The sequence below is a fragment of the Chenopodium quinoa genome, unplaced genomic scaffold (assembly GCF_001683475.1).
Source record: "Chenopodium quinoa cultivar QQ74 unplaced genomic scaffold, ASM168347v1, whole genome shotgun sequence".
NCBI classification, from domain to species: domain Eukaryota; kingdom Viridiplantae; phylum Streptophyta; class Magnoliopsida; order Caryophyllales; family Amaranthaceae; genus Chenopodium; species Chenopodium quinoa.
Genome location: NW_018743691.1, coordinates 3,592,349 through 3,664,437, shown reverse-complemented (window position 1 = coordinate 3,664,437; position 72,089 = coordinate 3,592,349). Strand labels below are relative to the sequence as shown.

The window sequence follows — 72,089 nt, the reverse complement described above, 5'->3', positions numbered from 1 at the left end:
TTTCGGGTGTTTTTTGGATTTCCTCGGATACTGGTCACGCTCTCCTGGCAACGAGACGGTCTGACCTGCAAAACAAAGAATATTCCGGTTGACGGAATATTCGCCTCCGACGATCAAGTTAGTGATCGGAACGGAAAAGACTAGAGAGAGAAAGTAGAGAGAAGTTGGAGCTATTTAATGCTCTGTTTGTTGTAATGTCTTAATCCACCCCTCCCATCATAAATGATTGGGGTATTTATAGGGGTGAGACTCGTGCCCCATTCCAGGGTTTGTACCCTAGAATTGCGTGACGTGATTGGCTGCGCAATCAGTGAATGCCACGTGTTACTTTGGGGCCGCCGCTTTGCGGCTTTCATTGATATTTCTCGGATTTGGGCCCTGACGTTGTTAGGCCTCTTTTGCGTGCTGATAAGAGGGGAACACATGCCCTAAACACGTGGCATCTTCTCGTGACGACACGTGTCGCCCTCTAACTGGGCCACGTGTTGCCACGAGATTGGCCTGAAACTTTGGGCGCTCTTAAGCTGAATGCGTGGCATCTTCCAGTGTGTCACCCTATAACTGGGCCACGTGTCACCCTATAACTGGGCCACGTGTCACTACGGGACTGGTCCACATATACGGGGTATTTTTACCCTCAACAGGGATAATTTGTGTAAAATTGAGGAGAAGAAAAGAAGAGAATTGGTGTGAAGAATGTGAGAGGTATAAAGGGGTATTTATAGGCTAGCTCATGCAAGAATTATGGTAGGAAAATGTAGGAAGAATTATGGTAAGTAGGGTTTAAGGGATTACTTGGAGAAGTGAGTAAAGATTTAAGGAAAGTTTTAATATTGAAGAGATCGGTATAATTGAATATGGAAGGTGTGTATATCATGAAAAACATCAAGGAAATTGGAATTACTTGGGGAATAATTAGGAAGAATGAATGGCAAGAAAATATAATGATTGAATATTAAAAAGATGGAGAATTAGAATTATGGAAAATAGGAGATTTTAAGAAGATAATTAAAAATACAAATTACCAAAATAGTTTCCCAAAAGCTTCATGGGATGGCCGAAATTTTTGAGCTTTCCTAAGCTCATATTTTCGGCCCTCTTATTTAGTATTTAGGAGTATATTTTGCTAGTGTTAAGGAATTAAAAATAATTGTGTAAATAATATTTATTGTAATAAATAATTAAATAATAAAATACCAAATATTCACCAAATAATTTAACTAAATAAAAATCAGATTTTCACATAGGAAAATCCGAAATTATTAGCTAATTAATTGGGATTTTCGGACCTATTAAAATAATAACAAAATATAGCTTTTGCCTTAATTAAAATATCCAAAATATATAAATAATCCGGTTTTTAAAATAGGATAAATGGATAATAAATCTTATCCAAAATAATGATTAGTTTTCAAAATACTTTTGGCGCCAAAATTCAAATATCATTTTGGCTCCAAGATTTAAATAGTAAGTTGAATTACTAAAATACCCATTTTAGAAAATAATAATTAATTAGGAAAATACGTATGAAAATACGGGGTATTACAAAATAATTAAAACAAAAATGGTTTAAATTACAGCGCGTGGTCAAGAAAGGAAGGGCGGTTAATCAAAGACAATCTTTTTGTACAAGTCCAACTTTTCGACAAACTCATCGCTCGTAAGAGGAAAGCTAGGACAGTAATGGCAACACAAGAAAAAGTCAATAAGCTCAGGAACCAACTGGTTACCGTGACTGAGGCATTAAAGATTCTAACCCTCAAGATCGATGATCCCGTGAAACAACAACAGATGGACCTCATGCAAGAGAGTCTGAGCAAGCTATCTAGCGACTACAAGTTTCAAGGGATCGATTAGCTCACAAGGGGTCTCGGTGGACAAGGATCTTCTTCCGCAGAAGTTCAATGCCAACGACATCCCGAAATTAAAGCAATTGATAACCCTTATTTTCATTTAAGAGCCTTCGAAACAATAATGAGTATTAAGGGTATCGACAAGAAAGTGTTCCCCTCTATGTTCTCACTATATTTCGAAACCGTTTGCCAGCAATGGTTCTTTTCTCTCGAGAAAGAAAAAACCTCCACCTGGGAGTCCATAGCAAACACTTTCGTTGATAGATACAAATGCAATATTTAAGTTGAGACCGACCATAGGGAACTTGAAATCCTCAAGCAGAAGGAGAATGAAGGCTTCACCTCCTTCTTTAACAAATGGAGAGAAACCTCAGCTAAGATGATTGAGGTGCCCAATGAAAAAGAATCCGTAAGGTTATTCATTAAAAACCTTCAAGAAAAGTACTCCAAGCATCTCAAATATAAGAATAATCTCCATACCTTTAAGGCCGTCTACGACATTGGAATTAATATTGAAGACGACCTGGCTAAGTTGAAAGCTGCCAACAATAACTCCAACAGTGGCTGGAAAGGCAAGAAGAACGACAATCCTTCTTCTTCCAAAACCACCCACTCAAACAATGTTAGCACTTTTAACCTAGGTGAAGTCCTTGCTATGAATAATCAAGGACAAAAGAAACTATTTAGGAGGAACTTTACTCCTATTGGCATGAGTTATGACACCGTATTTGACCGACTAAATGCAAAAGGTCTTATAACTCCTATTGGACCATTTGGGGACCCAACAGTCGAAAAGCGGACGACTAACTGGAACCCCAATGCACATTGCAAGTATCACCAAGGTAGGGGCCATCTTACCGAGAACTGTTGGAAGCTTAAAGAAGCTATCCAAGACTTAATCGACAATAACAAGCTACCATTGCCCCCTTCCAGTAAGAAGCCAAGTATTGATAATGCACCTCTCGCTCACTCCTTGGCCATCTCTGATGAGGAAAACGAGGTTGATCCTTCATCTCTCATCAAACCCGTCAAAGAAATCCATGCAATCGAAGAAGAGGAGGAGATCTTTTTCGACGCCATGGATAACCTTCCAGAATTAGCAAGTAAAGAGGACATACAATTTCTTACACTGTCTATGATGGAAGGATCGCACTTGCTACGTGAAGCCCTCAAAGTTGTAAAAAAACTTCAGCAGAAATATGACGAGGTTCCACCCTCAAAAAGTAAACCCAAGAAAGAGTTTACACCCATGGGAACGACTTATGAGGCGAAACGTTTTCCTTTACAAGTCACCGAAAAACCCAAGAAGAGTAATAGACTCTACACTCTAATTGGGATCCCATACTCACAAATGTTCAAAATGCTCTCCGAGAGTGGCGAGATCAAACCTCTCGAACCGAGACCATTTGAATCATTAAAAAGGATAGATAGATATTACTGTCAATATCATCAATCAAGGGGTCATAATATCAAAAATTGTTTTAGATTCAAGGATTTAATTCAGAAAATGATTGATGATAAGAAGCTAGTCCAAGTTCCACAAGAAGAGGATGCAAATATTAATGGAGTTTGGGACAGTGACAAAGAAGACGTCTATTTAAAAGACATGGTAGGACCTCCACCTTCCGTGTCATATGCCATGGATGACTTTTGGGTTGAAGAAGATTCATCAATAGACGTCCTCACAAGATCCGGGAGAATGCAACCTCCTGTTTCGACACAACCCATGCCAACCACACAGCAAGTTCCTATACCTATCATAGAAGATAATGACATCGTCAAACAGTTCAATAAAACAAAAGTTGAAATGAACGTATGGAAGCTTCTGGCAACGTCTCGAGAACATAGGTTGGCCGTAATGAATGCCCTGGATAAAATAGGGATAGATTCTGACACCACTCCTGAGGGGTTGGCTAACTTCCTCACGAGTGATCTCCCTAGTCCCATCGATTTGATCACCTTTTCTAACAAGGATTTGCCCCCAGAAGATGACAAACACTATAAGGCATTAAACCTCACAGTGGTTTGCGAGAGAATGAACGTCCCTATGACTCTTGTAGACAATGGGTCAGCCATTAATGTCTGTCCACTTAGAACTGCGAGGATTTTAGGCATAAGGGATAAAGACTTAACCCCGTCAACGCAAAGAATAAGAGCCTATGACAACACTCGTCGTCAAGCTCTCGGTAAAATTACCATGAATGTAACGGCGGGAGCAATAGAACACGCTACTACTTTCCAAGTAGTAGATATTAAAGCTTCATTCAACCTATTGTTAGGACGCCCTTGGCTTTATGACCTAAAGGCCGTCCCCTCATCTCTCCACCAAGAAGTAAAAGCTATAGTTGGAGGAATTCCTATTACCATCAATGCTTCACCTATGAGAATCAAATCTATTAAGAATCCAATAATCAATGTGGAGCACAATGAAGACGATGAAGATTTGTGGGGCTTTAATGAAGAGGTCTCCTTAATCCAGGAGGATGAAAGGACCCCTCTCTGCCACGACCCCCATTCCAACATGATCGTGAATGCTATTCTGAAGAAGCAAGGACATTTCCTTGGGATGACCCTAGGAAAGAAAAAAAGGAATAGCAAAACCGCTGGAATCACCTAGCCTCCCTAAATTAGACACTTTCGGACTTGGTTTCGAACCGACTCGGAAAGATCTCAAGCGAGCCCAGGAAAAGTCGAAGGCACGTAGGGACGCTCGCATTCAAAAGAAAGCAATCCCAATGGATCAGTACCCTCTTACCCTTAATGGACAATTCATAAAAGAAGGAGAGGACTATCCATGCTACGAATTTCCCGAACCATTTGTCGTAAATGGCATAAGGCAACCGGGATTCGAAATTTTCTTAGATTGCTATTCCACAGATGAAATCCCAACTCCTGTCCCTAAGGAGAAAGCACCCCCATGCTTTGACTTTAATGTCATGGGATTATTATTTGGTCGAGAAAAGGATGAGACGACATACAAAGGGGATAACTCCTCGCTCATTCAGACAGTCCTACAAAGCGAAAGCTTCGATCCCTCGAAACTAATCACTCCAGCGGAAGGATCGCTACAAGGATGGCGCAAGACCGTCAAGGTGACTACTCCAAGTGGAAGGAAGATCTCCATAACGACATGGCAAGGACCGATGTTTGAAGAGTCGTCGGAGTCAAAGTCTCTCCCTATAGAGTCATCTAGGTCTTTAGTTGTAGCACCTCCTCCTTCTATCCCTTCCCCTAGAATAGTTAGTGATCAAGTCCCTGAGGACATATCACTCTTTGATGTAATGATCTCAGAGTATAATAATATGACTTCTTCTCCTTACTCCTTGTGTTCTACTTTAACCCAAGATGACGAGCATTGCTTAATTAACAATGAAAAAGACAAAGAACTTATTAAAGCAATGGAAACACTTGAAAAGAAGACACCGATAATTGAAGAAACTGAGACGGTTGATATCTCAAATGATTCAACCAATAAAAGAGAAGTTAAAATCGGAACACTTACTGAACAAGAAAGAACCGATTTAATTAACTTGCTTAAAGAATTCATCGATGTATTTGCTTGGTCACAGATATGCCAGCCATTAATAGAGAAATAGCTCAACACACTATACCACTAATTTCGGGAATGAAACCTGTAAAACAAAAGTTACGTCGAATGAAACCCGACGTGGCTCTTAAAATAAAAGAGGAAGTTAAAAAACAAATAACTGCAGGTTTCATCAAGGTATCCAAATACCCCGAATGGGTCGCCAACGTCGTCCTAGTTCCGAAAAAGGATGGAAGGGTAAGAATGTGTGTCGACTATCGAGATCTAAATAAGGCAAGTCCAAAGGACGACTTACCTTTACCACACATCGATATTCTGGTGGATAACACAGCAAATCACGCACTTCTCTCGTTCTTGGATGGATACGCAGGCTATAATCAGATTCTCATGGCAGAAGAAGACATGGAGAAAACAACCTTCATAACACCATAGGGTACTTACTGCTACACGGTAATGTCATTCGGGTTAAAAAAAGCGGGTGCTACTTACCAACGTGTAGCGACTGCCTTACTCCATGATATGATGCATAAAGAAATCGAAGTATATGTGAACGACATGATTGTAAAGTCAAAAGATCGCTCAGGTCATCAAGTAGCCTTAAGAAAAAATTTCGAAAGGCTAAGAAAATACAATATGAGGTTGAACCCATCTAAGTGTGCTTTTGGAGTCACCTCAGGCAAGCTTTTGGGTTATGTCATAAGCTCTAGAGGAATAGAGATAGACCCAACCAAGATCAAGGCAATCATGTCAATGCCACCGTCCAAAACCGAGAAGCAGATTCGAGGATTTATTGGCCAGTTGCAATACATAAGCAGGTTCATATCAAAATTGACAACAATATGTGAACCAATCTTTAAAAAGCTTAAGAAGAATGTACCAGCAATATGAGATGACGAGTGTCAAAAAGCCTTTGAAAATATCACAGCCTATCTCGCAAATCCTCCCGTATTAGCACCAGCACTTCCAAGAATACCTCTCATGCTGTACTTAACAGTTACCAAAGAGACAATGGGAGCTATGCTAGCACAAGAAGTAGAAGGCAAAGAAAATGCGATCTACTATCTAAGCAAGAAAATGCTCGAAAATGAAGCACACTATACGCCACTTGAGAAATTGTGCCTCACCTTGGTGTGGGCATCAACCAAGTTAAGACATTACATGCTCGTGCATACAGTCATCGTAGTCTCCCGATTAGATCCACTCAAGTATCTACTCGAGAAATCTACACTCAATGGACGCATATCGAGATGGATAGTCAATTTAGCCCAGTTTGATGTAAGGTTCATGCCACAAAAAGCTATCAAAGGTGGACTGTGCCGTGACACGGTGGAAAGTCCCGTGTCGCAGCAACCATTCCCGTGCCACGGTGGATGCTGACGTGGCACGGGAATTTTTTTTTTTTAAAAAAAAAAACTATAATTTTGAAATTCTACTTGTTTATTTTTAAAGGGAGGATACCATCCGACTTACTCTAAAAAAAATGACACAAAAACAAGACTTCCCTAAAATACGGTCAAAAAAGTGGTGCACGACTTAAAGCAAAAAAGTGTGTGAACACGACATGTGAGTGATTAAGTGAGGTTATGGACGCGTGTTTTGACCGTAAAACTAGACACGACACAAAACTGGACACATCATTCGCACAAAAATCGAAAAAAGGACTGACAGGACACTTTTTTGGGCACCGTGTCACGGTACAGACTGTCGTGACACGATGCAGTCTACCGTCAGACTTTGAATAAAGAGGCGAACCATCTCTCTTTCTTTGGGGGGATCTACCAAGAGTGAAGCTGTTTCCCTCCACCTATTCAGGTAAGCGGTGAAGCCTTCATTCTCTTTCTGTTTGAGAATGGAGAGTTCACGTTCAGAAGTTTTAGTTTGAATGTTACACTTGTAACGATTCATGAAACTGTCGGTGACATCTTGCCAAGTCGCAGTATGCTTGGCATCTAAGGAATAAAACCATTGTTGGCAAGCATGTTCTAAGGAGAGAGGGAACACCGTAGGGAAGAGTGTTACGTCCAATCCCTTAAGAGCCATGGTTGCAGAGAACGCCTTCAAATGGAATATTGGATTCTCAGTAGGCTTGAACTTTAGAATATTAGCAGTGGAGAACTTTTCAGGGAGTTTATCCTTCACATCCAAAGGAGTGGGAGGCCGTTCCACATAAGTGAAATCCTCAGAGATCTTACTCATTTGTTCCTTCAGTTTGTCAAGGGTGGAAACAGTGACCTTGTTTTGTTCCATGGTAGTGACCCTAGTGGTAAGGGTTTGCATCATGGAAGACAGTGCCTCAATGGATTTGTTGATGTTCTCAATGTCTTCTTTAGTGTCCATTGAAAGGTGATGAGTAACGGAGATGACAAAGTTCTCTTTGAACGCCTATTAGATCTGAGAGATTGTTGCGGTAATGGCTCGAACCGTATTGATCTATCCCTGTTCCTTGACCAAGTACTGTGAAATAAAATAATTCACTTAATTGTTTGACTCATTGCTAAAGATAGGAAAGGAAGGAAAAAAAAAGACATTTGAAAACAGGTGAGAAAACTCCACTCATTTTTTATTATGACGAAAAAGGGTGCATGAACCTAATATACGATCATAAACGACCTGGTGCACGACTCGAGTCGGAACATAAAGAAAGTGTGTGGACTATACTTGACCCGTGAGTGACTAAGTGATGTTATAAGGCTCGTGGTATGATCGTATGACTAGACATGTGAACAATAACCAAAATGACTGACGCGAGGACCAAATTAACATGGAAGACTTGACTGACGCTTTCTTTTTTTTTTTTGAAAATTCCACTGTGTCACGGTGGAAATTTGCCGTGACACGGTAGAGTTTCCCGTGGCGCGGCAGCCATTCCCGTGCCCGGTAAATGCTGACGTGGCAAGTTTTTTTTTTTTTTTTGCCGTGACACGGGAACTTCTCCCGTCAGACGGGATAAAATCCCGTGTCACGGGAATATTTTACATTTTTTTTTGTCGTGACACGGGATCTTCTCCCGTCAGACGGGATAAAATCCCGTGTCACGGGAATATTTTACATGTTTTTTTTTTGCCGTGACACGGGAACTTCTCCCGTTAGACAGGATAAAATCCTGTGTCACGGGAATATTTTACATTTTTTTTTACAGGTCCACCGTGCCACGGTGGACTGTGCCGTGACACGGTGGAAAGTCCCGTGTCGCGGCAACCATTCCCGTGCCACGGTGGATGCTGACGTGGCACGGGAATTTTTTTTTAAAAAAAAAAAAACTATAATTTTGAAATTCTACTTGTTTATTTTTAAAGGGAGGATACCATCCGACTTACTCTAAAAAAAATGACACAAAAACAAGACTTCCCTAAAATACGGTCAAAAAAGTGGTGCACGACTTAAAGCAAAAAAGTGTGTGAACACGACATGTGAGTGATTAAGTGAGGTTATGGACGCGTGTTTTGACCGTAAAACTAGACACGACACAAAACTGGACACAACATTCGCACAAAAATCGAAAAAAGGACTGACAGGACACTTTTTTGGGCACCGTGTCACGGTACAGACTGTCGTGACACGGTGTAGTCTGCCGTCAGACGGTAGACAGCCCCGTGTCACGGTACTGTTCACCGTGGCGCGGCAGAACATGCCGTGACACGGTGCGCAGTTCCAGGTCAGTTTTGTGATTTTTCCAGATTTTAACCGATTTTAGATCCGTACTAATTACTATGTGAGAATAAGAACCCTCGGTCATGGGTTAAACAAAGGAGCAACACATGAAGGTTAGCACCAAACAACCACATAACATTTAGGCACGATGATGTAAAAAAGTTCGCAACCTAGAGTCAAGATCTATGTTCAACTATTGGTCAAGCTTTGGGTGTCAAAAGGGTACCATGGTTAAGAGTTTGGACGCGTTAGCAAGGCAGCCTCCCTTGAGGGTGTATGCCAACGGGCGGCTCTGCGAGTTCGTGATGAAATCGAACTCGACTCCATGGTTTGGGTGGATTTAATTACTCGGATGAACCCTTATTGCCATGAGCGTTTTTGGGTCGATAGAGCTTAAATCCCCCGGGGCTAAGACGCATGTAGAACACATACGTTTTTTTCAGAAAAATCAAAGGAAGTCGACTGTGAGGAAAGAAAATAAGCCACCGGACTGATTTTAGGACTGCTGTGACACGGCAAAATTTCCCGTGTCACGGTACTGTGCACCGTCAGACGGTGCACTGTACCGTGACACGGCAGATTCTGCCGTGGCACGGCAGTCAGAAGATCTGACTGGGGCCATGTTTTCCTTTGTGCGCAACCAAGTTATCCAATTTTTCCTACGGGACAGACCTGAATGCGACGTTAAAACGTCTATGCAGATGCAAAAATGCCAAATTAATCACAGGAATATTTTTTCAAGAATCTTTCAAGTCTCATCCACTCATCTTAATTAAATACCGATCACTCAATTCGATAAATAATTAAGAATCCTCCCCAGTGGAGTCGCCAAATTGTAGGCGTCGCTCGAAGTGCGCCTACATTAAAAAGCATGTTGTGAATATGCTTGGCACTCATAGGAAGTGGGAATTGACATATACGATTGGGGACAAAAAAGTAGGGAGCCGCCAACAAGTTTTTAAGGAACTTGTAAACCGTTCACGGATCATAAAAAGGCAACCACGATAAGGGACAACGATAGGCAACAACGATTGACCCGTGAAGGTTACACCCCATTCATAATCCATGAGATTACTAACTCCATATGGTTCGGAACCACGGAAGGAGGATCGGGGATAATGGTACGAAGTGAGTCATGGAGTCACATTCGCCCGTAATGGCCTCTAGTCGATTCTTATAGTGAAAAATGATTCCGGCGATCTCAAAGACATACAAACCAAAATATTCAATTTGCTCCAAACTATTATTAAGCTAAATTGGTTGAATATTAATGCACACATAATTCTAAAATATTGGTGATCACTTCAATTAATAATAAGATTAAAAGGATCCTAAACCGGTTGTCCAAATTATCTTATTAGGCGTGATTTTCAATTACATATTCCCTTTAACATGCAATACGGTGATCAATAATAGAATAAATTAATATTAAAACCAAATTAATCACAATTCCAACAACATAAAATCGTTAGAAAATAATAGAAATAAAAGGAGCATGATCCTTAATTCGATTCTGTTTGTTTGCAACTACAAAATAATAAATGAGTTAGTAACTTCAAGGAAATAATAAAACGATGATTAAATTAAAATAAATAAAATAAAGTTGATTTTGGGACCAAACCCTCAAACAGTTCTACCTTTCACGCCTTGGTTTAAGGACAGAACCTCGAGTAACATATGGACTCCTTTGAGTACTTGAAGAAGGAATTTTGAAGTAGAGAAGGGTAGGCTAGTGTTTATGCTAAAGCATAGAAGAGAGAAAATAAAATTAGAGAATTACTCGGTGCCCCGTTCATCAGAAACAAGGGGGTATTTATAGGGAAAATGTGCTGAGGGAGCACACGAAACCCTAAAATGATAAAAACCCTAAAAAAAGTATCCCGTGACACGGTCAGACTGTACCGTGACACGGGAAGCCCCACCGTCAGACGGTACACTTTCCCGTGACACGGTACAGTTTTGGAGTGACGCGGGAAATTTTCAGAAAACGGGATGAAAAACGCGTTAAGGGTTTACGCGGAAAGGACACGGAACATCCCGTGTCACGGCAGACCTCCCGTGTCACGGGAAGTCCCACCGTCAGACGGGAAAGATTCCCGTGACACGGTGGTAGTCTGCCGTGGCGCGGGAACTTCCAGTCCATTTTTCCGTCTAAATTCATTTTTATCCCTAATTTCTTTCGGCTTTTTAAGTGCCGATTGATAATTTCGGGCTTTTTTCTGACTTTTATTATTCGGGCTAAAATAAGAAAATAATTAAATAAAAATAAAAGGTTTGGGCCAAAAATAAATAATAAAAAAAAAAAAAAAAAAAAGGTTTGGGCTCAAAATTAATTAGTAAGTTTGGGCTAAAACTAAAACTATGCTTTTACCAAACATCAAGACTAATCCATGGACCTTTCAAAAGTATGAATTTAATAAAATACGATTTTTTAAGCACTATCGGGATTAAATACTAAACCCGACCAATAGTGGCGGTGAAAGGTTATTTATCATCGGGTTTGGTTTTGGGGAGACATTTTCAGGTGTCTTCAGCACATCAACAGGAAATACACCATTTTCCTTGGTTTATGGAATGGATGTCGTACAACCTGTCGAACTAGAGATTCCATCTCTACGCATCGCATTAGAAAGCAAACTCGATGAAGTTGAATGGACTAGGGCAAGATATGAAGAGCTAATTCTACTTGATGAAAAACGACTAGAAGCTCTACATCACATTCAATGTTACCAAACTCGTATGGCTAGGAATTTTAATAAGAAGGTCAAGACACGAAACATCAAAGTAGGAGACTTGGTGTTAAAAGCATTAAGGAAAAATGTTTTAGATCCAAGGGGAAAATTCAGACCTAATTGGTCTGGATCCTACATTGTGAAAACAATCCTGTCAGGAGGTGCAGAAAAATTAACTGACATGGATGGTAATGAGTTCTCGAACATGACAAACCTTGACCAACTTATAAAAAAATACCCATAATTACTTGAGTAGAATATTCAAGAGAGCTATGTTTGGCCTGATTCCTTAAGAAAGGATACGTAGGCAACCCTTTACGGGTGCGGCCACTTTATTCTTTTCAAATCTCGCATCCCAGACTTAATAAAAAATTCAACAGAAGATCGACGAAATATCGGCGTCACGGAAAAGATTCTGGCGCCAGCCGATGAATATTAACGCCAGACGACAGCTTCCGTCGCCTGACGCCAGACTGCCGCATCTGGCGCCAGTCGCAGAATTGTGGCGCCAATTTACTGTAAAATTTCTGGGAATATTTCGATGTTTTTCGAAAAATTTTCGACTTCCGTACTCGAAAAAATTTCTGGAAAATTAATTCTTCGGTTTTCATTGCTTTAATAAAATAAATTTAAAGTAAATAATTTATTTAAAAAGCTGGAATTTCATTAATAAAATAAATTACATTATTGATGGAATTTAAATAAAGCTTAAATAAATTAACTTTGAAAAAAAAAAAAGAAGTCTAATAATTGAAAATGAAGCAATGCTCCTAATCTTTTTTCTCTTTCTTAGCCCTTTTCCAATTCTTGTCTGCATCTTCTTCCTCATCCTTAACCTTAGCTAGTAGGCATCCTTTAGAGGACCTACATTCAATCTTGGAGTAAATAGTTTCCCCCTTAGCTAGGACCCCATGCTTCTTTTCTACCCAAGCTTTCTTTTTTGTGGTGTCAGCTTTCCTTTTTCCTTTATCTTTCGCAGTACTCTTCTTCTTAGGCATTATAAGTGTTTTGAACTCAATTCTTTCACCTAAGCGTTCCTTAACAGGAATCACCTTGTCACCTATACGACTCTTCACATCAGTTTTACTCTGATTTTTCTTCACGTCCTTTGAGGGTTTCTTCAGAAGCCATTTTTTCACATCATTGGGAAAAGAGGGAGGAACCTTTTGGGTAATTACTTCCCATAAAGGTCTAGCGCTCCAATAAGCATCAAATTTGTCTACTTCTTGAGAGACAGGAAACTCATAAGGACGACGAAGATCACCGGAAGGAATAGTCTGAAGTAGGTCGTACTGTCTTCTTACCCTGCAGGGATAATAAAAAGTCATCCGGGACAAGCTTGGAAGACGGTAGAAAGGCTGCTTGTTGACACCAACCATCTTTTCTATTTTCCACCAAGGGATGACCCACTTGATGGCAAAATTACAAGACTCGAAGACCTTCTTCCATTCGTGGCGCCCCATCTTAGAGAAGCGTTTCTTCCTTCTCACGAAGCAATTTGGAGTATACTTCTCAACATTGTCTGGAGGGCTAATTAATTCCAGTCTTTCCATTAGCCACATCTGTAAAAATTGCAATGCAAATAAATTTTTATTACAATATATTTTTGATTTCTGTAATTAAAAATATTATTTTTCTATCTGTAATATATTTGGAGAGCCCCGAAAAGGTGCTTTTGGATTCTTTTTTAATTCATCAAGGCTAAGCATAGTCTCTCCAACTATTAAGGGCATTGGATTTCTCCCAGATTCAATCTGTTCTAAAACAGTGGATATAATTGACTGACCCTCATCATTTTTACCACTAGTGAGAAAAAATTGATTAAGCATGCAAAAGAGAAAAGCCCCCCTTCTATAAACATGGAAAGATTCAGAATAAGGTCTATCAAAATAATGACGAGCAAATTCTTTCAAATTAACTATGCTACCATCTACTATTTTTGATAGATCTTTGCCTTTAAAATTGAAGAAGCGTTCAAAATCCTTATAATAATATTCATTTATTCTAGGGATTACTACAAGATCTAGTGCAGGGAAGCCTAAAATAGCACCGAATTCTTCCGACAAAAGGCTAATTTCATCATACCCTATTCTAGAGCAATGAGTATCTACATCCCAATATTCTAGAGCGGTATGAATAAAATCCAAATCAAGATCTACCCCTTTGACACCATAAATACCCCCCAAGTGAAACACATCTAACTCTTTTCTCTCCTTGGCATTAAGAGACCGGCACCATTCATGAGTGTAGTTGGTAAAACTTTTGGATACTAGAGACATGTTGTTAATTTTTTTTTATTTTTTTTAAGGCTAAGAAAAATTTTATTTGCTGAAATTATGAAGAAAACCGGCTGGGCAGGGGGCTATTTATACACAAAATCGGCGCAGTTTTAATCCCGGAAGGATTCGGAGTCAGCGCTCATTAGCGCCAGACGCCAAATATTGGCGACTGGCGCCAAACGCTAAGTGTATGTAGCACCTAGTGCTACACCAAAATGCGTGGCGCCAGCTGGAGCTAATGTATCTTATCGTACGAGTTTCCAAAAAACCGCGTTTTTACCTGATTCGAGTCTGCCAATGATTTTACGGTTTCCTTATTCTTCTTTTATATCTTTTTCTAAAAATTCATTTATTCCTTCCTCTTAATTAATATAACTATTATATTAATGATATTATTTTCCGGATTTTATTTAGACTAACTTCCAAGTCTTTATAAATCCAATATTTTTTGTGATTTTTAGTTTTCATTTTTTCTTTTTTTGGGGAGAAAGTCAGATACCCTCCATCAATAATAAAATGACGGAATTTTTGCGCAAAATTATTTTTCACAATTCTTTGCACACACAAACATGCACATAACAATAATAAAATAAAATAAAAAACCACGATAAATGATGAATAAACTCATAAGAGTATGTATATACAAACATGTCTAAATAATGAGTCTAAGTAAAGGCAAAGTTCTATACAAAGTCAAAATGAAATAATAAAAAGCACAGGAACAAACTACGGCGCTGGGGGACGTACACCCATCATCTCATAAAACTGCGCTATACGAGGAGTAACCTCTCCACCAGCTCCAGCGCCAGCTCCGGTCTCCTCGAGAGGAGGAAAACTCAACACAGGACCCGTCCACCCAAGATCAGCCCGAGGCTGAGGCTGCGGAGGCTGCTGCGATGACGAGCCGACCTCGTACATCCCACCACCTCTAAGAGTCGAGGTAGCCTCTCCCTAGCCTACCGGCGCAGCATGTGCACCCTCAGATGAAGAGCCCAAGCCCTCTACCGCCTCGGTACGGGCAGCCTCAGAACGACCGCCCCAACCACCCAAACCAGTGCGGCGACGTCTCGAGCTAGACCTTGCCGGATCCCTCTGCACCTCAAGTCTCGTGCGGGTACGAGAAGGAATGGGCTGACCCTGCAGAAGAAACTAAGATCAGAAACATGCAAAGTAGAAGCGGTAATACAAAGACATAAGAAGGGAAGCTACCTCCTGAACGGCGTCGTCTCGACGACATGTAGCCACGTTCCTCATCCGGACGAGCTGGCTACGGAAGACATCTATGCATCGTGCCATCGCTGAAACCACCTCGCGTGAGAACTGTCAAAGAAATAAGTCAGTAAATATGCATAACATATATGGACAAAAGTTGCAAATGAATAAGCGTACCCGAGTCTGGTGACAAGGAATCGACCGCTCCACAAAGCGCTCGCCCTCAGGAGCCGGAGGAATCATCTCCTCAATCGGCCCATATGTCCCCTAATAGTGGATGGACATACGGGGTGGCACGAACTCAGCAGGATCACCTTGACAAAGCAAAAAAAAATCAGTGAAGCATCACTTGGGGGCTACTTAACGAAAGGTAAAAACTGAAAATCATACCGCCACATCCTAAGCAGGTATAGGAACTGGAGCTAACAACGGCAGTAGCTCCTCCTCATAGCACCGCCCAGGGATCGTGTAAGATTGCCAAGGGGTACCAGCTCCCTCTGACATGCTCACCAACCTCGCGGCATTAAACATATGACACGGTGGAGGATCAGGAACGACAAAGCTATATGAGGAATGCTGAATAGCAACCCTCTCTCCAAGATACACAACCGCTCCATAAGTCCCCAAGAAATAGCGACGCTCAGCAGAATACTGCACCGCTAGCCCAGGGACTGCCAAGTCGACCCACGGTCGGTACAGCACATCAGACTCCTGCAAAGAACGCCTATCAGACAAGAATCTATCGAAGGTATCACAAAATGTTCAAATATGTAAAGAACCATACCGAGATGATCCAATCTCTGATATAAGCAGTGGACATACCCACACGGCGGCTTCCCCAGGAAGCACTAGCTGGAAGCCTGCGCGGCGAAAGTCTCGCCGGCACAGCTGAGGGAAAGTACTCGTAGAACCAGATCTACAAGAAGAAAAAATTATCAGTGAGTGCTAACTAAAGCGTAGAGTTAAACTTTGCAGGAATAAAGTATACCTCTACGACCCTCCAAAAACCAGAAAGAGCAACGTTCCCCGTGAAGGACCGGTGTCGACACGAGTCCCGCAACGCTCGGATGAAATCAGCATAGGCCAAGCTGGCCCAGTCGTAAGTCCCGATCCGGTGTAGATCACGGACAGCAGGAAGGTAGTAAAGAAGTGCCCTACTACCCTTGTCAGGGGAGAACGTCCCTGACAGCAAGTGCAAAAATGCGCACCCGTTGCTCTCGGATAGTCGCACCATCATCAAAAGTCGATGCTAGAGTCGAGCGGCGAATCCCCCCAGCACTGAACTGAGTCGACTCTCAGCTCGAGCCCGAACAACAATCGGACCCAACAGCTCCTCAACCTCCAGAGAAAAGACATCGATCCCGCTATCGAACGGCAGCGCTACAGAGCTAAAATCCAGTCCCGTAATGAGACTAAAGTCGGTCGGAGTGATCATCATCTCACCCCAAGGGAAGTGGAAAGTGTTGGTGGTGTCCCAAAAGAACTCCACCAGAGCACGGACTACATGGTGACCCCCTCTGGAGGCAATCATGGCCTCGGAGGTCTCAAACAGTGTATTCAGTACGCACGACTCCCATAGAAGTCTCGTCTCGTCGTCTTTGGCGATGTACATCTTGTACAGGTCGCCCAAACCGTCACAACCGAAACCGTGACAACGTGTCCTCCCAACTGTGATGCCCCGTCTCACCCTCTCAGAGATATGATGGACGGGAGAGAAGTACAAGGTCCGCTCATCCCACTCAGGGAGTCGGCCGAGCGAAGTGGAAGGATCAGCGTCGTCCTCTACAGACTCATGCTCCCGTCGAACGTCTCGGGACCGTGAACCAGAGCCTCGCTGTCTAGCCATGCTACATTGTGTAGAATCATCATAAATTAAGGTTCTATGGTATCTAAGGTTCGCCTAGCCGCATGATACTATGTTCGTAGAAAACAGAGTACGTAGTACAAAAACAGAGCACAAATTCAAATTGTGTATACACGACATTTTCAAGCAATCAAACAATTTCTTGCGATACTATAGTAATTATTGTGACAAATTGGACAAGAATTGCTAGCAAAAAACATCAAGAACAAGCCACATTGTCTTCCCGACCTTAAGAGGTTCAACAATGGTGATTTGTTTGTTTCTTCACCAAATTGAGTCAAACAAGTCTCAAATTACTCCCAAGGAAATATATAAACATAATCAAGCAATTTCATGGCATAAAATTTGATAAATAAAGAGAATTAAGCAATTCTAATTTCGAATTTTCAAGAAATTCGTGAACAAATGCATGCGAAATTCGTTAAAACCGGAGTGAGTTTGAAGGAAACTTACATAGATCGGGAAAATGGATGGAATAAGCTTTGATTTGCAACAAAATTGAGAAAATTAGGTTGATAAACGAGCAAGAACGAGTGAATTGAAGTTCATAGAATTCTCAAAGCCGAAACGCGAGCAGCAGCAGCGGAAATGAAGAAGAGAAGGGTATTTAAGGAAAATCCGACTCTAGCGCCAAGCGTCAGACCTTGGCGTCAGTCGATAAGTCTTAGCGCCTGTCGCTAGTTCCAGCGTCTGGCACTACAGCCAGATAAGCGGCGCTAACGTTATTTCAGCGACGCCAGACTTTTCAGCCACTTAGTACGGTTTTTCCAACCTTATGCAATATATTTTAGGCTCCTTGGTACGCCAGTTAGCCCCTCTAAGCAATTTGACACGATTTTTAGTAATCGGCTTGATAACATGAAGTGATCGACCTGATGAAAGATCGTCTCACTTAGCTTAAAGCGCCTAAGAATTGGCTCACCTCAAAAGGCACCGACATACTGGTTCATTCAGAAAGGCACCGACATACTGGTTCATAATTCAGCAGAAGGCCCCGACATATAGGTTCACAAGCAGCAAAAGCGCCGATGTACAAGCATAGCGGAAACAAAGTTCAAGCGAGCTTTTAGAGATCGAAAAGCGTGGGTCTTCGGTAATTTCCTTTGGAATATTATCGCAACAAATGAGGATAGCTTCAAGCGAGGATATCTTCGGCAGCGTTCCCTAGCTTGCGGAGAGTTGTCACAAACAACTGGAGGTCGTTTCAAGCGAAGCAATCTTCGATGGAGTTCTCTAGCTTGCAGAAGTCTATCATGGAGGAATTGGAGGTAGTTACAAGCGTAGCGTTCTTCAGGCGGCATTCTCTAGCTTGTAGGAGGTTGTCAAAACAAAAAGCAGCAACAAATCGGTTACTTTCAGAGACGTGTGCTCGATGGTGCAAGATACACGTTTCTTAACTCTTTTATATGTTTAACTAACGCTAGTTTGCAGGTATCAGCGTTACAAGAATGATTTAGGATCGCAGAACGTTCTGAATCATTCTCCGTCCCTATCGATACTTTGACTTTTGTTTTCGAAACTTGCGTTTCTCCAAACTCAGTCAAAGTGGGGGATTCTCTAGACACCCATTTGTGTCTCCCCAAAACCAAACCCGGTGATGAGTACCTTTCACGTCGAATCGTAATCGAATGAAGTGAAAGTGTGGAAAGTTTAGTGTTGCGGATAGTTTTAATTTCTTTTCTCTTCTCTCTGTTTTTGAAAACCTATTTTAAGAAAACAGCCAATCCAGTTTGGTTGGTTCATGATATGGGTCCAATAGTAGTGTAGTTGGATAGGGCTTGAAAAGAGCTTTCCAACGATATATTATAAGCCCAATTCCGATGAATATTGAGGAAGTTATGGCCAAATTACTAAACTGGGTCCGGTTTGAGCCTTATGTGCGGCCCAATGATCTAGGGGAGGGCCTAATATAGATTTATCATTCCTAATGCAATTAGGAATGGTTTTAGTCTTATAGATTCTTCTAGAAGGTTCTTTTCATTCCTAATTCAATTAGCATTGATAAATTGACTTTTGTTGATTTTTTAGAGTTTTAATCAGAATAAAAGAATGTTTTTGAGGAAAATACGATTTTATCCTCCTGTACAGTTAATTTCTATCTGATTTTAGAAAACGCGTCAATAATTTAATTAGCGTCAAACGCCAGCATTAGCGCCGGACGCTAAGCTTGGCGCCTGGCGCTAGCGTTAGCGCCTGGCGCTAACCTCGTTTTTGCGCGTCAGAACTCTGTTTCGATTTTTTATCTTTTTGGCTGATTTTCTCAATAAATAGTCTCCTAAAAACTCCGTTTTCATTCACCAACTCTCATCAAGAAATTCTTGATTATTCTCTCTCTCTTTTCTAAACTAGCCTTTTCTCAAATACAAAATTCCGCACTCACCCAAGACTTAGATACACGTAGCCATATTCAAAGTTGCCTTCGCCCTAGACGTGAAAGGTTTTAATTTCTGAGGGTTTGGTCCCAAATCTCTATTTCAATTATTATTTAATTGTTGTTTAATTATTATTTTCCTTGAAGTTACTAATGTGTATATTTTGTTATTAGAAAGAGGTACGAGGCATCCAAGTAAGTACTTTAATTGATTTATTGATATTATGATATAGAAATCATGCTTAGGTTGTTATTATGATTCCTAGTATCATGTTAGGATGTTTTCCTTAATTTGATGTTTAGGGTGACAACGATAAATTCCTAGTATCATGTCTAGGGTAACTTTAATGTCAAGTATGATTAAAAGTATGATGCTTCCTATGTTCTTCCTAATAATTATGATTGTTAGTATCATGTTAGCCGCTATATATTTGATTTTTATTGTTTAGTATCATGCTAGGGTTTGTTATTAATCTTGTTAGTATCATGCCTAGGATCTTGCTATTATTATGCTTTAACATGATCATGATTATTTATAATTGTTATAATTATTATTAATTTATGATTATTTATTATGTTGCTTGAAATTTATTTTTATTGCTTGATCACACCTTTTATGCATGTTTAAAGGGAATTTGTACTTGTAATCACGCTTAATAAGATAATTAATAATCTTGTTTAGGGTTAATTTGATTATAATTCAAGTGATCGCCAATAATAGTTTTATTTGTGCATTAATATTCAACCAGCATAGATAAACAGGTTTAGGGTTAATCTTATTGATTGCATGTTAGTCAGAAAGCGCACATGAATACGATCAGAATAAAGTAGAGGCCTATTATTAGGGCAGGTTCAATCTCTTTTAGGTTGGATTTGTACCTTCATCCCCGAACTACCAGTCATGGTTCAAGACCTATTGGAATTAACGATCTCTTGGATCGTTAAGGGGTGTAACCTCCTTCACCCTATGAACGGTTTACAAGTTCCTAAAACTTGTTGGCGACTCTTTTGCTCTATCTTCTTTCCCTTTGGACGCCACCGTACTTTAGTGTATGATCACAGTGGGGTTCAAGTTTGGGATAATGCTTGAAATATTCCCTAAAGAAGGCTAAAATTATTAAAGATGGGCTAGGAGGCTGTTCAATGATCCAAGCTTTGATGGATGAACTTGGTAAATGTGGTTTTATGTATGATGTTGAGTGTGATAATGAAGGACATGTGACACATTTGTTGTTTTCTCATCCAAGTTCGATTGAATTAGCAAGAATTTACTCATATACTTTTGTGATGGACTGCACTTATAAGATTAACAAGTATAAATGGCCTTTACTTGATATTGTTGGAGTTACTCATATTCTTTTGCAGTTTGGCCTTCTTATTTAGAGAGTAGGAAAGTGATTATGTGTGGGTCGGGCACTACAAAAATTTGGTAAGATTTTGGGTTATGATAAGCAACCATCTGTGATTGTGACTGATCGAGAATTGGCTTTGATGAATGAAATTAAATTTGTTTTCCCTAATACTTGTAATTTGTTGTGTGTATGGCACATTGAAAAAAATATTTTAGCAAAGTGCAAGCCTTTTTTTTATGATTGTGATGAATGGGATGTGTTTATGTCCGATTAGACAAATTTGATTAAATCTTCAACTGAAAATCAATTTAATGAAGCTTTGGTCTGAAATTGAATGAAGTGAAGTATGGGAAGTACAGGGAAATTCTCATTTACATTCAGAATACTTGGTTTCCATGAAAAAAATATTTTGTTAGAGCATGGTCAAGTGAATATATTCATTTTGGGCATGTTGTTAGTTCTAGAGTCGAAGGTTCACATTCTACTTTGAAGAAATACCTTGAAGTCTCGAGTGGTGACCTTCGCACAGTGAAGGAAAAAATTTGTCATGATGTTGATCATCAGTATAATGAGATTAAAACACAATTGTCAAGTGAGAAGATACACATTCCTTATGACTTACATATCTCCTTCTTAAGTAAGCTCATAGGTCGTGTTTCTCATTTTGCAATAAGAAAACTCCTTAACCAATTTGAGCTAGCTTATTCCGGTTCTTTGAATCCTACTTATACTGGTCATTTTTCAAATACTATGGGTCTCCCTTGTACTCACATGATGAGAAGGATGACAAATGAGGATTTAAATCTTGACAACATTTATTACCAGTGGAGAATTGACAACATATCACTTTCAAAGAATAGAGAGAATCAAGATGTTCATGGAGATCGGGTTGATGTGCTTGTACAAGAGTTACAACTCAAATATCAGAATTGCCTCTTACAAAAAAAAGAAGATATTCGAAAACAAATTTCCCAATTTGTTAGTTCTTTAAGTCCTTTGGTTCTTGAACCTATGATTCATCAATCTAAAACTCTTGGAACTAATTCAAGAAAAAAGAAAACATAAAGTACTTCTACAAAGAGGGATCCTTAGGTTTTGAGATGTTTGAAAAGGTTAGAAGGTACAGCATGTGTATGTGGCAACACGAATCATGATCGTAGAAGATGTCCTAAAAATACTACTCAAAATTCTTCAATGTCCTTCATGCCTCCAATTTTGAACGACTTAACTAGTCCATCCACCTCTTTTGTTGTTGATTGAACCTTTTGCCTCCAAACTCGGATTATAATAACCCATTGTAAGGTACAAAATTTTGGTAAGTTGTGTTTATATTGTCATGCTATTGTATTATTACATAAAATATAGGAAAAATTAGAAATAATAATCCCAACTTTCATCAATTTTGCTAGAATAATCCCAACTTAGGATTATTCTGGAATAATCCGAACTTTATGGGTCATTCTTTTTCTTCAATACCTAACCGGTCAACCAAAGTCAATGACCTATTATATCAGGTCACTTGACACGTGTCAAGTCCTGATTGGTCCAAAAAAAATTTTAAAAAAAAATAAAAAAAAATTTTAAAAAAAAATTTAAAAAAAGATAAACCCAACCAGCAGCCTCCCCTCCCCACCGTTCCACCATAACCGACCTCCACCACCACAGAAACCCGCCGCCTCACCATCATCGGAAAGTCGTCGTTCTTTCCCAGTGGACCGCGTTCTTCCCTCGGCGTTTTCCCCCTTTCCCGAAATCCTGTTCAACCCCCCCCCCCCCACGCAACCACCAAAGCAAGCCCTTTCCCACTCCCGAAAAACCCCAATTACTCCTCATCCACCTCAAAACCCTAGCGGCTAGGGTTTTCGACGTTGGGAAGGGGTTTTTGGTGGTTTTTGACGGTGGGAAATGTGGTTTAGAGGGATTTTTCGAGAGTAGGGCTGCTAGTTTTTGGGGTTTTCGGGAGTAAGGCTAGTAGTTTTTGGGGTTTGGCTGGCGGCGTGGGAGTTTCGGGGAGGGGATGGTGGCTTTGCTCGAAGCGGCGACTCTAGTGGTGGCTGGGCCAACGAGGGAGGTGGTGGGGAAGAGACGGCCAGCCGACGAGGGAGGTGGTTGGCTGGCGGGTAGCCGGATTTTTAGGGCGGTTAGGGTTTTGGCTGGGTGGTTTTTTCTTTTTTAATTTTTTTTAATATTTTTTAACCAATTAATTTTTGACATGTGTCACTTTAACAAAAAAAAAAGAAAAAACCCATTCAACCGGTATTTGGGATTGAAGAAAAAGAATACCCCCCAAAGTTCGGATTATTCCAGAATAAATGAAAGTTGGGATTATTCTACCAAAATTGACGAAAGTTGGGATTATTTTTTCTATTTTTTCCTAAAATATATTATATTAACATGTTTAATTAATATTTTGAAGGTCAAGAATATTTGATATTGTGTGATGTCCACGTGCAAAGACACTAATTAAGGTAATTTTTTTTCGTAGTTTGGTTTTATGTTTAATTGTCTAAACTAATTATTATATGCTATTGTAGTTTTGTTGTAATGGATGCAAGTTTCGTCATTGGAGTAGTTAGTTCGAAGTTACTGGCACAAGATCTCTGGAATAGCTTTGGTTGATGAATCGTATTCATATATCTTTTGAGACAATATTTGTTGATTAACTTTTGCCCAACATTTGTATGTATTTTGTTAAAAACTTAATTTGAGATAATCATAGCTATTAATTTAAGATGTTTAATTTAATATTTTATAATATCAAATTGATTATAAAGTGTCATTTTTGTAAAGAAAAAAAAATCTTTTTTTTTGAAGAAAAAAATGTCATATTTATATTTATGGGAAAAAAAAATCGGCTAGAAATACTTAACACGCACTTATTTCAGACTTAGAACAAACAAAAGCTACAACAACAATAATAATAATAATAAAAGAAAATAGATTAATAACTAAAAAAAATGCATAAAGTAAAGAAAAAGTCAAAAAAAATAAAACATTGGCATTGTCACGTGAGACTTAGTGCACTTAGAATGAAATTAGGAAAGTAATTAAATTATAGTGGGGCCAAAAGGGGGAGTGCGGTCATCAAGTTTGAGTGTGCAGAAAACATACAGTGGCCATTACTTAGGCCAAAAGAAAACAAATACGTCTAAATTTAGATTATTAAAACAAAGATAAGACATAAAAAATAGTTTGAGTAACAAAGATAGTAAAAGAGAAGTTATTATAAAAAAAAAAGTGAGTTGTTTGTCACGGGTCGTCTCCATTACCAAATATGGGCGTCAAGAGGGTCACTAGGCACCAAGGTAAGCCCCCTAGCCCCGATTGTTGCCTAGTGGCTAGGGGGCTTGCCTGCTTGGTGCTCAGTTAAGCACTTCCCCCTATAGAGCTTTATATTGATGTAACCTTGTATTTCAAGTGAACACCCACTTGACAGTAACACAATGAGACAGGCTAATGAGCTCCAAATGGGCCCAAATTTTGGGGTCCACCATATTTTGGGCCAAGGAAGGCTATGGTGGTGTCGGTTTCCCAAGAGGAGGTCTCGAAGTACGAGTTTGGGCAGCGAGCAATCCGAAAAACGTGAGATGCTTCTAGAAGGTTCCGCGCTTCACTTAAGTGTTCTTTTGATGGAGTATTCTAGAGGGGATGTCTCTAGAATATGCAAGGGTCATCTTGTGCATAGTAGGAGCTTCTAGGGACTTCTATGTATGTACATAAGTGTAGTGTGTTCTAGAATGTTGTAGGGTAGTCTTGGACATTTTAGCTAGGGGAAGGATGTAGAGAACCTCCTTGTATGTATGTTTCTTTAGAGGTGAGAACGTTCTAGAGAGTAGTGGAGTCTAGTAAGTCTAGAACCCTCCATTTGAGGAGGTTATGAATTCTCTAGAAACTTAGGGTAGGAGCTTGGATGCCTATAAATAGGTTATCCCATTCATTTGTTCATTTAGCCAACACTTAGCCAACAATTGTAAAGTTCTCTCAAGTAACAAAAGCATTCCTTTGAAATATCTTGTGAGCATCTAGGAGACTAACGAATGTTGTCGACTAGTGGACAGCGTGCAAGGGGAATTAGGCGAATAAGTCAGCACGTGACATGTTGTCAATTTTAAAAATGAAAGTTAGCAAAGTATAAATTTAGATAGAGAGGATGTATAATGAAAATATTTTTGTGGAAACCAAAATGATATCATCTTGATTAAATTAATTAAATTAAATATTATGCAAATTAAAACAAATTCATGAACAAAATCACAATGATTATATGTTAATCAAATAAATCATATACACGAAAAATATCAAAAACGATTTCAATACGACATAAGCTAAATATTCATTGCTCTCCACTAAAACTTGTTCTATTATTTCTCTCATCCCACTATATCTTTACTTTTTAATAAACTATTACCATCATTATTTATTTTCCACAATTTTTAGTTCCTCAACAAACCTTGCTTCAGAATATTTTCTTCATTGTTTCTAATTTATATAATATTCAAACCAATATACTTCTTCGTTTCCAAAATAAAGTTATGTTTAATGATTTTACACGATTAATAAGGAAAATAAGATAATGAAAAAATACAAATATTACATATATGAAGTATTAAACAATTAAATTAGTTTTTAAAATAGTAATATTTGTATAGGAATTAGGTGAATATTTTTGTAAATAAAATAGTTACATTGAAATTATGTAAAAATTTTGATAAATGAGGATAGTTGCATGGAATGAATATGTATGTATGAGGAAAATAGGTAATAAAATAAAACGTAACTATTAAAAGAGAATTTAAAAAAGGGAAAATGTAATCTTATTTCGAAAACGGAGGGATCCGACTATAATCTTTTAAATAAAATAAAATTTTCCAACAACCCCTTTTTACCCAAATTTTTTTAACTCGGTTCAACACTTCAACGCAACTTACTAAAATTACATGTTGGTCAAACCAAGGCAATTACTCCATATGTCCCTTTTTTTTTGCCCCATTTAGCCGGGTACGATTTTCAAAGCCATCTTAAAACGTCTATATATATATATTTATATATATATATATATATATATTACGAAAAACATATACTACCTCCGTTAATGGTTATTTGCAACAAAAGGGGTCTGCGTGGACTCCTAGGTAAAAAATTTTAAGCATGATTATTGAAAAATAGGGGCATGAGATTAAGTATTAATCTTGAAAAAAAAAACAATTAAACAAATTAAAAACCCCATAACCACCACCAACAACCACCAAACCCACCAAAACCCATAACCCAAAACCAGCACCAAACCACCGACAACCACCAGAACCACCAAACCACCGAAACTCAAAATCCGAAACCACCACCAAAATCACCAAAACCCTTCGACGAACCACCAAAACCACCCCTTTCAAAACCCGATTAGATGAACCACCAAAACCACCCCCACTAACCACCAAAATAACTGACAAACCACCAAAACCACCCCCACAAACCACCAAAACCACCTCCACAAACCACCAAATTCAACCAGAAACCACCAAAATCACCGACCAGCCACCAAAACCCTTCTACTACCTAGACCCTCGCACCAAGACCCAGACCAGCCGCAGGAACCCACCACCCACAAACCCAGATCCTAAACCCAGAAAACCAAAACCATTTTTCAGATCTGAAATTGAGTGTCTTTTTTCTTCAATTCATGAAAGTGGTTGAAAGAGGAGAGAGAAAGACAATGGGGAAGAGGAAGAAGATGATGAAGGAGGAGAGAGAGAGAGAAAGACAACGGGGATAAAGAGATGAATATGGATGGATGATTATTGAAAGATAAAATAAGTTTATTAGATTAGATTAGTTTCTAATCAATTATGTTTTAAGTATGTAAATGACATTATAAAGTTATAAATAAGGGTGTTTTAATAATTTCATTTAAAAAAGTTTCTTAAAATGGAAAGATTTGGAAATGTTGCAAGTAATAGATAGCACCAATTTTTAGTAAATGTTGCTAAATGTTGCAAATAACTGTTAATAGAGGTAATACTACGTATATTAACAATAATTTGTAGTCAAAATTTGGGTAGTAAAATAAAAAAAAAAAATAAAAAAAAAAAAAAAAAAAAAAAAAAAAAAAAAAAAAAAAAGGGAAGTAAAAGAAAGTCTTGTAAAAGTCAAATGTAAACGGTAAAAACCTTACAAAGAATCATGATTTCAATAGTAAAAAGTGAAAATCCTTCTCGAGCCTCACGTTAATACAGTAACTTGTAAACTGAGTTAAGCAATTTGGCGCCCTTTCAACTCCTAAAGCCGACAACTCTCTTATCCATCTTTTCATTTCACTTTGCTTTATATACTGAACTTCCTTCTTCATTTTATTTCACTTCAACCAAAGATATAAAAAAACAAAAGCAAAAACGCTAGTAGTCGTACTAGTAGAGAGGAAGTCCGTACGATCGTCGGGAAATCTCTCCGTCCGGCGAACGTTCGTTCTTTCCGGTTGCTCCGATAGCGGCGGCACACTTACTTTTAATCTTCGGGTGCTACTTTGGTCTCTTGTTACTTTCAAATGGTACATAAATATATTTGATTAACTTTTATGTTCGTTTGTTTTGTTTGGCATTATGTGTTACATCGTTACCTTCAAAAATCAAAATTTGTTACATTTTCTACGTTCTTAATTTCTTACCGTGCAACTTTAATTTCGATGGATGGAATTGAAACATTCGTTAAGGTTATTTTTTGGTACCAAAAACTCGAGATTGAATACAATTTGATGTATTTGTTCTTAAATGGTTAGGAAGTTTGTTGTTTTTAAGGAGAATGTAGATCTTTAGAGTTTGAAATTGATTTGTTAATCCAATTTGTCCGATGTCTTAAAATAATTATAACATACAAAGCATTATCGTGGGTAATTATGGGTAAAAGAATTTATTTTTGAAAGAATGATTGACATCTTGTTTTAATTTTGAAATTTCTAAATTTGTATGAATTTTTTAATGACTTTGTTTTGAATGAAATTTAAAATTCATAGCAATGTAATAGTCATGTTGATTTGAAAAATTGCAATGAACTCGAAACTACTTGTTTGTTTTTTAATATCAAATCCTTAATATGTTGGTTTGTATCTGTTGAGAGATTAAATGAGATTTCATCATAATCGTAATAAGCTTTTGAAAATAAAAAATTACATTAGCTTCGATTACATTGATTATACTCAATAAGTCATTTTGGATACGGTATGTAAGGGCGTAAGTTAACTCCATTTGACGCTTTCCATCTAAAAGTAGTTAAAATCTTTGTTAATACTCTAATAAAATTACCTGTTTTATTGTGTATTCACCACTCAAGTGTTGAATGTACCTTAGTGAGTCGCGATGTTACATTAATTAGTTGTCCGAACCATATATATGTGTGTACGTGTGGTGGTGGTGGTACCGTGGTAGTCTGGTGGCTTGATAGAGTTGTGTGGATATGATAGCGTAGATTGTAGATGATATTGTAAATATTTTTGTGTAACTATTAGGGTATTATTATATTATCTTATGTAATCTTTATATCTCTAATTACTAACAGAATTCTATACATATGGAATGTTATTGTTTATGACACTTGCACACTTTAACATGGTATCATAATCTTTACCTAATACTCTAACAGAGTATACTATATCATACTTATTAAGCTTATTATAATGTATCGTGACTAGTGTTCAATGTATGTATCACCCAACTATTAAATGTATCACCGTTGCTAATAAGTAATTTTTTCTAGAACAACATTTGTACTTGTTGTGGTATCTAGGTATTTAATGTTATTGTGATACATTTGATTTGCATGCATCTATGATTTTGACTAGAAAATCTGTAAATACACCGTTTGGGGTGAGTTAGTTAAAATAGAATTTTAACATACCACAAATAAAAAAAATTCAATGTATTTTAGTAAGTTCAATGTTATCTTTGAAAGAATGTCATTCATCTAGAAGTTCTTTTGGACCTACATATCAAATATAACTATACGAGTACTAAATTATTAATCGTGCACTAGTACTATGTGGTGGCCCTTGTACATATCTTATTCAAGAACAAGTTAGTTTATACTAGGTTTTTTTAGAAGTAGGTTTTATGGTTATTATAGGACTTATAGTGCATATTTAAATGTGGTTGTATAGCTGAGATTGTCAACTTGGTTAAATGATATTTATGTTCATGGGATGTCAACTTGATTACGTGTTTAGTCTCGGGGTATGTAGATTGAATCACGTCTACATCGTTGTCTTTTGTGATTTTGAATACAAGTAAAAAAGAAAAAGTGTATACATTTAGCTGATCAATGAGGTTAGTAGTTGATTTTAATCATTTTATAGAGCTATGAGTATAATTTAAAATTTTGAATGTGGTTGCTATACTCAATTTTTTTGAAACTTGCATTGTTATTAAGTATTTAAGCTTAAGCTTAATATGTTGATCATATATGCTGACTCAAAGAATTCCTACTAGCTTTGAGTTTCTAAATTACTGCTAGTTGGTACAAGTACTTAGGAAAGCTTCTGTATCTTATTTGTATATAAAATAAATAAACTGCACAAAAGATTTAAATTTTCTTAAGTAAAAAAGTGATGTGCAAAAGCTTCCCATTTCAAGGGAATTCTGATGATGATAATCATTAAATGAAGCTGGCCTTTGATTCGATATTGAGGTTGAAGACGTGCAGTCTTGAGTTTAAGATCAATAGGCTTAGTGTTTGAAATACCATGCATGGGTGTTGAGGGGAAGTGCAGTGAAAGATTTGTTTCTTACATGTTCTAATCAATGCAATTGTTCAATCCATTGAGAACACAAAAAATCGCTTACTATGGTTAAGGGTTTATAGCTAGAAGCTAGAAGTTGGAGCCCTTGAAGGGTTTATAGTTTTGGCCTTAAAATGAATGTTGCACGTAATAGTTTTCAAGTTGGGGCTTTTAAAACAGCATGAGCAATTGATCATGAATCATGGACCAGTAGAGGAAAATGTTCGAGAGGAAGCATTGTGTTAATCATTCATCAAATTTGAAACTGTGTTAGGCTTCAGCAGAGGCTTGTTATGTACAAGACCAGTGTGTAGTTGTTTTCTTGTAGATTTCTAATTATTTCTGTTCTGTATTCGTATAAGTTAATAAATTTTAGTAGTAGTAAGAAATCTAGCTCAGAAGAATAATAGAATTTGTGCTTCATGCTAGATTAGGAAGGTGGCATTCCCATAAATAGATGGGTATAGGCTCCATTCCCCATCGTGATAATCCCTACAACTTTGAACCATTTTATGTAAGCTTTAAATGTTCAGGCTTATTCTGATGCATTATATATCATAACATAATTACATGACCTCTGCTTGTCATCCCTGCAGGTGCAATCTAAGTCGTTGGGAACTTTAAGTAGCAAAGAGAACCTAGTGAGTGATCATCCGTCTAAATCGGAGGCATTAAATGGGAACCTCCATGAAGCTGGTAGGTGAAGTTACAAATATGTGCATGTCCGACTTTTTTCATGAGTCTATGATTGTTTGAGCATTTTGCCCACTTATTGATCTCTGTCATGAGTACAGTGAAGGGGCAGTTGAACTTGAAACTCTTAGACGTAATTGAAAACTGATGTTACTCCCTTTGTTCCTAAACAAATTTTAAAACACTAGCTTGTAGCATATAGAGATTGAGGATGTGAAGATAGAGAGGAAAAAGTGTTGAGTTCAATGGTGTTGGGCCTCATTGTAGGAAAAAGTAGAGAGGAAAAACTTACGAAAATGAAATGTATGCTACAATGTCGGACCTCCAAATTTAGTAGATGCGTGATTCTTTAAGAGACGCAAGGAATATGTTTTATTCATTTATGTGCTTATTTCCTTCTTCCTGACTTATGTCATTCTTATGTTATTACTGCATATATTGTACCTTGTATTATTGTATTACATGTAGTGCAGTGTAACTGTGTAATATTTAAGTGTCATAGGATTTATGTCATACAGAATACTACAATGTTCAAAATGTACATACAATGGCTGATAAAGGATTTATGAACATGCATATCAATATATCATATACGAGTTCAAGTAATACTGTGTACATGCTTTATCAGATGCTTCGGGTCATTGGGTGTTAACAGATATCTTATAGGCTTTTTTAGATTATTGATGCAGCAAACTGCTGTCGGGGGAAGTATTTGAAATTGATTTTTAGGAAAGGCACATATGGAGAGTTATTTAAATGGTTAATCAAGGTAGGTTAGAAAGATTTAGCTAATCAGAGAGGTAATCTTCAAATTAGACTTGCTTAAGAAATGAAAATCTAGTTAATCTGTCATTTATACTACGTATTTCTTAATGGATACTGTATTTAGGTTTACTCTACTGGAACAAATTTTGTAATTATGTGTGTATTAAGACTGAAGAATGGTTTATGTCATCTGTTATGATAAAAAAAAATTACTCATTTCAGACACCAGTAACAGAAGCACCTCCTCAGAAACCAGTAATGATCAAGTTGTTCCTAAACGGAGACAGAAAAAGAGAAGCAGAGATGAGACAACTGGTGTGGATGCTTTGCCATGCCGGAGGATGCCAAGGCGCGCTGCAGCATGTTTAGACTTCAAGGAGAAGGCAGTTTGTATGCCTGATGAGGATGATTCTGTGGTAAATGTGAAAAGAGAACCCGTTGTTGATGAAGAAATAGCTGCAATTAATTTGACAGTATGCCAAGATATGTCCCATCCTGAGCGCAATGCATCCACTCGACATCTCTCAAACTTCACTTTTCATGATGTGGGTGGAAAACTGCAGTCAGTCGATATGCTGCAAGTCACCGACTTGTTTATAACTGGCGTAATTCATCCATCCAAGCCTAATGCTGATAAACGTAAAGAAAATGGTGTGAGATGTAGATGTTTTGGTCGGATTGAATCATGGAGAATATCTGGCTTTGAAGATGGTTTACCTGTGATATGGGTTTCTACACAAATTGCTGATTATGAATGTATCAAGCCAGCAACTTCCTACAGGAAAATATTCGGTCATTTCTTTGAGAAGGTGCATGCTTGTGTTCAGGTTTACAGGACACTGTCAAAGTATTCTGGAGGTAATGTCGATATAGGTCTTCACGAGTTGCTAGCAGCAGTTGTTCGGTCCATGAAAGGCAGTAAAAATTTCTCCACAGGGGTATCCATAAAGGAATTTCTCATCTCACAGGGTGATTTCATATATAACCAGCTTATCGGGTTGGATACAATGAGCAAGGACAGTGATCAGAAATTCAGTGGTTTGCCTGTACTTATTGCCCTTCAGGAAGAGTGCAAAAAGAATACGTCGTGTTTACCAGAAAATCGAGCTTTGTCTATAAAAATTGGAGATGCAGGGCAGGCAGATAGTTCGAACTTGCTCAAAGTTGTTCCTGAGGAAGATGAGGATGCAAAACTGGCTAGATTTTTGCAAGATGAAGAGGATTGGCGGTCCATGAATCAGAGAAAGGGAAGGCGTGAACGTAGCTCAAGTAAGTACTATATTATGATGAATGAAGATGAGATTGCGGCTGACTATCCACTTCCAGCATACTACAAACCAACAAGTGATGAAACTGATGAGTACACTATCTTCGACGATATGTGTATGTATGATGCTGATCAGCTTCCAATAAACATGCTTCATAATTGGTCACTTTATAACTCTGATTCCAGATTGGTTTCTTTAGAACTTCTGCCCATGAAACCTTGTGGTGAGATTGATTTTGCAATTTTCGGGTCTGGGATTATGACAGAAGACATAGGGAGTGGATTTTGTTATGAAGATGATTCTATCCAATCTTCCACTTCTACTGAACTCGAGAATGTAGACGGAATTCCTGTTTATTTGAGTGAAATAAAGGAGTGGATGATTGAATTTGGAGCTTCTATGGTTTTCATATCAATCAGAACTGATTTGGCCTGGTAATGTGTCTCTTTTACTATCCGATTATGCGTTCGTTACTTTTGGTAATCACTTTTTTAAATGATCAAGTATGTTTTAAGGCCTCGTTTAGTTCACCTTACTTTTACTGAATTGAAATTATTTTTGCTAAACTAAAATTAATTTTACTGAACTGAAATTATTTTTACTGATTTATAGTTGAACAGGGCGTAAGTCTCTTAGTATTTGAACAAAAGTGTGTTTGATTCTTCAATGCAGGTACAGGCTTGGGAAGCCCTCAAAGCAGTACGCCCCGTGGTATGAGATGGTTTTGAGAACAGCAAGGCTTTCTATCAGCATCATTACTTTGTTGAAGGAGCAGAGTCGTGTGGCACGATTTTCTGTTAAGGAGATGATAAAGAGACTCTCAGAATTTGAGAAGTGTCACCCCGCTTTTATATCTTCCAATCCAGTTGCTGTCGAGAGATATGTGGTAGTTCATGGGCAGATAATACTACAGCAGTTTGCAGAATATCCTGACAATAATATCAGAAGGTGTCCTTTTGTTTCTGAACTACAAACTAAAATGGAAGAAAGGCATCATACGAAATGTTTAGTGAAGAAAAAGGCGGTGACAAAGAAAGGAATCAATTTGAATCCGAGAGCAGCTATGGTTCCTATTAAGAAAAAGCAGCTGCTTCCAGCTACGACAACTAGGCTGATCAATAGAATTTGGGGTGAATTTTACTCAAATTACTCTCCTGAGGACTCGAAGAATACAGTTGTGTCTGAATCTAAAGAAGAGCCTTTGGAGGAGCAAGATGAAGACGCTGAAGAAGATCTTGAAGAGCAAGACGATGATATTCCAGTGTTGGAGACTGTTAAATCTCATCAAAATGTGAGAACAGTCAAGCTGCAATGTTCGGTACAGGATATTAAGTGGGTTGATGAGTCAACACAAAACATGTCTGCTAATGAGGCACTGTACGAAAAAGCTGATGTTCTTGGAGATTTCGTGGTTGTAGGGGGCTAAGTCATTGTTGAAACAACTGATTCTGAAGATCTTCTTCCTATTTATTTTGTGGAATACATGTATGAAAAGTCAGATGGGAGAAAGATGGCTCATGGCCGACTTATGCTAAGAGGATTTCAGACGGTCCTAGGCAATGTTGCTAATGAAAGAGAAGTGTTCTTAACAAATGACTGCTTGGACTTTGATCTTAAGGAAGTTAAAGAGAGTGTTGTGGTTGAGATTCGGTCATTGCCATGGGGTTATCAGCATCGTAAAAATAATGCTGACAGCGAAAAGATGGACCGTGCAAGAGCAGATGAGAGGAAAAGCAAAGGATTACCAATGGAATACTATGTAAGAAGTTTTTACTGCCCTGAAAATGGTGCATTCCTTGCACTTCCAAGTGATGCTATGGGTATTGGTAACGGAATATGTCATGCTTGCAAAACTAAGAAAACGGAGAATGAGGGTAACACACTCAAAGTTAATTCTTCTAACACTGGATTTATGTATTTGGGAACTGAGTACAATCTTCTGGACTTTGTTTATGTTGCTCCGCGTCAATTTGAAGATGAGAAGGAAAGCGAAAAATTTAAAGGCGGAAGAAATGTTGGCTTGAAGCCATACATCATTTTTCAGCTCTTGGGGATTGATACACCTAAGGGTTCACGGCAAGTTACTCCTCAATCTGTGAAAATTAAAGCTCGGAGATTCTTCAGGCCAGATGACATCTCTGAGGAAAAAGCATATCGTTCTCATATATGTGAGGTAAAAAATGAGAATTTCTATGCTTTCAGTGTCTTATATTTCTACATGGCATCCATTTGCAGGTTTATGTTTGGTGATTATTCGATTATTTCTTTTTTCTAATCATAAAAAATACTTCTATCAAAAAGATGTAATGAGATAACTAGATAGCAGAAGGGACTAATTTAGAATACTGTCAACATGGTTTTAAGTTTCCTTAGCTAATATTTGTATGAGAATTGTGTGAATATCGTTCTATCAACTATGACTATGTACATAAATTCAAGGCTTTTAAGTTTCTATGCACAGTTTTGAGGTTATTGTTGATCACAGTGACATGCTCCTATGATACTTTCAGGTATATTACAGTGAGAAAGTGCATGTCTTGACCTTAACTACTATTCAAGGTAAGTGTGACGTAAAGAAGAAGAGTGACTTCCTATCTTCAGGTTATTCCTTTATCCACGAGCACATCTTCTTTTGTGAGCTTCTTTATGATCCGGATAGTGGGGCATTAAAACAGGTAGTTTCCTTTCTGTGTCCTGCAATGTCATTTGAGCTAGCACAGTTACTGTATCATTTTAATTGCTTGTGTCGGACTTCTGATACAGCTACCCACCTCTCTCAAGCTGAGTTCGTCGAATGAAAAGCTTTTCGATGATTCTGCATCTAGAAAGAACAAAGGTAAGGTTAAGGAGGGAGAAACTGAAGGTACTGTCCAAGATGAATTGCTGAAGAATAAGCTTGCCACTCTAGACATTTTTGCTGGTTGTGGAGGTTTGTCAGAAGGACTGCAGCAATCAGGTAATTCTGATCATATAGTAAGGGATGTCTTGTATAGTCATTTTGGTGGTCATCTGTTTCTTTTTATACATGTAAAAGATCACCATAGATGACCTGTTTTCCGGTAACTGTAGGTGTGTCACTGACCAAATGGGCAATCGAGTACGAAGAGCCTGCAGGACAAGCTTTTAACCTTAATCATCCTGAAAGTGTTGTATTCATTAATAACTGCAATGTGATCCTCAGGTCAGAGAACTCTTTTCTTGTTCTGCAGCCCACTATTATGTTGTTTTGAGGCTCCTTTATTTTTCATTTCGTCTTATATGATGCACTCCTCTGTCCGGAATTCATAGTATGCTGTCCAAAATCAGTATTGCTTTATGATTTACTTAAACCAAATATGGGAAAGGATAGTATGAACTTATGATCTTCATATAATTTAAAAATCATGTCTTATCTTATTTTTTAGAGGTTTATACCAGAATGAGGTAGTGACAGTTTTGACATCTTGTTTAATGAGACTTGTGCAGGGCAATCATGTCTACTTGTGGAGATGAAGATGACTGCATTACTGATTCTGAAACTTCAGAGTTGGCTGAAAAGCTTGATGACGACATTATCAGAAAGTTGCCTCGGCCAGGGCAAGTGGATTTTATTAATGGAGGGCCACCATGTCAGGTAGATGTGAAGTGCTCTTGTTTTTCTCTCAGTAAAGATTCATTTGCCAATGACATTCATAACAAATGTATAATTAATTCAGTTCTGTATACTTTTATTTTCTTCTTCTGCAGGGGTTTTCAGGGATGAACAGGTTCAATAAAGGTGCATGGAGTAAGGTTCAATGTGAAATGATCTTGGCCTTCTTGTCATTTGTTGACTACTTTCGCCCTAAATATTTCCTTTTGGAGAATGTAAGGAACTTCATCTCATTCAACAAAGGCCAAACATTTCGATTGACAATAGCTTCACTTCTTGAGATGGGATATCAGGTATGCTTTTCTATTTCTGTTTGAATCATTTGGTCAAGCATAAAACAACACTCCTTGTCTGTATGTAATAGACAATCTTAGGATATACGGAAAAGGTATTCGCGTTTCTAAATACCCATAGTCCATAGTAATGAATCAAAAAATTATGATTGAATTTCCAAATACATGCTTACAAATCAAGTGATTGAGAGAGAAAGAGAGAATAGACGTATAACTATAATACATAGTAAAAAGTTGTCTTCAAAATTATGTCATACAACTCATACCTAAATTATGAGAGGTTAGGAGAATGTATAAACTTATTTTGGACCGAGGTAGATATGTCTCTGAACCTTCTGAAATGGTCTTTATGTAGGTGAGGTTTGGCATTTTGGAGGCTGGTGCTTTTGGAGTTTCTCAATCTCGTAAGCGAGCATTCATATTGGCTGCATCTCCTCAAGAGACCTTACCTGAATGGCCTGAGCCAATGCATGTTTTTGCTGGTTCTGAACTGAAGGTCTCATTGGACAGCAATCGTCAATATGCTGCTGTGCGAAGCACAGCATCTGGTGCCCCTTTCCGTTCTATAACTGTCAGAGATACGATTGGTGATCTCCCTGATGTCAAAAATGGGGCTTCCATAACACCTATGGAGGTAAAATTTACCATTTACAACTTTCTAATTTTTCAGCTCTTGGTTATTTCTCACTGCTCACTAATACTGATCTTATGTTTCGCAGTACAAAAATGATTCAATGTCTTGGTATCAAAAGATGATACGAGGAGATACTATGACTTTAACTGATCATATAACAAAAGAAATGAATGAGCTAAATTTGATTCGCTGTCAAAGAATCCCAAAATGCCCTGGTGCTGATTGGCGCGACTTACCAGATGAGAAGGTAAGTTTACCTCCTTATTTAATGACAGTTTGAAATAGGAATGTTGTCATTTTCAAAAGGCAGAGGGAGTAACAAAATATTTTGTTCACTGGCGGTATCCTTCTCTGTTGCAGGTTCGCTTGTCTACAGGACAGATGGTTGATCTGGTTCCTTGGTGCCTGCCAAACACAGCTGAAAGGCATAATCAATGGAAGGGGTTGTTTGGGAGGTTGGATTGGGAAGGAAACTTTCCTACGTCTATAACCGACCCTCAACCCATGGGTAAGGTTGGGATGTGCTTTCATCCAGATCAGGATAGAATTGTTACTGTCCGTGAATGCGCTAGATCTCAGGTACCTCATTGTCCTCCTAACCTCATTCTCAATTGCTTAACTTTTTGCTCAATGGTTCACAAAGCTAAATTGATTGGAACAGAAAGTAGTCACAAATCATGTTCTTGAAAGTTAATGAAAATTAGTGCTATTCATCATGTACAACACTGAAAACTTTTGCTTGCTTGTAGTGTATAGCTGTAGTACTTGTTACAAGTCAAGCAAACTATAGAATGTTCATTTGCTAGAGCCACTGACACAAGTTAGTTCATTAGTTTAGTACACGTGTGTTTTCTGGCTTCAGTATCCATTACATGGCCAGTACAAACCATAGTTCTAGGAACTTTTCGATGTTACAAGATCAGAATGTGTTCCTCAATTAAGTTTTCAAACTCGGCCAAGACCTGCAAAAGGTTCTGAAATGATTACCATGCCGAATTTAGGCTTTTATACAATAAGCTATGGCTTTAATAATGAAGTTTTGTTGTTTGTGCCTTCAGGGCTTCCCAGACGGTTATAAACTCGCTGGCAACATTCAACATAGGTACAGGCAAATTGGTAATGCAGTTCCACCACCTTTGGCATTTGCACTTGGAAGGAAGCTAAAAGAGGTGATCTAAAGATCTGCTTAGCAAAATATCATTTTCTGACATTCATGTGATAAGTGTCTTTTGCCAAATGATGAGGAATTGAATATTGTGTTATATTTTTTTGTAGTGAACTTTTCACATGAGATTTTAAGATGTACATTTTTTGCACAGCAAACTATTCTCCTCATTGGAGGCTGATGCCTATTAATGAACCAGTGGAAAAAACTCAAAACTTACTGTCTTACTGAAGCTTTCAATTTAAACTGAACCTTTCATCACACTGTTAAGAGTGTCGGACGTGTTTCCTTTTTCAAGCCAGAGAGTATACTGTATGAACCATTTCTTTTCATCACTTTCAACTGTTCTTTGAAAGCTTGTTTGAGAGCTCGGCCTTTATATCATCACAGTCATATATGAATGATGCAATATAGGCCTTGAGAAGTTGAGGTATCGTAGAACATTTGATCCATCATGTCCTTTAGTGTTTATAGATAGTATTATTTTTCGCCTCTTAGTTGATACAGTTGAGCCTTGCTTCTCTTCAAGATAGGAGAAGACAAGGTAATGTATAGAATCTTAAAGTTACAGTGTTGTTGCAGGAAAGTACTAGTATTTACAATGAGCATCAGGTTTAAAGTACAATGGATCCAAATCTAAGGAAAAAGGGTTGTTGAGCTCAGGCAAGTTAACTGCTAGATCATAGTGTGACACGGACCACACAGTACTTTACGCTATTTAGATAGCAAAGCTCTGGCATAAAGACCTAAAGATGAATTCACTGACCACATAGACAAGTTTAACACTATGATATGGGGTTAGTAATTCCTAATACAGAGTAACCCGAGTTCGGTTCAGTTTTGGATTGAATTTGTTCTGCTTTCGTATACCTAGCAGCAGCAGCATACAACAAGTCAACAATCTCAACACCTTAATAATCCCAATGCAGCAACGCTATCCCCAATTTTCAAATTTCACATCATCTCATACAAAAAATGGCAGAGGTAATGCCCAACGACTTCATATTTCCAAGATAAAATCTCTAGAAAACTTTTTAAAGATGGATTAATTGTGCATTTCTAAGAACCCTCTGAACAAAGCTTGTTAAGGGGTAAAAGCACTGATAACCAGTAAAAAAACCCTAGCCTCCTTTTCTCTCTTCTCTCTCCTAAACCTAGTCTCCTTTGTTAATTTTAAGGGGCTTCCATCGGATTTCACCGGTGGAAAGCCCCAATCTTTATTTTCTTTGAAGCTTTTTAATTTGTTTTAGGTTACAATAATGTCTCGCTCGAAAGAAAGGGTTTATCTCCTTCGAAAGACAAGATTTTTTCGATCTCCTTCGAAAGACAAGGTTTTTCGTACTCCTTCGAAAGACAAGGTTTTATTTGTGCTTAATTTGGTCTCCGGTTGTGCGGGGCTACTATTGATTGTGGCTCGAATTCGGGTTACGGAATCAACACAAGAATTTACTTTCTCACAAAGCGAAGCGACGAGGGATCCACTCAAAAAGTTGTATGAAACAACGAATCGAGAATATGCCGAATTGTTATATTTATGTATTTGGATTCTTAGCCCTTCCCCGATTAATTCTTGTTTGATTTTGTTAAATTCGTTTTCATTATCGTTCATTGTCAATTGTAGATGCCGTATGGCTTACATTAATGAAATTTAGTGTCCTTTTAGGACTTTTTTCTAAAAAAAAAAAAATAATAATAAAAAAAAAAAAAAAGCTTGTTAAGGGGTAAGGCTAATCTTATATTCTCTAGAGTTGATTGAAAGTCGAGCTCAATCGCTCATAAAATTAAGATTGGGGGTGTTTTGCATCAACGAGCCACAGAGATTGCTTATTTTTAGAGGCAAAGTAGGAGTGCTTAGTTTTGCATACTACGGAAAGGTAGGATTATTGATTAGTTTGTGAAAGAAAAAAAAAAGGGGTTGGATTGATCACTTCTTTTTCAAATGACTAAAGAGACATTTGCCGAAGACATTTGGAAGTCTTTAACAGCTAAAATCCCGATATCATGAGGATCCTACGAAGAACATGAAGTGAAATTCATGTACATCTTACAACACATTTGCAGTGGTAAACATAAAATCTTTTCGGATAATCCAAGATGAAAAACTACAAACTGAATCTCATGCATTTTGTGAATAATAACTTTGGGACCTTTGTCCCAATTTACTTGCCCTCACCTTTTGGGGTGTCACAGCTTGCACCATTTATAATTTGGTAAATCTTCTCTTCTTTTTTTGAGTTAAGTCTCACACTAATCCTTCCAATTTATCAAAATACCTTTTCACTTTCTAAAATCGTGAGCAAAAATTAAGCAAAAAGGGAAAGGATGCGTATTTGCAAATAGGGAGCAAAATTACATGCTTCATTACAGGAGTAAGAAGAATAGCAACAAAACCTTTAAGATCTCCAACGATGATCAGAGTTCAGTTCAAAGCAGATGAATATAAAATCTACAAGGGAAATCAAGAGACAGAAATAGCCATTGTTGAAAAGCAATTGTCCTGGTGCCTAACAAAGTCTTGTTTTGTGTGTTTAAACACCATTATTACACAAGATACCAGCAATACTCATATGAATTTCCTGTATGGTCTCCCAGCATCCTCGTCTTGCATGTGCTGCACAATCATAATTAACATAGTCAAGAAATGGTAATCAAACAATGCTACTCCGTTCATCCACGTAATAAAAGGCATCAAATAAATACAAACAATTTCTTTTGGAAACACTCAGATAACTACGATTCTGCTCAGACATGGTGTACTATGGTAGCAACTGGTGATTTACCAAATGCTAACTTAAATTAGATAACACTACATGGAGTTCCCAAGAATCCCAACTTATGATTACTCAAGAAGTGCACATAGAACAGCAACTAAACTACAACAAAACATCGCTTTCTTTGTTGATATCCAACACTATCTGCGGTAAGGTTAGGGGTGTTCATGAGCCTAGCTGGCTAGTGAACTATTGGAGCTCAGCTCGAAAACTTTGCTCAACTTGAAAAATTCGTGAACCGGCTCAAAGTACTTTTAATTACTACTGTATATTTTACATGCTATTACCATTTCTTTAATTTTTGGAAGGGGGAAAAAAAAAGACATCTTATTTAACATAGGTCAAAGGCAAAAGCTATACATTCCTGTGACACAGAGAGCCCCCATGGTAGAAAAAAGCAAGAATAATTACCAACTTTGAAAAAAAATTACAAGTAAAGCAGGCACACAAAACAAAACTTTCCCATTACCTTTTCCTAGCCAATATACAAAGTATTAGTTTCAGATTTGTGTCCTGATAGTGTGCTGCACTTTAAAACCAATCATTTAACTTAATGTAATATCAATGAGGTTAAAGACATTCCCTTAAACAAGCCCTTGAATCTCGACCACTTAACGAATCAGATCCAATAATACGCCTAGATGACTTACACCCATCCTATTACCAGTATAACTCCAACCCCAAGCCTCAAAGCACTTACCTCAGAAGCATTTAAGTTACAGACTATAGAATACCCCTTTCATATGTCCAACATGATGTCTACTAAAAGTCTAAAACCTTAAAAGCTACCAGGTCCTGCCATTAAAGAACCACCAGTTTAACTTATTTCCAGTCATATAGAGGAAGCTTAATAAGGCCATGATAATTCATAACTGTTCAAGCCCTTTGAGTGCAAAAGCCATTTATGAACAGGGATATATAACAAATAAACAATAGAATTAAACTCCAATAAGTCTAATACTTGGACCTGTACCCATACTCAACAATGTCAGACTAGTGACACTGACATTTAAAGGCTTTACATTTCCTTGTTACGCTTCGAGGAACATACCCACGTATCCATATAAGTTTGAGGCAAATTATAAACCACATACAGCAAGGTAAATTCAAGAGTTTGAGTGTTAAGACATTCCAAAATTTCCAATATCCAAAATTAAAACATAATGAGAACCTTACAAATCAAATATTTTGAGCTGACCCATATTGCCAATTGGATTTATTTAATGCCTTCTTAGGATAAAGTGGAAGGAGAAAGTCTCTTTGATAACTTTTTACCAAGTAAAAGGAACAGAATGAGTGTGTCACAAACAAAACTAGACAATTTAAGATTATATATTTACAGTGTCATAGATAAAAGGATTAAACCTGTAAATTTATAAGCAGCCTAGGGTCAGAACGAATTTCAATACCCCTTTCCCAGTCCCTAGCTATATGAGACATGTGTACTACGCAAAAGTTTGTATCTTGGGATTGATGAATGTTGCACCTAACCAAGGAAATGCTGAATAGAAACTATATAGTATAAAACTATAAAGCACTAGAAAATTTGGTGTTCGTTTGGTAGTTCTCTTAGATATTGTGATGTAACTTTTCAAGTTCACTATTTGTTGTAGAGATAACCAATTGTATCAAACCCCTCTCTCATGTCTCATCTCCACTTCCATCTTAAACAGACACAATCCCCGGAAGCCCACAACCACTGTAAGCTTCCTTTAAAACAACCACGTAACTCAACAAATAGAGAATGTTGAATAGAAACTATATGGTATAAAGCACTAGAGAATTTGGTGGTTGTTTGGTAGTTCTCTTAGATATTGTGATTTAACTTTTCAAGTTCACTATTTGTTGTAGAGATAACCAATTGTATCAAACCCCTCTCTCATGTCTCATCTCCACTTCCATCTTAAACAGACACAATCCCTGGAAGCCCACAACCACAGTTAGCTTCCTTTAACACAACCACGTAACTCAACAAATCAAAACTATTCAGTACAAATATTACATTTTAAACCTTATTCACTAGTGAAGCTCCACAGGTGAATGAACCAAAGTTCAATGATACAGATCAGCAATATACGGCCATTGCTTTTGAAGTTAGATGAACAAGAGCATTAAAGGCAAAATCGAGTTTTTTATAAACCCATATAGAGGTAGAAGGAAGTTTTTATCAGAAGCTCATACCGAAAATAAGCGAAGTCGTTTGGATCAAAAGGTTAACAGAAGAAGGCTGCATATAGTGCCCTTGTTAGCTTTAAGAGCAGGGCGATTTTACTCCCTTGAAAAATAGTTCTTGCCCAGTATCACATTTTCTACTCCAACCAGAATCAGATAGAAGAATTTTGGAAACCAATTTCCCTAGAAATTTGATTCTAGCCAACCAAACCAAACCTAGTCATGCTCTTTTAAGAATTTCTGCAAATCTAGCGACTACTTAAACCCAAAAACTTGAATCACCAAGTATGACGCCTTCGATTCAATATATTCTGGCAATTTAATCAAGATGAACCAACCTCGATTAACAACCTGAATCGAAACAGACATAAGATGCCATTTGATTCCCCTTTTCACCTCCCAAGCACATACCATTGGAAACAAAACTCCAACAACATGACACAAACACCCTATGGAAAAATACGGAACCATAGTCGGCTAACCTACTCTTGCTGATTATTAGCCCAACGAACAACCCCGACTAACAACTACCATTGGTACAGACATCAGAATTCAATTGATTCCCAATTCAGCCTGCCAAACAAACACTAATCCAAACCAAACTCCAGCAGCATGTACAATTTCTCTTCAAATTACGAAACTTTTTCTCTATAATCCATGAATGCTGCAGTTATTTCTTGCAAATCCCACGATTCCCTTCCCAAATTACATAGAACAACACAAGCTCAACGAAACAAACAAACAGCAAATTACAACATTTAAATTTAAAAACTGATCAAATCAAACCCAATTCATTTCAATCCCTAGATTCGAATTTGACCCACATTTGGTAAGATCCCAAAACCCTAATCCCATAAATCAGAAAACAAAATCAAATTGCAACAAATCAAATGACAAATTCAGAACAATATCAACAAATCAAAATCCATTAAATAAGTGAGAGAAAGAAGAGTTACAAATTCACGGACGATTCCCTTGTAAACCAAAACAGGAAGAGCAATCCCGAAGATACCAATGAGAGCAAAATTACGACGAGTCCATCTGAAATTGTGCTCAAGATTTTCTCTAGCAGAACCCCATTCTTCAATGAATTTGTTCTTCGATGCTTCCATACCTCCCCCCATTTTTCTTCTCCTTTTCTTTCTTTCTCTCTCCTCAAACCTTTCACCACTTCTAGAGTTGAAGAAGACCTGCTATTTCTGAGTTCACTATTGCTGAGATTTGATGATGGATTTGTTATTTGGTTTAAATGACATAGTGCAATAGGCCCAGTTGTTGTTGTGCTTAAAGCTCACCATGGGTTAACCCGTCCGAATGAGTCGTGTATTCGTGATCGAACTTTTACTTTTTTGGAATGGTTCGATTTGGATTGGATCGGATTGGTTTCGAGTTTGACATGGTTAAAAATAATAACTTCATTCGTACTTCTTAACTGCAACGTTAAGGATTGTGCGTTAATAGCATAAAATCTCAAACATTGTGATTAGAAAAGAGCGGAGGGAGTAATGACTCTTGGGTCTTGTCTAGTTCACCTTATTTTTACTTATTTCAAAAAAAAAAATAAGTTCAGATCAGATCAGACCATAAAAAATAAGTTCAGATCAGATCATCGTTTTATGTACAATTTTTATCGCTAAATATCTCTAATTTCTTAATGAAAAAAAATTATGAAAATTACATATTAATAAAATACACATTATTACGAATCTAATAAGATCCCACTTGATATATTTTTACCTTACAGATTATTGTACAATTAATGTCAAAGATTGGTCAACTCAGATAATAAAATCAGATTAGACCAGACCAAATCAGATCAGAGTAGACCATATCAGATAAGTAAAAATCAGGTAAACTAAACAGGGCCTTAGTTTGACTGTGAAGGTCTTGACTTAACTTATACTTCCTATGAGGTTTGGGATAGGTTGGTTTCATGATTATTGATTGAACATAATTTGTTGGTTCAAAGAGCATATTTGAAATGATCTTATAAGGGTATTTTTTAGAACTTAAGCTGATCATATTTTGCTTGATTTGATCTATTATCAACATGTTTAGTTTCTTGGTAACTATTTGTTTATTATTCCGTCTGTTTCAAAAAAAAATTCTCCATTAGAATCATGACATTATTTGTAAGAAAAAAGAATATTTTAAATTACACATAATATATAAAAGGAAATATAAATTATTACATAATCATATATATATATACACACACCCACCAACAGCTCTTTTTTTTTTTTTGCTCTATAAAATGAGCCCAATCTATTAACTATTACTAAAACAAGGGGTGTTATTAATTCCTTAAAGTGTCCTACGTGTCAAGCTCTCATTAAAAAATTTCCCTCCAAATTCACTTATGATGTCATCAATTTATTTACTACCTCCGGTCCAAATTACTCGCAATATTGGGGTATTATTTGTGAGATATAAAATATTCCAAAATTGCGAGTAATTTGGACCAGAGGTGGTATTTTTTAAAAAAAAAAAAATTTCCCTTTCTTTTTACTTGCTAGCTTTTAAGATTAAGTAGGTTTAAAACAAAAAAATACGAAAGTTGACTTTGGCATCAATATTGTTGTATACTCATTACTACTTAGCTTGTGAATCTTTCAATATACAACAACATTAGATGTTGATAGCTAATAATATACATTTTTTAAGCTTCCACTCTAATTTAAACATATAAGCACAATAGATAATGAAACATTAAATGTATTTTGTCTAACCATCATTTTAGAACATTTTATATTAAATTGTATTAAATATTAAAATGCAACAATAAATAATAAACATTTTTAAAAAAGGACTATATACATGTTTTTTTTTTAAATATTTGTATACCAATTTTTTTATTTTATTTTTTTTAAAGCAAGCCAAGTTACTTTAAAATGATATCAACAACAAAATATATAAAAGAAATATGGAAAAATTATTTATCACCATCGTGCAACGCACGGGTGCTATACTAGTATTAAGGTATTTTGAAACAATTTTTATGAAAGTGAATATTTTACTCTCTTCTAAATCAAAGTGTGTAAAGATGAATATTACAAAATCCAATAGGAAAAAAAAACTACAAAATCTCAGAACTCATCACAACCCAAAATAATCCAAATCTTCAACCTTAGGGCATGTTCTCATACGTTTATTTTCAGTTCAGTCCAGCTCAGCTCAGTTCAGTTCAGTTCAATTCAGCTCCTAATTTCATTCTCTTATAAAATATTCATTTCAGTTTAGTTCAGCTCAGCTCAAATCAGTTCTATTCAATTCAGTTGAGTTCAGGCTATGAGAACAGGCCCTTACTATTCTAACCTTTCAGTTTAGTTCAGCTCAGCTCAGTTCAGTTCTATTCAATTCAGCTGAGTTCAGTCTATGAGAACAGACCCTTACTATAGTTCAGCTCAGTTCAGTTCTATTCAATTCAGCTGAGTTCAGTCTATGAGAACCGGCCCTTACTATTCTAACCTTTCAATTGATCTCAACTCAGGTTTAGATACAAATTTTCAACAATTTCTCGAAATATGGTTCACAAAATATCAATTTCTCAAATTTCGAATTATTGTGTATGTCTTAATTAACGACTAATTACTTACTAATTAAATAATATAATGCATTAATTTCAAACATAAGTCATTTTATTCAATTAATGTATGCTAAATTTATTATTACCAAGTACATTAGTTATATATGATAGGTTTTAAGAAAGGGATTGTGTGGTGGGGTTGGGTAAAAGTAGGAGAGAGAAAATGTAAAATAAAAAAATTGAGGTTAACTATTGGGGTATATTGGTTATTATTATTAAATTGGTATAAGAGTGGTTAGAGCATGCACAGCGGATAACCATTATGCATGGTTATTAAGAGAGAGAAAGTAGGAAAATAATTAAAAATTGAGGAGAGAGAAAATTTTGGAGCAAAATTCTTGTAATCGGGTTATTGTTGTAACCGGTTATGAAGGGTGATTATTGAATTAAAAAACACCACTTTTTGAGTTTAAGTTTTGTCCTTGGTGATGTGGCACAAGGAGATTGAGACATCCATTTATTTGATGAACAATTGAGATTCACTCTGAATTTATAACTGTTGTAATTTTTGTAACGACCATAATTTTTAAAATACAATTCTAAAAATAAAATTAAAATACTATCGGCTCTATTTTATTCTCCTCTATAAAATGAGGTCAATATTGAAAGGGAATAATACTCTTTTGTTAATCAAAGTGAATTTTTATGAGTCATTTTATCTAATTAATGTATGTTAATAAATAAATATTAGTGTTGATTGAATATTACCAAGTGCATTAGTTATGATAGAATTTAAGATATAGATTGTGTAGTGGGGTTGGGTAAAAGTAAGAGAGAGAAAATGTATAACCAAAAAGTTGTTGTTAACTATTGGAATACATTGGTTATTAAATAGGTATAAGAGTGGTTATGGATGAGATGGAAGATAGAGAAATTAATAAAATAATCTATAACCACAATGGTTGTGGGCAACCATTGTGTTTACTCTTATAGGTGAGGTGGAAGATGGAGAAATTGTTAAAATAAGTAATAACCACAATGGTTGCCCACAACCATTGTGTTTGCTCTAATAGAGATAAATATATAGGGTATTTTGACTTTTTATTTATGAATAAATAGGGATAATTTGGATTTTTCCACATTTTGTTATAATATTAAGGCATGTTCTCATACGTTTATTTTCAGTTCAGTTCAGTTCAGCTCCTAATTTCCTTATCTTATAAAATATTCATTTCAATTCAGTTTAGTTTAGTTCAGTTCAGTCTATGAGAACAGACCCTTAGTCACTTTCTTTCCCTCTCCTGGAGCTACGTACTTCACCACCACTTTTAAGATTTCCAGCCAGAATCGTTGTGGCGATTTGTAAAAGCCTTTCCTTAAGAGGTTAGTTTGGTCCCAGTTTATATGTTTTGCTACTATGATGTCTTTTGTTCGACTGGCCGATAGATTACGGAGGGATTCGTCATGGTCATAGGAGGGGAGGGAATTTAGAGAGAAGAAAATATTAACTACTTCCTCGGTCTCTAAAAGAATGATCCAATTGAGCAATTTTTACGGATATTAATAAATTTAGGGCGTATTCTCTTCCGCTAAATTTTAGTTTTGTTCAGTTCAATTCCTAATTTCCTTCTCTTATAAACAATTTATTTGAGCTCTATTCGGTTCAATTCAGTCCCAATCAGTTTTGTTGAGTTCACTTGTTTTCAGTAAATCGAAAGAGGTCCTAACATTACCGTTTAAAGAAAGTTATATATTAATCAGACACTCTGTACTACAAAAGATTATTAAATGCATAAATCCATAATTTTGTCACTCTAAAATGACAAACAAGTACCTTAAAAGAGATGAGTCAATTGTTTTTTGAAATATGGATAACGAACATCTTCTCCCACCCAGTCAAATTAGGCCTTTGTGTTTAATACAGTACTTAAAAAAAATCCTCAAAAGATGTGCTATTAGTCCCTATTATTGAGTAATATTTTATCATTTATTTGCACAAAACAAGCTAACATAAATCCACAACAAAATCAAGTCAAATAAAACATCCCTACTTATAATAATATAACCTGAAGAAATCCTCACTTAATTAATGTTACTCGGTATCACATACTTAATTGCATGAGTAAATCAGTACTCCGTTATATCCTTATAAATTACAGAATAATGCGTAATAAAGTACTCGTATAATAATTAAATCTCATTTACATTATTAGTGGTATTTTATAATTGGATAATCTCTCAAACAATTATCAATAACATATAATACAAATGATTTGCTAATGGACGCCCACATTTAAAATATTGCCTAAAATGAAATATTAATTTGAAAAAGTATGACAAAAACACGCATCAATCGGTATAATTAATGTTCATTTAATTTAATTTTTATACTTTTAGCTCGCTTATTAAACGCATTCAGACCGTTTATTAGCTTTTGCTAAATACAAAATATGGAGTAAAATAATTAAATTTTATCTACATCACCGTACTCCGTAGTGATTAGTCATTCGATTACGGAGCACGAAAATGAACCATTAGTCATCCTCTAACATTCAAATAAACAAACTTTCATCACCCATTCTCATTTCGCCCCATTTCTTTCTCTCTTTTCATTTTCTCTCTCCTATTTTGTTCTGTCTTTTATCACACCACCTCCCTCCATACCCTTTCCCTCTCTCCCCCTGTTTCCCGCAGTTTTTCTCCATTTCCTGCTACTCCCATCATCAAATCCCTAAATCAATCAAAACAAAAAAAACCCTTTTCAAATTCATCAATATATTGTTTCAATTGATTCATTTGAACTCCTGCAACAAACACAGCAGAAGGATCAATTTTTTTTGATAATCAGTAATTTCTCCAGATCTTAAAATTCTGTTTTCTGGGTATTTCTGGGTTTATTTCAATCAATTTTCTAACAATTTTTCTATTTTTTTTTGCTGTTGCAGGTAAATTTCAGCTTCTGGGTTTTAAAATTTCAAAAAACAAAAACCAGATAAAAATGCAGGAAGAAAACCCCAGTTCAAATCCAGTCATATTATCTTCAGATGATGAAGAAGAACCCATTAAAAACGACTATCAAATAGTCTTATATGATCCAACAAAGGCAAATGCAAACAACAACCTAGCCATGGCCGTAGCCGAACCCGAACCCGATCCGATACATTGGAAACCGCCATTGATGCAAAATTCAGGAGGAGGGGGAGGAGGAGCTCAAAGAGTGTTACCAGCAGTTGGTTCATTTACAGTTCAATGTGCTATGTGCTTCAAATGGAGGCTTATACCAACAAAGGAGAAATATGAGGAGATTAGAGAACATATTTTACAGCAACCATTTACATGTGATTTAGCTAAGGAATGGAGGGGTGATATTTGTTGTGATACTCCTACTGATATTGAGCAGGATAATAGTAGATTGTGGGCTATTGATAAACCTAATATTTCTCAGCCTCCTCCTGGTTGGGAAAGGGAGCTTAGGATTCGCGGTGAAGGCTGCTCTAAATTTGCTGATGTGTATGTTTTTTCTCTCTTATTTTACTTTATTTTTTAAATTTTTTGTTTTAATTTTTTTTGGGTGTTCTTATTTGATTTGTATTTTGTTATGAAATTGGTTGAAATGTGATTACTGGGGATTTTGAACTTGTTTTTGTTTTGGGGGGTTTGTGATGGAATATGTATGTTATTTGATTCATTAGTGTTAGTAAGGGGCAGTGATGTAGACGGGATTTTCGTAATTGGGTACGACTTTTTGAGACTTTACTACTAAGCTAGTTGTATCCATAATGAATATGCTGTTTGATTAAGGGTTTTGGCCTTTTGGGTATTGTTCAGTATTTTGAATTTTTAGGATAGTGATGTAGACAGAATTTGGTTTCAGACTTAGACACTACCTTTGGAGATTTTGATAACTAAGCTAGTTTATTATTTCTTTGTGTTTGGTTTGGTGTGAATTTGGTGTGCACATTTCAACTTTGTAGTAGTTAGTTGTTGCTAAATGATCAATTTCTCATGTTCATTTGTTGTTTTTTACTTCTACTTTTCTATGATCTGATTGCATGTGAGTTGTGTTTATGGTGGACCTTTTGGCTATACTGGTGGCTGGTTACCAAATCTCTAAGGAATCTTTGGCTGGTTGCTTTCATGTGTTGTTAGACGTTGCTTGTACTTGTGCTTTGATCATTCTCTTGGTTGTTGGTGGTCTGTTTATTCATCTACAAGATTATTTTATTCTATGCTTTTTATCTGGATTTGCCGTCATGGGTAGAGGATGCACTTTGTAGCCGTCATCTGTAATAAATATCTGGAGTATCCGAGTGTAGATTTTGGAATATCTCACTGATCATGATCTTGAATGCAAGTTGGAAAGTAAATCTAGGTGTCTCGTGCCTTAGAGCAATGACTTCTATACTCAAATCTATCTAGCATGCTTCATTTACCGATAATTGATCATGTAGAAGTGTTGGGCTGCTATCAAATGTTATTATTTGCCTTTGGTATGTCATGGGGATCACATTAAGCACCAAGGACCACTGAGGCACTGAATAGCAAGTTGGTATCTTCTTGTGAAGTAAGTCATATTCTAGTTGCTGAGAGCTGCATGCTTGCTTATTGCAACCTTATCAAGTGGGTGACTCAGAAGGGAATCATAATGACCGTAATCCTCCCATAAGATATCTTGGTGTTCCTTCTATATACACCAGATTCTTTAGGAGCACTTAATGATAATTATCATGTCATACACCAGATTCCCATAAGGTAACTTGGATTTCTACATGAAACTCGAGCCCTTGTCAATTAACAATTTAAAACATCAATATTAAGAGACCAAAATAGATGACCAGTGGGAATGGTTTTGGGAAGAGAGTTTCTGTTTGATCTGCGGGGTAGAGGTTAGGAAAAGTGAAGTTATATTCTGCTTGGTACTGGCATGTAAAAAGGTTACTTTCCTTGCCCTGTTTATGTCTGATTGATTATTATCTTTCTCTTTTCCTCAGCTTGCTCGTCTATAAAAGGTGGGTTTAGCTTGGCCATCTTCCCTAAACTTGATACCGCTTAGCATTTTTCATGTTGAATTAGAATTTGTATGTGTATGGCCGTTTGGGCCTGACCTGCACAATTCTTCCCATATTAGATTAGGTTAGCCTATCTAGATTCTATCACAGTTCATATATACATTATACATATGCTGATAAGGTAATTCAAGTCAGGATTATTATTGAAAGGGGAGGCTGATTTATACGGATGTGAATGTTGTATATGCTACACCATACGATGGCATTTTTTCATATCATTGACTAGCTTATGCTGTAACTTCTTGTTGCCTTATCTGCTTGAGGCCAATCGAGTTATGTTGTTTTAATCGACTTTATTTATTTATTAATTTGTTTTTTTTTTAATTTTTTAAATTTTTTAATTTTTATTATCATGGCTAATAAATCTGAATAACAATTTCAGGTACTATATCGCACCAACTGGTAAGAGACTTCGGTCAATGGTTGAGGTTCAGAGGTATGTTTCTGGCTTTCTGCTATCCTCTTCATTTTTGAGATTATCTTCTTTACTAGGTATTTATAAATTTATTTGTAGTGTCTGTCCTGTACTTATTACTTGTGTGCAAATGTTCGTTCTAAAGCTATATCCTTAACTCCTATGTTTTAATTTTGTGCAGATACTTGTTGGAGCATCCAGAATACATTATGCAAGGAGTGACACTATCCCAGTTTTCATTTCAAATTCCTAAGCCTCTGCAAGAGAATTATGTCAGAAAGCGCGCTGCTCGTTCACCTATGCCTGATGGCTCCAATTTTGGGATGGCAAGACCTCTCCAGACCATTGCAGGTATACACGGTTTGATAATTTTGGGTGTTAATAGCAAGTTAATGACAATTTACAGTTTCATCAGAGTATTGTTTCTTCTAATCGAATGTACCAAGTATTTGTTCTATGTTTTGAAAGGAAAATTAAGAAAAAGCAAACGATACATAAGGGAAACTAATCTGACAGCGAATAGTGATGACTGATGCCTGTAACATTCCTAAAAACACTCACTATATACTTATTTTTTTCATTGATTATATTTATCTGAATATCAAATTGAATATGGTGTTTCCATAGTAAATGTCTATCTATGACCGTCAAAGATAATGTCAGTATGCTAGGGAAATGTGAATAAGATAACATCATACTCTATATATGGTGTCTGTGATGATACATGCTATAGATTCATTACTATCTATGGCCATTAAAGGTAATTTCGGTATGCTAGGGAAATACAAATAAGATTACGTTCTCTAAATGATAGGAATGGGGGCAGGCTGGAATATATTACTTTTTATGTACCCTGCTGTATTAATTACTGATCTGCACTGTAAACTGGAAGCTGTAATCTTTCTTTGTCCCTTTTTATATATGACTGTAAGTCATAACTAATAGTCAAGGAATTAGCAGTGTCACAGCTGTGTAACGGGCTAACAGCTTTATGCGCTGCATGATCTGAGTCTATGCAAAACTAAGAAAGTAGTATTCTAGCTGAAGACAAATAGTTAGGTGGTGAAAGGTGGCATAACTATAACCTCACATTGAAGCATGGATGCATGTATATTGTCTTCCTTAAAAATTTGACTGTTTACTTATGAGCTCTCTTTGTTTGTTTGGTGAGGTCTAATTTCTTGCGTTGCTACCTGTTGAATTATATTTGTGGTGGGGGGAGGGGGGGGGGGGTGGTGGTGGTGTTTTAACAGTGCAGTAGATAAATATAATCCTGAATTTATCTGCCAGTTGATGGCAGGATATCCATGTTCTAACTGGCTTTAGTTTGTGGAGGCTTGATTTTTTGTTTGTCTTAATTGCTTCATGGATGCCTTCGAGAGCTTTGTTGGAAAGCTTTGATGATTAGTAACAAGCAAATTAGCGAACACTAGGTTTGATGAAACTATCCCTATCTGATACAAACATGAAAAGCTATTGTGTCTGCCTGTTGATATTGTTGCATTTCTAGTTGACTATGTTTAAAATACTTCCTTGTAAATAAGGTACAGTGTTTCGATAAACAACCTTGTATTTTCTGCCTTTGTGTACTTTGGAATACTAAATGAGCAATTTGCAATGTTGAATAGCTATTTAATGGAAGAACTCAACATTAGGATCATGTTAGCTTGCTCTTAATGGGTTGAAAAGGCTAAATTGAAAAGGAAGCCTAGTATGTCTTGTGGATACTAAAAAAAAAAAAAAAAAAGGAAGATATAGGCCCTGTTTGGTAGTTAGCTTATTGGGGGTATATTAGCTTATTTGATTAATTTTAACTGATTGACTAGTCAAACAAGCTAATACAAGTGTTTGGTACTAAGCTTATTGAAAGAGCTTATTCCACTAAATAAGCTCTTTTTGAAAAAGCTCATTTTAGGAGCTTTTTCAATTAGCTTATTCATTAATTATTGTGAAATTACACTTATAACCTCATTTAATTTAAAATCCTATCTAAACTACCTACCCCACAATTAGCTTATTGGTCATTTCACATACTCAATCACCTTTAAGCTATCAGCTATTTACCAAACACTTTTATATAATCAGTTAATACAATAAGTTAGTCAAATCAGTTAATAAAATCAGCTAGTCAAAATCAGCTAACTCAATCAGCTTCAGCTTTCAGCTTTCAGCTTTTTCCCAAACAGGGCCATAATCTAGTTGCATGATATTTACACTCTTCTTTAGTTTGCCTTTGACATCCTATCCATAGTTGGATATGATCTGCAAAATCTGCCATTCCAACTTATTAGCTGAACTTGAAGTATCCACGGCCACAATTCAAACAACTCAGACAAGCTGAGTCCATATAACTTGAAATGCGAGTGATCTTGAATTGTGATTGGAGGGCGCAATAAGGCGTACTTACTGACAAGGAGAGAACTCAAAGAATGGCGCACTATAGTGTCTGCAACAGTCTGTTCAGCTGTGGGAGGATGTGATACTATGGTATTTTTGATTTATTGCTTGCTGCAGATGGGTCTGGGTCTATTAAGGGCATGCACACAAGGGTTTATTCTACTAGATGTGCTTATTTCTCTTGTTCCGGTATTGTTTGCTGCAGATATGGGTCTGGACAGGGTAATTTAAACTAAAATGATGAAAAGTACTCCTTGGTACCTTTCTAAAGGAATAGTAAAATCATAAGGTGGCTTTCGCTCATTAAGTCACCGTTGAATATGAAATTCTTGTGCTAGGTTCTTAATTATCCTTCATTCACAAAATCACAATCATATTTTGTTGTAAATAGTGTCGTAGTCAAACTGATTTTGGTAGGTTTTGCGTACTTTTGTTGCTTGAATTAATCTCTTTTAAATTATAACAAAATCTATTAGTATTGCTGAATGGCTATGTTTATATACTGTTTTGGTCTTGCATAGTTTGGCGTTCCCTGTGTTTCATGATTTGCTTGATATGGTTATAATCGGCATTATGAGCTGCTCTAGTGTATTATTCTTGCTTTGTAAGCAACACTTATGACTTATCCCAATGTTCTGATTGTTTAATTGATCTGTCCTTTACCCCACACAAATAATGTATTCTGTGCTGTCTTTGCAGCGAGTCCTTTATCATGGGCTGCCCCAGATGATGCTTCAGCCTTACAGATTAGTCGACCTGGGCCATATGGCTTTTCGGCCAACACTGGTACTCCGCCAGCAAGAAAGAAGGCTCGGCCATCAGCAAATCACACACATAGCAGCATTCCATTGCAGCACAATCCACATAAATTCAAGATCAAAGGTCCCCGCCTACCTCCGAATGGTGTCTATGACCTGTGAGTTTTTAGGAGCTCCACATTTTGGGATACAATTAGTTTAGAAATGTGTTATATATAGCCTTTGCATATGGTATGTCCTACACAGTGTGGTTCAAGGAAGTGAAATATGATTTTTTTGTGAACTCATTAAAGATTTAGAAAGTTGATGAAAAAATGAGGATGGGGGGATTTGATGAGGGAGTGTTTCAAACTAGCCTTTTGGTGATTTCTTTTGCTCAAGCTGTAATACCCTATGGTTTCAAACAAAGAAATGAGGAAAGTATATCTAATGGAATAGCTTTCAAACTACATTTTCCATTGATTCCAAAATATGGTATATATAATTACAGAGATACTCCATCCGTTTTTAAATACTTATTCTAATTCTACTTTTTGCACCATTCATTTAACCTACTTTGACTAATGTTTGTGATTTATACATAATAAAATACGTAGTACATAGTTATGTAGGTACTTGTTGGAATCGTCTCAATGCATAGATGATTAATTTTCAATTGTTAAAATTTATACTTATTGATAATTAAAGATATTATTGATTAAATATTAGCATTGGTATACGTGTCCAGAAGAAACGAAGCATATACTTAAAAACGAAGGGAGTATTGAAATGAGGAGAGATGGTGGAGGCCCATGGTGGAGAGAATGAATAAGTGATGTTGGCAAAATGTGGGGTTGCTCTCTAATTCACTTTTACATTTCAAAGAAAACTTAGGCTTGTTCACACTTACTGAACTGATTGGAGTTGGATTGAAATAAAATGAGTTGAACTGATTGGAGCTGAACTGAACTTAGTTGAAATGAATATTTTATGAGAGAGGGAAATTAGAAGCTGAACTGAACTGAACTGATTGGAGCCGAACTGAATTGAATTGAACTGAAATTAAGTAAATGTAAATAGACCCTTATTCTAATCTGTTATACTAATAAAGATTATGGGATTAGAAAATGATTTTTAAATAAAACTTATCCTAGTCGGTTTCATCCATATATATAAATCAAACAAAGGAAAATGGGAGCAGAAATTGATTTTTCCTACAGATTATGTACTACCCTTTCGTCTCTAAATATTTTCCCCATGTACCAAAATTATGTATCCCTAAGAGATTGTCCCTTATGCTATACTAAGTATTTGATTATGGGGGTTACACTTGCTTGCGCTTATTACACTTATACTCTCTCCGTCTCATAATATAGTTCTTCTTTGTGTTTTTTCACGTTATTTAAGAAATAAGAGGAGAAAACCGACGAATTACATTAATAAAATTGAAAAGTAAAATCATAGACAAAAGTTAGAGAGAGAAAGTTGAAAAATATACAAGACATGTGCAAAATTCAAGGGTAAACTAGAAAGTACAATGAATAAAGTTAAAAAAGTGGAGATATAATGATCTTTACATACTATCCAAAAATAGAAACACGAACAATATTTTGAATATTAAAAATAGAAAAGCAGGAATTATATTATGGGACGGAGTGAATACAAGGTTTTTAATACTCTTGCCAGGTCAACTAACTTAGGCATTGAAGGAGTTTCCTCATAGCATGGGCATTGGTGAGTCACAAGCCTACTCACAACACTATCTCTCTTCTTCTGAGCTACCTTACCATTGCATACAGTGACTCGTTACATACTCACAAAGAGGGGAAGCAACGTCTGCTGATGCTCTGATGAGTAACTGACATATGCATGGGCTTTGCTGACTCTTTTATAAAGGAATTTCATATTTATTTGTTGGTCCAATTACCACATGACAACTCATCCAAATTGTTGAACATTTGCATGAGATGTTGTTTTAGTCCAACAGCTCTCCAACGGCTCTATTATTTGGAGCACTTTCGTGTTGATATTATTACTCTAACGGTAATTTTTCACTTCATTTAAACATATTTCCAAAAAATAATTTCACCAACGGTATAATTATAATTTTATCTATAAATAGAGCCTAATATTGATATAGTTTTTCACCCTTAAAATTTCACTCTTCTTTTTTTCATTATAAAAATATTTTGTGATTATGGATCTTAATAATCCTAATTACGGAAGTGGTTCCTCTCAAAATAATCCAAATAACCAATCTTCCAATTCTCCAAATTTTCAAAGTAATTTTCATTTTGATCCAAATAACCCTAATAATCCAAATGCTCAAAGGATGTTATTTTATAACATTCCTAACCAACCAACGCATCCAAACCAACAATTTGTACAACAATTCCCAAATCAATTTCCAAACCAAAATTACACCCAACAATTCTCAAACCAATTTTTAAACCAAAATTTGCAACAAATTCCCCAAAATTACTATGGATACTTGAGCGGCTCCTCCGTGAAAGTTATGCTCGTGGATTTCCTGGTATGATGGCAGCATTGATTGCATGCATTGGGAGTGGAAAAATTGTCCGCGTGCATGGAAAGGAATGTATCAAGGTAGAAGTAAAACAGCAACAGTGATCTTGGAGGCTGTTGCTTCGCAAGACTTGTGGATATGGCACGCTTTTTTTGGAACCCCGGGTTCTTGTAATGATATAAATGTCCTCCAACGGTCGCCGGTGTTCTCTAATATATGTGAGGGAAAAGCTCCAGAGGTTACCTTCAATGTCAACGGAAATACATACAATATGGGTTATTATCTTACAGACGGTATCTATCCGAAATGGGCAACATTTATCCCAGCAATCAAACATCCACAAACTGGTAAGCACAAATTATTTACCAAGAAGCAAGAGAGTTATCGAAAGGACGTTGAACGTGCCTTTGGAGTGTTACAAGCTCGATTTGCAATAATACGTCAACCAAGTCTAGCATGGTCGACCGAAATTTTATGGAAAATTGTAATGGCTTGTATTATCATGCATAATATGATTGTTGAAGATGAGCGAGATGGATATTTGCATTATGATGCAACTGAATTTATCAATGATCAGCCGCAAAATGTAGCTGAATCATCAACTAGTAACAACAACCAACCATTTACTGTGAGAAGTGGACAATTGGATAGGCTCAATCTAAATGGTTATATGGAAAATAGAAATAATGTTCGTGATAGGGAGACCCATAATGCACTAAAGAATGACTTGGTTGAACATATATGGGGACGTTTCGGCAACGAATGAAGAGATGACAAAAGTCGCTGTTAATGAATATTGTATTTTAAATTTTAATGGATGTCTTTGCTAAATAAACTATGTTATTAATATATTGTATTATTTTTGTACTTTTCATTTCAAATATTAGAAATTTTTATTTATTAATATTGTACTATTTATAATGCTCTAATTAAAAAGAAAAAAAAATTAAAAATGTCTAACTTTTTTTAATTAATTATGTAAGTTCAAAAATTACAAATAAATAATAGAGATTAATACATGTTTTAAAAAATATAAAATAAAACAAGAGTGAGAAAGAGAAAATGATGGGGTAGTTAGGAGAGAGAATGGTGAGTAACCTCACCATTGTAGATAAATAAATAAGGTGACTCACACTAGTAGTTTAAGATAGTGGAAGGTGAGGTGGAAGATGATTTGGAAAAAAGATAAATAAAAAAGATAGTTGAAAGTGAGATGGAGAATGGTGAGTAACCTCACCAATGCCCATGCTCTCAGACACCCCAAGTATATTCTGTGCAGGTTTTCTCGGCCCAACTTACTTGGACCAAGCTAGTCTTTAGCCTACACTACAAAAGCCATCACCCACGCTACAACCTACAAGAGTAGTCATTGTTATTAGTTAATTACGGGAGACAATTCTTATCACCTAAATTATTTTCCTAATATATTGCTTACAGTGAATATTTAAAGTGCTTGAGTTTTACTCATACTATCTAAAGGAGTAAAGGGTAAGAAAAAAAAAAAAAGGGGGTAAGAAAAAAAAAAAAAAAAAATTAGGATCCCCTCCTTGCAAGGGGTGAGGGACAGAGGAAGTATGTGTTGAAAGCTTGGAACAAATATGATATAATCAACCTTCAATCTACCTTTTAAGTTGCCATACCATATTTTTGCCTTTTTTCCACAATTAATCTTTTGCTCTATTGCAAAAAATATGGTTCAAACTTTAAAATCTTTAACCATAAAATACTTATAATCTCGAGAGTGAGAAATAGCTCAAGTGGTTAGAGTTTTCCTCCCGGTTCCAGGAGATCATGGGATCGATTCTCACCCTAGCCCTTGTGTCTCTCTAAACACCAAAAAAAAATACTTATAATCTATAGGAAATAATATAGTCAATTGATCTGGTTGGATTCGTCTTATTATATATTTTATTAATATTAATATCTAATTTTAAATAAATTTACACATAAAAATAGAGATAAAACTGTTTTAAGACGTGATCTTGAAAACCGCAAAAAAATCAAATGAAGCAAAATATTAGGGAAAGAGGGATTAACATGTAAAGAACTATATACTACGTATACTTTGTGAATTGGGTCGAATTTGAGTTCTATATGTCCCTACTTCCTAGCTACAGTTACGAGTACTCTCTAGCTAATTTAAATCTTTGCAGTTGCGAGACTCATATTTGTTCTTCAATACTTCAACATGAATATGGACAGTTAGGGTCTGAACTCAGCTAAACTGAACTGAATATTTTATAAGAGAAGAAAATTAGGAGCTGAACTGAACTGAAAATAAACGTATGAGAACAGACCCTTAATACTCCATAATGACTATAAAATTTGAAGAGTTTTCATTTTTAATTTTAGCCATAAATTTAAGGTTGCCAGTTGTGGTTGCTTATATACATACACACACGCTTAGGACATGTTCAGCTCACTTTATATTTACTTATTTCAGATCAAATTAGGAAAAATATGTGCGGTTTTGTTATTATAAATATCTTTAGTTTTGTAATGAAAAAATTTATGAAAATTACATATTAAAAAAAAAACATATATTATGAATCTAACAAAAATTCACTGGATATATTTTTTATTTACAGATGATTGTACAAATAAGGTCAAAGTTTAGTCAAATTAATTAAACAATCATATAAGATAAGATCATATTAGGTCAGTTCAGATCATATAAGCAAAAATAAGGTGAACTAAACAAACCTTTATACGTATGATAAGGGAAGGACCGAAGGAGAAGTTGTGAACAAAAGAGGAATTTATGTTATTACCTGTTTTTTTGATACATAACTTGCGATGAGTCAAAACTTTGACTATCAATATCTTCAAAGGAAGCGTGGCTACAACTTGGGGGAAAGGGGTGGCTGCAGCTGGGGAGGGGCGACAAGAGTGAAGGGGAAGGGTGGCTGGTGTGGCAAGTTGGGTTAGGGAAGAGATATCTTTCTTTTTTTATTTTTTTGACCAATCTCATTATAACACGCGTTTAATTTAGGGGTGAGCATGGGACGGGTACCCGTACTGTTACTAACGGTTCGGGTACCAGATACCAATATCACTAAAAGTGATATCCATAAACCGAACCGATAAGTTCGGGTACCCGGATTTTTCGGATCGGTTATCGGGTACCCAATAAGGTATCCAGTAGTGATAATTAAACTTAATAAATTAGTTATTATGATATTTTTTAGGAAAATTTGCAAATTGCAGCCATTTAAAGTTCGTATTTTGCAAATTGCAGCCATTTAAATTTTTTTTTGCAAATTGCAGCCCAAAAGTTCGTATAAATTGTAAATTGCAGCCCGATTCAATTTTTTCATCGGTTTACAAGTTGAAAAATCTTCGGTTAAGGTTTTAGGGGTCATTTTAGCCCTTAAGGCGAATTGAGCTCGGAATTATCAAAAAAATAACATAAGTATCTCGTTTTGCATAACAAAATTGTATCGATTTGTGGGAAACTGTAAATATGAGACACTTACGTTATTTTTTTGCTAATTCCGAGCTCAATTCGGGCTCCTAAGGGCTAAAATGACCCCTAAAACCTTAACCGAAGATTTTTCAACATGTAAACCGATGAAAAAATTGAATCGGGCTGCAATTTACAATTTATACGAACTTTTGGGCTGCAATTTGCAAAAAAAATTTTAAATGGCTGCAATTTGCAAAATAAGAACTTTAAATGGCTGTAATTTGCAAATTTTCCTATTTTTTAACACTAATTAACAACAATACCACATGATCTTGACCAAATTATTCATAATATTACTAATCGTTGATATTATATAGTGATGATGAAGTAAAGTAAGAGTTTAAATATTGGAATAATAGATTTAAGTAGGAAAAAAAACAAAAAATTGTTTATCGGATCGAAACGGGCAACCGTTAATTTTAAAATGATACCCAAAAACCATACCCAATAACAAATTATCGAAACAATTACCCGAATCGTTATAGTTATCGGATCCGGTACTCTAATTTTCGGAATGGTAACAGAACGGGTTTTCGGTTTTTCAGGTAGTTTTGCTCAGCCCTAATACAATTTACGTGCTACAATACGTTGATGACCAATTGAGATTGATAAAAGAAAATGCAAATAAAAGTTGAGATTTTTATTAACAACCAAAAAAAAAAAAAAATAAAAAAAAAAAAAAATCATATCAGCCAAATTTGAGTTTATTAAAACCAAATTTTTCCAAAAAAACAAAAAACAAATTTTTTTCTGAAAAGATAAAAATGGAAATAATAACAATTCAATATCCCTTTATTACAATATCTAACAAACAATAATAAAGACAATGATATTAAAAGACAATGGCCATGTTTGGTAATTGGCTTTTTGGTTAGTTTTTGGCTTTTTAGGTGGTCAAACAACCAAAAAATATGTTTGGTAATTGGCTTTTTAGTCAGCGAAAAAGCTGGCTTTTAAGCCAAAATGAAAAAGCTGTTTTGAGTAGCTTTTTTGTTGGCTTGTTGGCCCACAAATTATCTAATAAACAACCAACAACCAACAATTAATTTACCAAGCACTTGTATAAACAGCTAGCTTAAACAACCAATTTCAAAAGCCATTATAAACAGCCAAACATTCCAACTGGTCAAACAAGCCAAGTGAACCGGCCAACAACCAACCACCAACAGCCATTTGCCAAACAAGGCCAATGACAAAAATCCACTATAAAACATACTGACATACACATTAGATTTATTTTCAAGAATAGTCCAATCACCATAGATTCAACGTGCTTAAAAGGAGGCCCCATGAAAGTACCACCAGTGCCATGCATAGGAGGCCCCATGAAGTTTTCATTCTAAATTATTTCAGATCAGATTAAAAAAAAAAAAAATTCATATTAGATCAAATTAGAAAAAATATGTGCGGGTTTTTTGGTCGTAATTATCTTTAATTTCGTAATGAAAAAATTTATGAAACTTACATATTAATAATAATAAAAAAAAAATATTATTACGAATCTAACAAAGTTCTACTTAATCTAATTTTTATTTATAGATTATCATATACATAAGGTCAAAGTTTAGCCAAATTAGACATTCAGATCAGATCAGATCAGCAAAAATAAAGTGAAGTAACTAAACAACTCTGATTCAATATCCCTTTATTACAATATTCCTTTATTACAATATCTAACAAAGTTTGGTAGATCCTCATTCTATGTGTGATTTTTACTTTTTTTAGTTTCTTTGGGTTTTAGCATAATCAATTCTTGTGTTCTTATTTTCTTTATGCATCTTTACTTTTGTTAGATTTAATTTAGTTATTTTGCAACCTATTTTCCACGACCAATCCTACGTACAAAATTGATAGGCGTGTTGAGTACATAACAAAAATAAACCTTACTAGTCCACTAATGTGTAGATAGACATGTAAGGATCGAATCTCAAGAGATTATGGTTTGACTAATTAAACAGACTCAAATAAATACTAAGCAAGTTAACCAAAACAATAGTGAGAACTAATAACTAAAGGACTAATTAAAGCGATTAAATCTAAATAATATAATAAATCGAATGCTTATAAAAACATCAAAGATCAAGCATCACCACGAATATAATTAACGCAATAGTAATTCTACCCTTAACATATAATTCGATTGATTAATGAGGAAAAGTAATACCTAAATAGTACCAATGGTCTCTCCCGAGTTGTCAATGGCTTCCCTAATCACAATCAAATTAAACCTACTTCCGTGGAATCATGTAAATGAAAGACTTTGAGCGCATTACTCTAACTTCCTAATCATCTATTCAACTACTCCCGTGATGAACTTGATATCAATTTTAATGGATATAACCTTTAATCGCAATTGAAAGGTTTGGGATCTTGAGTCTCGATCAAGAAATGTTAAGCAACTCGAGCTTAAAACTTAACCTAGGCCAAGAATACACAAGCACAAGCTTACGTAAAACTTTATAAATTTCAAATTGACAAACTTATTAAGAGCCTAAATGCCATTATATAGGCTACAAATAAGTAAAAGTTTATTGACCGGCTTGATTCATTTACACCCATATTGATGACCAATTGCGATTGATTAAAGAAAATGCAAGTAAAAGTTGAGATTTTTATTAAAAAAAAAAATCATATCAGCCAAATTTAAGTTTATTAAAACCAAATTTTTCCAAAAAAAAAAAAAAAAAAAAAAATCAAAAAACAATTTTTTTTTTCCTCAAAATATAAAAATGGAAACAATAACACTGACAATTCAATATGCCTTTATTACAATATCTAACAAACGATAATAAAGACAATGATATTCAAAGACAATAACAAAAACCCACTATAAAACATACACATTATATTTATTTTTCAAGAATAGTCCAATCACCATAGATCCAACGTGCTTAAAAGGAGGCCCCATGAAAGTACCACCAGTGCCATGGATTATAGGAGGCCCCATGAAGTTTTCATTTAAAATTATTTCAAATCAAATTAAAAAAAAAAGTTCATATCATATCAAATTAGAAAAAAATATATGTGGGTTTTTTTTTTTATCGTAAATATCTTTAATTTCGTAATAAAAAAAAATTATGAAACTTACATATTAATTAAAAAAAAATTATTACGAATCTAACAAAGTTCCATTTAGGGCATGTTCTCATACGTTGAATTTCAGTTCAATTCAGTTTATTTTCAGTTCAGTTCAGTTTATGTCTAATGATATTGCTAATGATATAAAGCCAAATTTAATTCTTTAAGCTCTTATTACAACGACAATAATAATAATAATAATAATAATAATAATAATAATAATAATAATAATATTTAATAATAATAATAATAATATAATAATAATAATAATAATAACAACAATAACAAAACAATAATAATAACAATAATTTCGTTCCAGCTTTTACTTTTTTATTTTTTATTTTTATTATTGTGTTAATTTTTTACAAAGTGTTTTGTGTTCTTTTGTCATAATAATATTTTATTTTTTTAATTAAATAGTATATGTTTTTAAAATGTTTTGGGGTTTTATGTTTTTAATATATTTTCCATAAATATTATAATTATATAGTATATTTTTCTTAAATATTTTAATATGTATATTTATATATACACATATTTATAATAATAAATAATCAAAGACCATATCACTAATCAGTAGTTAAAAATCACTAATTAATAAGTCAAGTTCAGTTCAGTTTAGTTTCAGTTCAGTTCAATTAATTTTCAGTTCAGTTCAGTTCAGCTGAGTTCAGCGTATGAGAACAAGCCCTTAATCTAATTTTTATTTATAGATTATCATACACATACGATCAAAATTTAGCCAAATTAGACATTCAGATCAGATCAGATCAAATAAGTAAAAATAAAGTCATCAACCAACTAAACAAGCTCTTATTCAATATCCCTTTATTACAATATCTGACAAACGGTAATAAAGGCAGTATTATTTATTCAACAATAATAAAGACAATAATAAAAACCCACTACAAAACATTACACATTAGATTTATTTTTCAAGAATATGCCAATGACCATAGATCCATCGTGCTTGAAAGGAGTGATCATGAACGTACCATCAGTGCCATGAACCATAGGAGGCCCCATGAAAATCTCCGAACCCCACCCAAAATCGACTCCCGAACACCCGAGGTTCAACCAACTTATAGCCTCTACTCTATTACCATCATCGTAGCAACATGGGGGGCTATATTGTTTTCCTCTATCTTCGAAAAATTGATGATTAATTAGATCTTTTTGGCTTTTTAACATGTTGATTTATTCCAAAATGAACTTGTGATTCACCTTGTTTGTGGCTTCTCTTATCTTGTTACAAGTATAGCTTAGAGGTTTCGACATGATCTCCCCTGCCGAACTTTGTATGTGAACGTTAACAACAGCATTGCCATAATAGCTGCATGATTATATGTAAGATATTAAACTAAAGATCATATATGTTTTAATTTCTACCAACAACAATAGGGTTCCGAACTTCCGAAAGAATCAAAACTAATTTTATTTAATATATTTTTTTTGAAACAATTATTTAATTAACTTTAGTTAATTTAGTGAAAATCTTATTTTATTTTATTTTATTTTAAATATCTATTTTAGTATTTGCAACTAACCATTCTTATTTCATTTCTTGTTTGCCAATGCTCAATATTAACAATTTATCATTAAGTACATATATTGAATTTTATTTATATTATTTATTTATTTTTTAAAGAAAGGGAAATGTGAGAGTGAGAAAAGTAAGTGAGCGTGATAACTTTGTAATCTAATAATCTACTGTCATTTATAGTAGTGTGTCAATTGTTCTGAAATAACCAAATGAGAGAAGCAAGCAAGTGTGCCAATAGTGTCCTTAAACTCCATCATTTAGTCATTTACAACAGCTGCATGATTATATGTAAGAAATTAAATTAAAAATCATGTTTTCTACCAACAACAAATCAACAATATATAGTAATATAGGGTTTCAAAACTAACTTTATTGCTAGAAAAAAAGAAGGAAGTGTATATGGAGTATATATTATGTAGTAAATTAGTAATTAGAACCTTGATGGTAATGGCGGATCCAAACGACGACGTGCATCAACAACATCAATCAATTTGGTAATGTCTCCCTTGAGTTGTCGTGCCTTGCACATATATTTCCACACATAAGTTCTTTAGTTAGGAGTTTAAAAATCGGAGTCACATTATTTCCCAACAATTAATTCCCTATCCCTAGTTGGCTAAAATATTTCATGCTTCCACCTTCATCAACTTCTTCTCTAATTACACTATACTCATCTACGCCCTCATCAACTAGAAAGATACGTCGATCTAGTAGAGGTGCAACCTCTAGGGGCTCGCCACGAGTGAGCCGTGCCCAATCCTTTACAAAACGGAATGCACTCAACCCGTCTGCCACAATATGTGACATAGCAAGCCCAACACTAAGACCACCACATGCAAATCTAGTAATTTGCACGGACAACAAAGGAAGGTCTTGGATTGGACGTCCACAATAATCTATTTCAGGTAATAGATTATAAAACTTATCACTAGATGAGTAAAAATCACCAAAATCTGAGATTTTCATGGTAGACTCTACCTCAATAAGCTCGGCACCTAGTGCATTACACTCGAGCTTGAATCGACCACCTCCTATCCAACCTAACCGGCCGGCTAGAGGATAATAAGGAACCAAGACACGACTCAAGGAGTTTTTAAGAGTCTCGACGATTTTGTTGGTTGATGTAACACATAAATTGTTTTGAATCGGTTTATCGTAGAAGTAAACTACGTACGCATGTGTCATGACTGAAATGTGATCAAGTATTGATAGGGGAAGAAGGCCATTCCATGTTGGTTCAGCTGGTTTTACTGTGTGTATTGAGATGGTTCTCATTTTTTTTTTTTTTTTGTAATTGAAGTGGCTTATTATGGAATAATAAAACTATTTTTATACGAAAAGTTATGGAATACTCCTATATATAACTCTTAGCTTTAGGCCTTCGGTGATTTCTTACCATTGATTCATTATCCATCTATAGTCTTATATAGAGCCAAATTGCTTGTCACGCAGCTCACGCTCACGCTCACGCCCAGATAATCGTTTATTATATATTTATTTATAAGGTTTCAAAAAATATATATATATATTTATTTATACACTTTTTTTTTTATTTTTTTTATTTATTATTTTTTTTTTTATACTTCTGTTTTTTAAAATAGTACAGTACCTGATATTACCTCCATTTTTCCAAGTCTTGCTCACTTTTCATTTAACCCCGTTTTTAAAATTCTACTCACTGACCTCAAAAAAAAAAAAAAAAAATCTACTCACTTTATTATTATTATTATTATTATTATTATTATTATTATTATTATTATTATTATATCTCAAAAACAAAAGTCATACAACCTACAATAAATTAGTGGGAAGCCGAGATACAATCTGGGCCCCCACTCCTCTATCTATATATTGCAAATCCTACCCTAGTGAAGATATGAGCTGCAGCACGAGCCCCAATGTCTTGCGTCGTCGAGAACCTCTGAATCCGCTTCAGTAACGCAACAACCTATTTCTCTAATTCCCCAAGCGAAGAAAAGGAGAAGAGAATGAAACCATATCCAATCGCCTGACATCGAGCTTCATACTTAACCCGCTTCCGATGAGCTGCATCAGCCACAACCCGCCCAGGAATGAAGTCAGATAGCCCTGACTGTGTCAAAGGAGAAGACCCTGTCAAATCAACACAGACATCGCGACCACGATCCCATGAATAAAGTAACACATCCGCGGGTCTGAGGGCCTCGTCGTTCCCTTCGGCCAACCCAATGTCAACCTCTTTTCTCGCTGAAATCCCAGAACGATAGCAAACATCAACAAGGGTATCCCGAACAACATTATGCCGATGTTTAATACCCACAATACCAGCACAAGACACCGCGTGATCACCGAAAATATCTCCAGCAAAAACCCTCGAACAAGCAGAGCACAACGTCGAGATAGAGAACAATAGAACACCCAACCGATAGGACAACACACAGCGATAAGTCTTGGCGTTCATCGTCTGACCCAACCCTGAAATAGGAACCGCCCGAAGCCAAGCAGAGGTGTGATCATCTATTATTATTATTATTATTATTATTATTATTATTATTATTATTATTAATCATCTATAACCTCATTTTGTGGGACTCAATTTTATTTAATTCTTACTCTCTACCTGTTAATTAAAGAAATAGATTCCCCTCAAAAATAAAATAAAATTAAGAAATAGATAACGATCCATTGATTTAGGTAATGTGTTTGATATGTACATAATATAAACAATAATATATTCTCCTTGCCTATAATATTGTTCTTGTTGTTCTATTTTTAGATAGTATGTATTATACCCTCATTTTTTAAATTTATTCATTGTAATTCCTAAATTATATTACCCTTGAATTTTGCACCTTTTTTTTTTTGCTCAAAATGGTTTCCTGAATATTTTGTGGTGGGTCAATGTCAAAAAATTTGATTAGCGTTGAAAATCCGGCCAAAGGTAGTAGTCTTTTATAACATTTTACGAGTAACTTTTAACTTTTATCAAGTAGTTTTTTAGAACGTTTTTTTTATTAAGCACTTTCTCACATAATCTAAATTTTATAACATTTTACGAGTACCTTTTATTAGCAATGCATCCTTTTATTCAGCAAGACCAGTGGTTGAAGCACCAGATGGATAAGATTAGGTGTTGGTCGGTTGATTGATTAAAAATTGTTCGCATGATTCGTATTATTTTTTAATTTTTTTTGAAGAAACGTTGGCCAAATAAATCTTTTTTTTTTTTTACAATTGAAACATATTATAAATAAAAATTTATACACCTATATACATATCGTGCATTGTATGAGTCAGAAGGCTAGTTATGAATTCTAGTTGGAGAGATGTAACTTTGAATAAAATCATCAAGCGACTTATTTTTATGGATTTCACATACTCCCATTCATCGTCATATGTTATGCCTGATAATAACAGGCACGTTGTTGAGATGCTGGTTAGTTGTTTATTTATTTTTTGCACAAAGAAGTTCATTGAACACCCTTAATCCTTTGACGCGGGGCGAATGATAGGATCCCGAATGATAGCTGTAAGTTTGTAACCTTAAGCCATGTCAGATTGTCAGTGACCTATGAACTTGCATTATTGTTTTAAAATAAATATTGTACTTAATTACTCGGGTTTATTTTTGTTTGTTTGTATTTTTTATTAGCTTTTTAAAAGTAGAATCAATCGGACTTGAATTATCTGATTGAATAATTAAATTACTCTATTTAATGATGATAAGTGTTTGTTTTACAAGGGAATGAACAAGACTAGCTAGCTTATGTACTGGTTTTAAATGGATTAAATTAAAACAATGCATTAATCATTAATTCTATTTAATTACATGCATAGATCACGAATATAAAGTGGGAGAGATGTAATTTCAAATATAATAATCGGACGGCCAATATTTATTTTATTTATTTTTTTAAATTTTTTTTTATCAAATGTTTCTTGTCATCGTCATATGTTATGTCATTTCGAATATAATCATGGATTTATTGGACGACCAATTTTTTTTTTTTTTTTTTTTTTTTTTGGAAAAGTAAAATTAATCTATTAATAAAAAATTATATGATGTCTACAAAATATATTCACATTTAACAAATACATAGCAAGTTAAATCAAATAAAAAATTCATATAATTTACAATTGTCAAAGATATCTTGCATTGTGAAAGGTCTCTTGTTTACATTGATATAATATAGAACTATTTTTGGAGAGACACTCTAACAATTTGTTATATCCGGGGATGATGATTTTCATCTACGTAATCCATCTAATTAATTGTATATAATCGATTAATTTTGCGACCTCGTTAACTCTTCACCAATGTAACAATTTCACAGTTATCCATCAAAGCAACAAAAAAAAAAAAAAAAAAAAAAAAAAAAAAAAGAGCAAATTCCCCCTAAAAATACCCATTAGTGATACGCATTACAGTCCAATCAATAGTTGGTGGCTTGGTGTGCCAGTGACTAGTCAAAGTTTGGAGTGTTAGGTGCACTCAAGTTATAGTTTAGGGTGTTATGACCAATTTCACCTTTTTACTAATATTTACTTTGTATACTATTCGTACTAATTTTTTGTGCCAGCGATACCCCTAGTTGTTAATTGATGGAGCTATTGCCTAGTGGAGCGTTGAGGTACTCCAGTACTCCACAAGTCCACAACCATACCCTTGGTGGCTTCAAGGGCAAAAGCATGACCTATAGACTTACTATTACTTAAATTATTATTTTTTTTTTAAAGAAAATAAAGCTTTATAGGATGGTGAGTGCTCAATTGGGACAAGCCAGATCATGGTAGGCTCTTAGCCATGGGCGTATGATTGCTTAGGGGGGTATGGCATAATTAAGGAAGACAATTAAGGCATGAATATCATGTCTAATGTGTGGAGAGGCCCCCAAACTCTACCTGGTGATTTCATGAACACGTTCTACATTAATGCATGGAAGGCAATTACTTTGATAACCACACACGTTGCCCATGTACGCTAAGATGTTACTGTTAACTCATGGACGCTAGTGGGTAACAACAACTATGGAGTAACTTACTATGCTAGTGAACGGCTACTACACTATTGAGAAGTTACTGGAGTAATGGGAAGTTATGCCTATGTGACTAGGTTGCTTGGGGCTAGCATTCGTTAGAACAATTCTAATAGTTGACTAATTCATCTAATAACTTGTTATGCCATACGAAGTATTAGATTCTCAAGTTATATCATTTCCAGCCATTCTTGCTCAGATCCGACAACATGTATCCAAGATTCGTGAACACCATATTGTTCAGCTAAGCATCTACACATGAAATGAGGATTAGCTAACCACGGGGTGAATAAGGGGATAGCCACTCCGGTGACAAAGTCAGAAAGTGTTTAAGAGAAAAAAAGAGATGATATGAAGAGAGAGAGAGAGAAAGAGAGCGTAATAAATGCTACCTTTTGAATTGAGATAAACCCACCTATTTATAATGACCTCAACTGCGTGCCAGGTGATCGCACGCCATGCAAACCACTTTTATGCCAAGTGTTGGTTGGTCAACGTCACCAGCTGCTTGGTGACCTACCATTATCTTTGCCGTTAGGTATAAATGTGACAAGGGTTAAATCGGTCGCTACAATCTAACTCTCAATCAAACAATACTTATACGAACACCCTATAACCAAGTACAATGGCAAATAAAGGTTCGGTCCACGAGGAACGAGAGTAATTGCAAATCAATCTTAAACCTAAGCTAGTTCGAAATCAATGGAAAATGGTGTTCTAAAATAATACTAATAAGATGGAATAAATCAATAAACTAAGACACTAGGGAGAACGGGAATTCACCAAACCATTGGTAACTACGCAACAAGGAATCACAGAGACAAACGGGATATGCAAAGACTATATGTCTGATCAATATCATGTGATAGGAAGACAACGGGCAATACTAAGCTTGGATTTCTCATGCACTTAACATTACTCGATACATTATCAAACCACATTCAATAATGAAATACTCAATTCACAATCTCTTGTTCAAATCAAGAATATCATGCAATCAAATTCAAGATTCTAGGTTAGCTACTCCTATTATAATGAATTAACATGCAATCGCATATAATCAATTTAATCACAATCCGTTTATCAAAATCAATCCTCAATTACATAGATTACCTGGGCCGGGTTTCATCCCGAAACCCTAGCTAGGAGACTACTCACACATATTCATAATCAAAGCAATAATGAATTCCAAAAGCATAATAGATATAAACATGAATTCTGATTAAGGAATAATAAAGCTTGATTAATAAACAAGAATGAATAATACCAATTGTATTGATGCGAATCAATGGAAAATTTCAG

The 72,089-nt window shown here is 35.8% G+C and overlaps 3 protein-coding genes and 2 pseudogenes across 3 annotated transcripts; 3 read left to right on the top strand and 2 right to left on the bottom strand.

Moving 5' to 3' along the window:
- The first annotated feature begins 31,351 nt into the window (after positions 1-31,351).
- Positions 31,352-38,266, top strand: LOC110683686 (annotated as a pseudogene).
- Positions 38,267-40,374: 2,108 nt separating this feature from the next.
- On the bottom strand, positions 40,375-44,255 carry LOC110683792. The gene is made up of 2 exons (XM_021860206.1): positions 43,971-44,255; positions 40,375-40,682 (listed from the first exon to the last, which is right to left on the bottom strand). Exons 1-2 carry the CDS (start codon positions 44,136-44,138, stop codon positions 40,635-40,637), a joined length of 216 nt encoding a protein of 71 aa, XP_021715898.1. The 5' UTR covers positions 44,139-44,255; the 3' UTR covers positions 40,375-40,634.
- Positions 44,256-48,997: 4,742 nt separating this feature from the next.
- Positions 48,998-55,697, top strand: LOC110683791 (methyl-CpG-binding domain-containing protein 2-like). Its single transcript, XM_021860205.1, has 5 exons — positions 48,998-49,387; positions 49,486-50,050; positions 51,992-52,045; positions 52,206-52,375; positions 55,121-55,697. Exons 2-5 carry the CDS (start codon positions 49,539-49,541, stop codon positions 55,339-55,341), a joined length of 957 nt encoding a protein of 318 aa, XP_021715897.1. The 5' UTR covers positions 48,998-49,387; positions 49,486-49,538; the 3' UTR covers positions 55,342-55,697.
- A 2,058-nt stretch (positions 55,698-57,755) lies between these two features.
- On the top strand, positions 57,756-58,451 carry LOC110683905. Its single transcript, XM_021860310.1, has one exon. It carries the CDS (start codon positions 57,756-57,758, stop codon positions 58,449-58,451), a length of 696 nt encoding a protein of 231 aa, XP_021716002.1.
- Positions 58,452-65,032: 6,581 nt separating this feature from the next.
- LOC110683904 lies at positions 65,033-67,326 on the bottom strand (annotated as a pseudogene).
- Between the last annotated feature and the right edge of the window lie 4,763 nt (positions 67,327-72,089).

Excerpts from the sequence above, each read along its gene's own strand:
- LOC110683791 (XM_021860205.1), top strand. The coding sequence starts at position 49,539 with ATGCAGGAAGAAAACCCCAGTTCAAATCCAGTCATATTATCTTCAGAT. Across the intron at positions 50,051-51,991 it reads TGCTCTAAATTTGCTGATGT|GTACTATATCGCACCAACTG; the intron begins GTATGTTTTTTC and ends TAACAATTTCAG. Across the intron at positions 52,046-52,205 it reads TCAATGGTTGAGGTTCAGAG|ATACTTGTTGGAGCATCCAG; the intron begins GTATGTTTCTGG and ends AATTTTGTGCAG.
- LOC110683905 (XM_021860310.1), top strand. The coding sequence starts at position 57,756 with ATGTATCAAGGTAGAAGTAAAACAGCAACAGTGATCTTGGAGGCTGTT.
- LOC110683792 (XM_021860206.1), bottom strand. The coding sequence starts at position 44,138 with ATGGGGGGAGGTATGGAAGCATCGAAGAACAAATTCATTGAAGAATGG. Across the intron at positions 40,683-43,970 it reads AGGGAATCGTCCGTGAATTT|CACATGCAAGACGAGGATGC; the intron begins GTAACTCTTCTT and ends ATGATTGTGCAG.